The sequence below is a fragment of the Pyrus communis genome, chromosome 15, assembly GCF_041283825.1.
Source record: "Pyrus communis isolate YQ-2024b chromosome 15, ASM4128382v1, whole genome shotgun sequence".
NCBI lineage: Eukaryota > Viridiplantae > Streptophyta > Magnoliopsida > Rosales > Rosaceae > Pyrus > Pyrus communis.
Window position 1 is genome coordinate 30,715,691 of NC_142579.1, and position 68,208 is coordinate 30,783,898.

The window sequence follows — 68,208 nt, forward strand, 5'->3', positions numbered from 1 at the left end:
AAGAAACCTTGCAAGAATTTATAAAGAATTGGGTTACTCCCCCCCCCAACGCCAATTGATTTCGGATGAAATCTCAACTTTCTTCGATTTTCTTTGTAGGTGTGAAAAGGACGAGCCGGACGGGCACACTACCCAACATATTTACTTGTCGGGAATAGAAATTGAAATCATTCTGATTCTTTATTTCATCGCATTTACTACAACATAGGTTAAAATGATTTTGATTCCCGACTTCCCCTGTATAACCCCCTTGTTGGTCTCATTTCCAATCCTTTTAGCGTTCCTCGATTTATGACATGCCCACAGAGGTTGCACTAGAAAGGAAGATGGTGCCTACTAGAAAACAAAATTCAGACGATACGAACCGGGAAAACGGTAGGAAAATATAACCATACTTTTCCTTTCTTCCTTTAAGTAAAAGACTATCTTCTCGACAGTAAAGTTCGCAAAACTAGTTCCGAAAAGGTTTATTGTTCCATTCAACAAATAAACAAAAGTACAAGTTCATATAGGAGAAACAAAATAATGGAACAAAAACTTAAGATCCATAGCCGGCTTACCGCACTGGCTGCTGATTGTAGTGATTCTTCTCTTTTTTCTTTGAGGCAGCTAGCCTAGCGTTCCTGGCAGCAGCTTCACTTGCAGCAGCTCGAGCAGCTGTATCCATTTCTTTGCTTGATTTCTTCTTCTTCATGGATGCCACTTTCTTTAGCCGCTCTTTAACATCACCAGTAGATGCATCTTCTCCCTTATCCCTCCCAGTGTTTTCATCTGCTGCCGCACTTCCACCATTTGTGCCATCGGGCTGGTCTTGAGATTCTTTTGGCTCCTTCGATGACTTGTCCTTCTTTTTCTTCTTTTTTGCACTTTTGCTCTCGCCAATGGCATTCTCCTTCTTGTCCACATCGCCATTTTGATTCTCTACTTTCTTCTCTTGGGTAACACCTGCACGCAAAGGTAGGGCCAAATAAGGCTCGTGTAAGAAATAACAAAAATTGAATTGATCAAATATGACAGAAAGCTGCAAAAGTAGAAGGATCATGATTCCATGAAAGAGATCAAATTTGATGAAACCCCTAATAAAGGAATTTTAGACAGAGACCGAAAGTTAGTCCTACTCCATGAAAACTTGAGCACTTTTAGTGTAAGTATTTAAGCTTCTGGAAACCGACACTCATTTTGCATCGATGCTATGTAAACAATCATAAGACAGATAAGCAGTTACAAAACGATAACTGGCATACAGAAACTTGTTCATATAAACTATATTACCACTGGAATCATCTTGGCCACTAGTCTCGGTGTTGGTAGGGTATCCTAGCTCAGCAAGAACTGCTTCAAGTTCTTCAAGCCCCTTCTTCTTCAGTTCCTTCTTAGAAAGCTGCCTTTCTGTATCCTTGGGGGCTGGAGAAGGTTCAGGGAGCTTCTTAACTGGCTCAGTTTCCACTGGGGCTTCAAGTTCATTTTCATGTTCCTCATCAACGTCATCAACTTCATCACCACCTTCCTCCTCACTTTCACTTTCCTGGAAATTGGGCTAAATATAAGAATTCCACAATATAACCAGAGGAATAGTACCGACTCATATGATTTTGGAGATTGAAAAGGAAAAAAAATGACATCTTCGTTGTAAGAAAGATGAAGTTGACTTTCAAAGAAGACAATAATTGTTACAGCTGAATAGAGAAGCATAAGTACCCTTAAATACACACACACACACACACAACATAAAAACACGTTTTGGATGTTGTTCAGACATAAAAGAAATACTTTTCAATTATCGGCAAAAGTTTTGGCAATATGCATTTCAAATACCGATCTACTTTACACCAGGTTTATACATTTGATAGTAAGGATGCATAGTAGGCATGAAATGGCATTGTAGTTCATTTTTTCAAAGACCAAAGACTGATTGTCCAAAATCCACCAAACACAAACAGATCAGGGCCTTTCGAATCACAGTCATCTGGTCGGTTCCATCCACCAAAAACAAATCAGTAATCAAGACCAAGTTTTTTTTTTTTTTTTTTGGAAACCTGGGAAATACACTGTGTTTCCACAATGAAACTGCCTAAGCTACTTACAAGGCAATCACTTAGTCTCATAATTATCAGAACACCAATTCATTCTCTAACGTATGCACCAAAAAAATACCATGATGAAAACAACAAAAGAAACAAATTTTATAGGGTCCACACTAAAGAACGAGAACCATTTCAATGAAACACATCCACTTGTGGATATGGTTTTTGTCTCGTGACAGCAACAGGAAGAAAACTATCAGTTCGTCAGCCACACCTAATACAATATAGCAATTTCCGGGCGTTTAAAGGACACAGATCATGGATAATCCATGGTTACTGACAAATGGGATACAGCAACTTCCTAATGGAACAATAAATTCAACTCCACACGTGAAGGTGGCTAAAAGACAAATCAACTTTCTCCGCAAAAGCCACAGCAAACCATGTCATAACATCAAAGATGCGATGACTTATCGTCTGCAGGCAAAGCAGAGTACATTTTAACCATTACATAAAATGCAGTAACGATCGGGATTCAAAAGATCTCATTCTCTATAAAACGTGGGGTGACTTAACACGTGTAGCCACACAGAGTTGATTTTCAGCCTGCACGTGTAGGAGAAACTAGTAGATTTTAACCCTTTACAGAGATGCAGTAACTACTACTGTTAAACGATCCGCATCCACTACCGTTAAAATAAATGATTGACAGAACGATCCAAATTAGACAAGGATTCCACAAAATCCACGGATATAAACATTCAATAAATTCCGTAACTCCTGCCAAATCTTATGATCTAAAACCCTTCACTAACCATCATCTCATTCAATCCAAAAGTATATAAGAATTACCAAATCTAATTGCTTGAACGAAATTTGGTGATATCACAAGCAAAACCACAGGGTTCCTATCACTTATTTCCTTATCAATTAATATAAACAAACAAATATCATCTCCTTCTACAGTTTTTACTGCATCATGAGCGGAATCCGATCATATTTGAAAACAGCAAGAGATATATCCAAACTAATCCACATTTCTACACACACAGACATACACATATGCAATAAATTTTCCAAATTTAGCACTATCCAAAAACAAGATCACGAAAAACAAAAACAAAAAGCTCAAAGAATATACCAATTCGCCGGCCTCCGCATGCTCAGCTTCCAGCTCGCTTTCCTTCGCCGCCTTCGAATCCTCACCGGCCCAACCCATTTCCGGCGGAGCTGTAGTTGCGTAGTAGTCGTCATCGTCCTCGTCATCGACATCGGCCCACGACTTCGCGACAAGGGGCGCCGGTGCCCAAAAGACCTCCTTCTCCGCCTCCCCAGATTCCTGAGCTGCAACGCCGCCTTTCGAGCTTTTGGACGAGCTCTTGTCCCCCTTCTTCTTCTTCTTCAAGCTCCCAAGCGCCGCAAAAACATTGGTGCTGTTCAGGACCACCGACTCGTCCTTCCTGCTCGCGCCTCCCGCCATTTCTCACCCCCTCCGCAAAGTCCAGACGGAAGAGTTATCCGCGTCGCCAAACGGCGGGCTTTATGTGAATTACGGTTTTGGTCACGGAGCTCAGGCGGGATGTGTAGGGCAAAATCGGAAATGATGGAGGGAAATGGATTTAGGGTTTTGACAGGGATTTTGGATTCGCAGATTGGTGCTTTGAGGTTGGTGAGGATCTGAGAGAGGGAAGAGCACGAAACGGCGCGTTTCGGTGAGCTCGGCTGATGAGTGAAAGAGTCGGAGGATTTTCAACCCGAACGGGCAGAGGGCGTGTGAATCTGTGAGGGGTTTTATATACGAATCTCGTACTGGGGTGTGAGTGAATCCTAGCCGTTGGATGGGCTTACGATGGAGATTTTGATGTGCGGTGGAGATGGATGGTTCGGCATGGGGCCGATTGGCTTGGATTTTTGCAAGGAAGGTTTTTTTCCTTGTGGGTGGGGGAGCGGTCAGGATAAGAGTGGCATCTGGCTTCCATGCATATGATTTGGACCCACTTTTCTCATCGGGCTGGTCAATCGTATCCAGCGAGCCGGCACCGTTTTCGCCGATCATGGCGGCGAGGGCATGTCGCCGTAGGAAGCTCTTCCGGCGGTCGCCCGTTGCCGTTGTCGCGGCTGGTCAAATTAACAGATTTTTTAACGGTTATATAATTGCAACTTAAAAGTAAATTTACATTGAAACGTTTTAACAATAATGTATGAAGTTGTAATTTTACACAAACTTGATGGGATAAAACATAATTTAACCCATAATTTGTAAGCTTGAATTGATTAAGGTGAGCTCAAATAATGAAGTTCCGGGATAAATCACGTGTACTTAGGTGATATGTGAGACTCAAATGACATATATCAATTTCTTCGTTGATAGAGCTCACAAGTTCGTCCCACAAACTATACTCGTGGTGTGTGAGACGCTCACATAACGATATTACTCAAGAAAAACAACAATTCGAATGAATTCTTTGCAAAATAGCGACTACCACATCAAGCAGTTGTGACAAATTGGGAATATAATTAGAAAAGATGGAGACCAACATAGAGACCAAAATAAATTAAAATTATGGAATCAAGAGGAAGAAGGAGCAAGAGGAGTGGGGTTGTCGAACGTCGTCCCAACATGTTGAATAACAAAGCCGTAGATCTTCCTCTTCAGCCCATCAACCTTCTCATTCAGCTCATTCCTTTTCGAGACGACTCCATCCAGCCACTCATTCACTCGCTTCAACTGCGATAGAACAGCTGCAATGGAGCCACAGTCGATAGGCAATTTACCGCCATTTGCAGCGCACTCTCCAAACACTCGGAAACCGGCATCCAGAGCCTTCTCGACAAACTGCAGAAACCACATTTGCATCTCGGATTGCAGACTTACTGCGAGCTCGACTGTCTCCTTCATTCCATGACCCTTTGTCCATGTTCCAACGCCAGCAGTGGACTGCGGTGAAGAAGGGGAAATCTTGAGATGGGATTTGGCAGGTGTGTATTGTCGTTTTGACAGACTTTTCTGCAAAGCTGACGGAGTTTCATTGTCTTGAGCGGCAAGGAGAGAGACAATGCTGAGATCAGTAGCTAAGGCAGCTTCGACCCAAAGTGAAACAGGTTTCGATTGCTCAGTGGGAATTTGATCATTGTAAGATGTATCTGAATTGCGGTTACTAGCAATTGATTCAGTAAGTGTGGTTGATTTAACAACTTCATCATAGATCGAAAAGAAGCGGTCAATGGCAGGTAGAGGGCTCCCAACCTTGGATGTAGAAGCGAGTTCTGCAAACATGCTGCGACAGAAAAAGGATAGTGGAATTCAACGACAGCGGCAGAACAATTCCTTAAACAAATTTAAGGCCATAAGAACAGAATGATAAAACTACCTTAATTTCCTCACTAGAGACTCAGTAGCAATGGCCTCCTCCAGAGCTTCAGCTGCGGCTGCAGAAGCTAGAACTTTCCTCTGCAAAGCTTCCTGCAATTCGATACGGTTTAGAACTTAGTCCATATTGATCAAACTATTTGGGTAACGCAATTTGCATCAAAAATAAAGCTCGCCCAAGTTGGCATCGAATGCCAAAGATTATACCTTTCCAAGCCTTGCAAGGTCTGAAGAGACTGCATCAAGTGAGACACTTCCATCAATCCTTTTTTTTTCATGAACAGTGATGCCCGGAGCTGCTGCACAGCTGGGTTTCTCTTGGACCACCAAATCTTTCAGTGATCCTGATTTCGTTTTCTCATTGCTGGAAGAATCATCACCGCCGTTCGGACTTCCACCTTTTGCATCGCTTAATCGTCGTGCAAGGGCAGCCTGCGAAGACAGAATTCAGAATACAGAAACAGAATATGCAGAGCAGTAAGTAATTCAAATTTTTTAATCCAGATACACAGAGGGAAAAACTACCTGAGTCCTTATAAATGACTGCAAATCTGGTTTGTTCTTCGCCGCAGGCTTCTCTTTCTGCTCCACCGCCGGCGACTCATCCCAGCCCCTTCGATTACCCTTTCCAGACCCAATGAGGGCTTCCGAAACCTTCGAAATCCCTGCAACTATACCTGCCATCTTCTTCTTGGCAGCAGAGTCCTTCACTCCTCCGGACAACCGCCTCCCGGGAGAAAGCGAAGCCCTCCGGGCATTTGGCGAAGGCTGCCTCCGCTGCCCAACCGGGGACGGCTGTCGGTACCTTGACGGCACTATAATCGCCGCCTCTTTTGACGCCTTCCGATCTTCTTCCTTCGCCACCATTAAGCTTGGAACCACGCATTTCGAGGGGGCTGGAGATCCCGATCTCTTTCCTTTTCCTGCCAGCGATGGATCTCTCTCGGCCAATGCAGGGTTCTTCTTCCCGACAGAAACAGACCTCTTTGCACCTGCCGGAGACGAAAACCTGGAAGCCGGCCGATCTGAGATCTTCTTAGCCTCATCCGAAATTGAATTTGAATTCAAATTCTCTCCCGTATTGACATTGTCTCGAGGAGCAAGAGGCTGCCTTGATGGTCGTGCCTTCTCAATCTTGGCTTCTTTGTTGTCATTCCTCACAACCTGCTCCTGCTGCTTATTGGACAGGTAAATCGCCATGAAATCCGCGGACTGGTCGGAATCCGACACAGGCTGGATCACGAACTCGCGCTTTGAGGTAGACACTCTGGCCACAAGGGGCTCTGGGGTACCAAGAAAGGGGTGGCGGCCTGCGATGGGGCGGATACCGAGGACGAGTGGGACGGGGGAGTCAAAATTGAAGCGGTCGACGTAGGCAAACTGGCCGAGCTGGAGGCGGTTTGTGAGGATGAGGTCGGTGTCGCGATCGGAGAGGGAGACGTAGGTGGAGTTGAGGGAGTCGGAGAGCTGGACGTAGAAGCCCTGGTTGGACGAGAGGTCGGAGCCGGCGAGGGCGGGGACTATGCCAATGACTTGGAGGAGGGCAGAGCGGTGGTCGCCGGTGACTTTGGTGGCGGAGTTCATTGACTGGAGGAGCTTCAGGAGGATTCCTGGAGTGAGCGACGCCATTGTTGTGCGTCTAAGAGAGACGGAGAGAGAAGGTGGAGGGTTGAATCTGTGGAGACGTAGTACTCTCTACTCTGTATTTGCAAAGGAAAAGGGTGGGCCCGGAGATTATTTGGCCGTTACGAAATTTCAAATTCAAATTCCCGCTAACCGTTTGTTTATTAGAACCATAATTGTTTGAATTTCGAAGCTTGTGCTGCGTACCGTAACGTTATCCCCTATCTAATTCTGGAAAGAAACATACCTACATTCTCGGTAAGCTACCGTGACATTCTGAGCCAATAGCACATTGTAACGTGAAAAATTAAAACATACGGCACAATATTATTGGTCCCAGATGATACACCGAATGCCATTACTAAGTCCTTTCCTAGTGCTTGGGCAGCCGAATCACGGGTATTCTGAAGTCCAAGGTTTCATTAGTGCATAGATTTCTTGATGTGGGATAAGATTACCATGCACTACAAATCGCTCGAGCTCCGCAATTCAGAGACTGCATTTCCAGGGCCAAGAAGCAAGTGCTGCAATGTTTATGTCCTTCTGCAACAAAACTGCATACAAGATTCATCCCCAGCAGCGTCGCACATCCGCTTTAAGGTGTGGAAAAATCTTCCCAACAATTGTATACAATGGATCTCTCAAACAAGTGACCATTACGACTAGCAAGTGAGAAGTATTGCGCGAGTGCTAACAGCTAAGTTTCTAATGAACTCATTCCCGTTCGTTATCTTGACCATTGTCAAAACTAGATTGTGTACCAGTTCCCATATCTAGAATACAATCAAATCCAAGAAATATTGTCAAAATTACTTTACACTTTCCGTCGCAATTCATATGTACTATACGCCAATTTTTGAACATCAAATGATAGAAAATACAAGATGAATACCGGATGTCTATAAAGGAAAGCATAGCTCTGTTACTTTGCTTTGTATATATATTTTTTTTATTATCCTTATGCAGCAAAAAATACGAAAAATATAAGAAATAAAATAAGTACAAAGAATATCTTCATCATTAGCCATCGGTTGGATGATATACTGTTAAGGTACCTGGCCAGTTGCCCTTGCGCTCCTTCCACGTTGGACAGCGTCTCGTCCATGCTCTCGTCAATCCTGACAACCACACGAGTAAGCAAGGATGAGCCCCATGCATTGGTATTTTAAGCATTTAAACAAACATTTATTCTACAAGTTTGTGTTTTCTTTCAGTGAAGACTTCTGAATGCACACATGTACTTTCTAGCATGACTGCCAAACAACAAACCTGATTGCAAGCTCTCCTTGCTGCGAAACCATGGTTGCCAATTGGGTAAATATGTTACCCAGCTCGTGAATAGTTGACTCCACGTTCTGAAGAGCCTCAGAGCGGCTATGCATATAGGTGTCTTGTTGTTCTACTACCTGCTGCTGCTGCTGCAATAATGGTCGAGATTCCTTATCCGTCTGCTTCCTGAAAAAAAAAAAATACATACCAATGCCGATGACATATCAAACTGAAAACATGGATCTATGATATACATTTCACTACATCCACATGTAGCATTAGGAAGATGGTGACACTATTCCTCTCCATGTTCCACAATGAAAGGCAATAATTAAAAGGTTACATGCAAGTGCGCTGTCTAGCGAGTCACTGTTAACAGTGGGATGAACATAAGAGAAGTCATAAACAAAAGAATAGGCATGGACTTCTACCGTTCTATGCAACAACAAGTTTAGAATGGTGCTTTCATCTGATTACTTGAGAATTCAGTTTAAAATGAGAAACAAATTGACATATGGGAACCCGAAAACACAATATCCAAATATATATTGGAGGTCGAGGCACCTGATAAGAACTTGCCTTTAGAATGTAACAAATATGCTTACAATACCTACTTCCGTAAAACATAGTGATGCCTAACGGGAAATTTACCTAGGAAATAACTGTGACGAAGATGCAGAATCATTGGCCCATGGAGGAGGAGCTGTCGATGCATTAGCAGCTGATCTGGCAGCCACAGGACGTTGACGAACAAACGGATTTGTTGACTCTTTCGAAGTGGTTGAAGAAAATAACTGCCTCCTATTTTCATGAACCTTTAAATTCTGCCACACAGATAACAAACATTAGATTGTAGTCAAACGGAAAAACTGATGAGGCTTATGTGCAGTGCAGGACATACAGTATACCTCTGTCCGCATGGTCAGAACTTCCTTAAACTCCTTCGTAGCACTCATCAACCGGTTCTTCAGGTTATCTACAACGGTGGTTGAATGAGTCGTGGTGTCACTCGAGATGTTCGCACTTTCGTTCTGGGAATTGCAGTGCAGCTGCAGATCTATCAGTGCTGAATTAAGTCCAGTAATGTCTTGTTTTATAGCTGCAGTCAGCTCTTGGATCTCCAGAGCCGGATCATCAAACACCGATGTCCTTTTCGCCACTGGCGAATACCAAAGCAAATATTTCAGCGCAGATCACTCCAAATATCAGCATGGATTTCAACTTAAGTAAACTAATCACAAAGCATCAGTGTTTAGAAACACCTTTTGGACCGGAGAGACGCTAAACAAACAATATAGTGTACTAAATCGTGGTTTACATACGGGTTATTGTTTGTTTAGCGTCACCAAGTTCTATTTTCGATTAAAAGTTTGAAAGGGTTTTGTTTGTCCATATTGTATAGGCAGGTACAGCCTTGAATTACCAGTTTATTCATATTCTAATTCCATCACAAACTTTTGCTTAGCGTCCTGATCCTCTCTAAGCATAATTAACACACTAATTAAGCATATTGATCCCAATTTACACATCCTTTAGCATAATTAACACACAATCAGGCATATATAATTGGGATTATACAAAAAAAACATTGATTTGGGAAAGAGCAGATATTTTGACATACATTGTGTGAGCTTTCCAAGCTTCTGGGAAGTGTGGTGAATCCCGAGCCCAATCTTGGAAGCCCTTTTGTTGAACTCCGATTGAACCGACGCCGCAGATCGAGGTCCGTCGAGCTTCCCGCCACTGCTGCCGCTGCTCGACGGCCCATTGAAAGATGGCGCGAACGACTTACGAAGCCTATCCGTGACGCTCTGAAACTCCTGCGTTCGATCTCGGAACGACGATTGGCCGGATTTCCCTTGCATTTCTTTACTTTTATACAATTACAAAGAAAAAATTGTAGAAATGGAGATTATATGTATGAATGTATAATTTATGGAATTAATGGAGGCTGAAGAATCGAAGAAGGAAATGGGGGTCATTGGTGGTGATATTTTCGGTTTATGATTTGAGTTCGGTGGCAGGGAAGGAAATGGGTCAGAAACGTAAATAGAGGTTCAGCTATGGGCTGAATATCAACCAAGGTTGCTAATTAGGAAAAAATTTAAATCTAATGTTCTTATTTAGGTACAAAACTAGTAATAATTCAGTATCAAATATGTCATTTATAAGAGTCGAATTTTTAGATACCAGTAAAAAGAAATACAAGTGGACCGTAGCATTAGTGACTTTGTAATTTAGAATAAATTACGTAGATATCGTCCTTTCAAACAAAATCATTTTAATTGAGAGTTTACCTCCAAACCTTATCATTTGTATGAACGATAAAACATCTCAACGAATTCAGCCTCGTTAAAGTCTTCTCGTTTGGAAGATTTTGCTGGGACGCCTTCTCACTGATTCGACTCATTCATTCTGGTGATTTGATGCACCGCAATCTGAATGGGTTAAGGTGAATACAGATGGTTGTTGCACAAATGATCGTGTTGGTTTCGATGAGATTTTTCGTAATTCAGATGCACATATTCTTGTTTCTTTCTCTTCAAATACGGAGTTTGTTAGTTTAGTGGCTGCAAAAGTATTAGCTTTCATTGAGGTGGTTCGTGCTTCTTAGATTCGAGACTAGAAGCATATTTGGATTGAAACTGATTTCATATTGGTTATTCAATATCTTTATTGTTCCCCTAAATCAATTCCTTGGTTTCTCTTGGTTGATTGGAACAATTGTTGATGACGCCTTCGTCATATGAGTATTTTTTGTACACATATTTATCGCGAGGGTAATCAAGTTGTTGATGCCCTAACTTCTTTTATCGCAGTTGGTAGTGCTTATTATTGGTGGTCCACTTTTCCAGATTTTGCAACTGCTGCCCATGCTTGTGACCTTGAGTTTTGTCCTATTTTTCGTCCCCCTGCTTGTATTCTTTTATTTTCACTTTTCTTTATTTAATAAATTCGGATATAGGTGACTGAGAGGAGGTCGTTCTGTTATAGAGTTAACCATTTTTAATCGCTTTGAGTGGAAAGGAAGTAGTCTACATGTAGTTGACGACTAATTCTAGAGTTTTGGTTCTTTCTTTTCTCGTTGTGCAGGCTTAGAGAATAAGGTTTCTACTATTGCAGTCCAACGGTCAAGCCTTATGCGTAGCTCGACTCGCCTAATCCATTATCATTCTTTCGAGAAAAAAAAGCACAATACTAGAGAAGAGGAAATCTGAATAGAGTACCTCAAATGCAAAGATGCTACTAATCACATTTGACTTACAGTTATCCGAATACAAAGTTAAATGTTGTTAATCACTTAAACCATAAGCTCTTTGCAAATTTATCTTAAAACTTGTATATGACTAAAACGGAAATGAAGATTCTCCTCATTATACAAAAAATACGCGAGGAAAAAACAGTTTGTTTATATAAGAGAGGAGGAGAGTTTGTTTATATGTAACTCTCATTGCAAGAAATTTTTCTGTGCGACCATCACAATAAAAGTATTCATAAATGCAAACTCCAAAGTCATAGAAATAATTCACATTTAAACTTATGAGTCCACTACATTTTAAAGATTGTAGAATCAATGTAAGAAAATAAGAGGAAAAAAAAGTCCTATACTTTGAAACCATGGCTTCCTAAAAGCTTTATGTCATAGCAGAATCATCAAATACAACAGAAACCCTTCAACAATTTTCATCACAAAGTGCAAAGCTCCCCTGCTATGCAACAACACTGATGGAGCAGCATACGAAATCATCACCGGAAACTCGCAGTCCCCAACGGAAGGATCCTCATCGGTGACCACAGCGAGACCCGAAAAATTGCACGTCCAGCTCTTCTGGCTGTTCACCTGGTAGTACATGTTGAATGCATAAGAAGCATTCCCTTGGAGGCTGAGATTGTTGCAAGAACTTCCATATCCCAAAGAAGTGCAATCTGAGAGTGTGCAAGCATAATCAATGCTTTTTGCCAAATCATTCAAATACTTAACTTTTGGGTCCAAAATACACCAACTCCTCTGCATATATTCCACATCTTCTACAGCTTCAAGGACCTCGTTTTGCATAGTGCCTGACAAATCCAAATTATATTTCGGCTTCCCATCATACTCAAATATCCCCCAGTGCCTCTCAAAGTTCCCGGGGGCAATGCTTTTCATGTTTTCGTCAATGAGGCTGAAGAGGTATACATCGAGTTTGCCTTTCCTTGCTGGGGTTCCGTCTCCACTCAGGGCATGCTGAATCATTCCCTGATTGAACCTCTTTGCGTTGCGGATATTCGCGTTTATGTCACCATCAGTTGGCCAGCCCACCTCTCCAACTATGATCTTCATCTCGGGGAAACCAGCTTTGGTGAGAGACCAAAGTAGGGTGTCAAAGTTTGCATCAAACACATTGGTGTACAGCAGGTTACCATCTTTAATGGGCTTGCTTGTTCCATCGAAAAATGCAAAACCGAAAGGAAAATAGGTATTGCCATAGAGGCTGAGAAAAGGATAGATATTGACTGTGAATGGTGCCTCATTGGTGTTCAGGTAGTGGAGGATCGCAATTATGGAGTCTCGAATTTCAGGCCGGAAGTCTCCAGTAGATGGAACAGGGTCTGAATCAGGGGAGAAGTAGATGTCGGCATTGAAGGGGACGGTGGCTTTGACTTGTGACCCAAGTCCTGCATTGTTTAGGGCTTCTTGTATGTTCTTGAGAGCCGGTAACGTGGTTTGGAGATAGGTGCCATTGTACGTTTTGAGAAAGGGCTCATTGCCTACGGCAACATACCTGAAAAAACCCAATTCCACAACAATCATTGAGACATTTTCGGAAACAAGTAACAGTCACTGTAACAAATAAAAAAAAGAGACACGTGAGTTAGGTCAGTTGGCTAGGGCAGTGTGCCTGCCCCCTTGCCCCTGAGCTCCATTCCTTTCCATCTTTTGGTCAATTATTCTGAAAAGAATAAAACTGCAAAGAGTATTCCTTCACAAGGTCCTAGAATCAACTCAACCCGAGTCTCGCGCTATATGAGAACCTGGGTAGAACTCGGCCTTAAAAATCGACTCACACAGTAAAAGGATTGACTCATTCAGACATGTTACAAACAAGTAGCAGTCACAGTAAACAGTTGAAAAACAGAATAAAAGAAAGCAATCAAAGGGAAACAACAACTGCTTCAGAATCATGGGGCAAAAGCATGAAAAACATTGAAAAAAAATGAAGAAATTAACTTGATATTCACTCCGCCAGAGTAGCAGTAACTTGTGACATTGGCATCCACCCATGTATCTGCAGCCACCGGATCCTGGCTCATCTCCTGCAACATAAAATTGGGAACTGCCAGCATCACCTCAATTTTAGTCCCTATGAGAGCGGATAATATCCTTCCGTCCGCTTCGAATAATTTCAGCTTGTCGAATCCGTTGTCCTCCAGCATCCGGACAACCTTCTCCGGTGGGAGCTGGTGCGTCGCCATTGTTCCCCAGTTCAATCCAAAGGTCGCACCTTTTTCGACCATTGTCACGAAAACAAGAAGGATTAGTACTAATGCCAAGAGATGCACTCTTTCTTGTGACATTTTTCGGTTTCTTTTGGGAAAGAATTAAAAGGGTTGTCTTAGAATCTTAATCTTTGTTGAATGGAGCAAGAATCGAGAAAGATTTCGAGGCCTCCAATGATTTGGGAGATGCAGGGAAGAGAGAGAGGGAGGAAGAAGGGAATTCTTTTGGTTCTCTTCCTGAATATATAGAGTGAAAAGTTGCAATCTTTCTCTCACTCTCTTTCTCTTTCTCTCTAGAATTTCAGTGTTAGAACTTTCATGGGGGAGGTGAGAGAAAAGCAGAAAAAAAATGTAAGATTCGTTGCTTAATTCAGTTATTCAGTTATGGTGGCCAACCCATGCTATTTGTTTAGCGTTAGTTTATTAAATATGAATACTAAACCCATGCTAATTTGGCCGTCCACAAAGAAAAAGAGTAAAATGCATTGCCTATTGGTTTAGGGAAAAAAACTTTTGCAGAGTTATCCATAACACGTCATTTGTAAAGTAGCTCTCACAAAATTATGAAACTCCTTATATTTTAGTTCCACTCGACCCAATGTTGGTCCACTCAATCTGAGAGTTGCACTGGTTAGATAGCCCCAATCTAGAAAGAAAGAGTGAAATGCATTGCCTATTGGTTTAAGAGAAAAACTTGTGCAAAAGGCATCTAGAACGCGTTATGAGGTTAGCTCTCACAATAGAAGTATGAAACACCCGATATTTTGATTCCATCTGACTCGGTATAGTAGTTCACTTAATGTGAGAACTGTCATAATCAGACAACTCTATCGAAGTTTCTCGACTAGTTTAGTAGCTTTTGAGAAAATGCATGGGAACATGAAGACTTATAGCAAAGATAGTGAGACCATGAGAAGAAAAGCCATTGACTGTTCTTTTAGAAGAAAACTTAAAGAGAGTACTCCAAAACGCTAACTTTCCAGCCAAAACCTACGTGTTAATTTCACCATCAATTTGCAGGCTCCATCTTTTCTGTTGCTTTTTACATCAAAGTTTGACACTTTATCGTCACTAAAAGTGTTTTGCTACCCAAGTTGTGTTATATAATATATAGTGCAATTCCAAGGGAGAAGGAAGGAGAATGCTAAATTCACACATGGCACTACCAATTCCTATAAGCCTCTGGCGTCCCAAGTGCCACACATTGGATTTATTCAGATTTTGTTGCCTCCCTGTCCCTACAGTTTGAGAAGCAGTGGTATCGAATATCGTCTATCGTCCAGTGTATTTTAAGGATTTTTTACCGTTTAGGATCTGACAGCAGAAACCTTCGGTATTCCATAAAGCAGAAACTTACGTGAAAGTTGCGTGTTTTTGTCACGCGTGATGGTACAACACACTAACTATTCTCTGCATGTACAAACCATGAATTAAAAGTACTCCCATCACAGTACAGATAGTATGAGAATTTACTGGACGGTAGTAAATTGAAATATTCTAAATTTGTTACATTTCTTAGAAGCTAGTTCATATCTGGCACCGTCTACACGAAAGGTTACAAGTGATTCAACAGACAGCAGTGGATCGTATAGAGTGCAGGGTTTTCGCCTTCTTGGCCGTTAGACTGTTCTCGGTGTCTTGTTTCTGTATTAGCCGGGTGAACAAAAGCAAACCAGCAACAACGAGCCGAGTTTGCGTATTCTTCCCAATACCAGATGAGCTTACTATCCAGCAGCAAAACGGGTAACACTTGATGAATTATTAAACAAGGCATCCTTCTGGCAGCCTAAAGCTTAAGCCAAAACATTGCCTGTAAGATGAATCAATCCAAAGACGGAAAGTACCACAAAAGCATATTTGTATAAACCCTGTGAAATATTGGATCCTTTATAGTGGCATTCAAAGCTGACTCTGCCACCTAGATATAGTTGAAAAAGCAGTTTATGTGAGTGCAGAAGTGTATGAAGTACCGGAACATGTATACAGCAGACGACTGCCCTCGCTCAAAGAGCGAATGCGATCAAATCAGCACTCCAACTGAACCTGTAATGTGTCCACGTTACTAATTATGGTACTTCTTTCGCCTCAACTGCAAGAAACCACATTATTACTAGTTAGCCCATTGTGAGGACCGCTCCCCACGCTCTTAGTGTAGAGAATATCATTTATTCAAAAAAAAAAAACTGCTAGAAACCAAAGGCTAAGAAGGTTGCAAGTGAAAAATTCACATGAACTGAAAGACCACAATACTTTCAAAAGTATATTACCAGCTAGCGTTCCATTTTCAGATTCTGATTCTTGATTGCCCTTAACGGCATTCTTCAGCATGGGTGTGAAAAATAAAGTATCATCGTCTTCGTCTGCATCCGGTTTCACCTCAACGTTTGGACACGCCATATGACCTAGAGTACGAACACTTTGCTTCTTCACCTTCGAGTTCTTCGTTTGTTGATATCTTCTTAGGTTCCTCTTCGTCCTTGCATATATATAATGTGTCCGGTATCCCCGATTCCTAATTAGCTTAGTTTATATAATGTACGTTTGTGGTTTATGTTTCCTCTTCTACCTTATTGGATAAAAATGTAAACAAAAAAGAAAGAAAGAAAGAAAGAAAGAAAGATTTTCCTCTTCTTCCTTCCTTACTGTTTTTTTGGACAATAACATATTCTAATCTTCAGGGAAAAAGATTGGTACTTGAGTACATGAAAGCGCACGCACTAACTTTTAGCTAACATAACTCGCATCTGCATTGTTAAATCTTAATTACCTTGAAAGAGTTATGTGACTAAGAAACTATAGCACTTCAAAAATTTTATTTGGTATTCTAAACTTTCTATAATTATAAAAAAAAATACATTTGTGAAAAGTGCAGAATAAGATTTTTGAAATGTTAATAACAACCATTGATTGGCTGATTATTCTCTAGTTCAAAAGTCAACTGTCTACTAATTTCACTTAATTATTGAATCATAATAATATATGTCTAAATGAAGCACGTACAAAGCACATGACCTTTTCTCAAGAGCATATCAGTCTTTCTCGGGGATGTTTCTTCTTGAGTTTTGTGTGTTTGAGAAATTGAGTTCTTCGTCCCAGTGGAAAGCAACAATGCCCAAAATACAATCGAAAAGTAGGCACTAATAATATACATCCAAAATACATTTCGACAGCTTTTCTCATATATATAACGTATCCAAAAGAATATATAACGTATCCAAAAGAATTGACCAGGGTGTTGTACTAAGTGACGTTTTTTTATTTTATTATTATTTTTTTATATAAACTAAATGTTGCTTTTAAAGAGTTATAGATGTAAAAACCTTATAGTACCGTTTGGTATGTAGACAGGATGGAACAAGACAGAATAAGATGGAATGGAGGTTCTATGCTACGTTTGATGTACGCTTAGGCCGGAATGGAACGAAGGATTAAATGATAATCATACCCATCCACTTCGACTAGTTTAACCTTACCTGAGCCACCGCCAACAAGTTCAACGTCATCCCTCACATCTTCCGTCTAATCCTTGCCGTTCCATCCCTCAAGCGACGGCGTCGGCCACGTCCTGCAAGTGGGTGGTCTTGAGGTTTTCGCAGCGGAGGGCGACGGTCTCGTCGTGGGACTAGCAGGGAGGAGGGAAGCGGCAAGAGGAAGGTGGGGTTGGGTTCGAATAGGCTTACTGGGATTGGATTAGCCTGGGTTGCTAGGCTTGTATTCGGGAAAAATGGTAATCATAATAACCAAATTCAGAAAATACCCAAATACCAATTCAACCATGAATTTGTTATGTCGAGATGAATCTCTAATGATCTAATCTGGTAACCAACTAATCAATGACAATAAAAAGTTAATTCACGGAACCTCAAGTCGCTAACTTCCGATTGTTTTTGCCTGTTATTGTTGAAATTTCAATTTTTCTATGTGGTTTCCTTGAACTTTCTCGGCAACCAAACAGAAAGCGATGAATAATCCAAGTAGATGAGAAATGGGAAAGAAAAATGTACTTGCAAGTGACCTGGGAGAAAAGAAAAGAGAGGCTACGGGAGAGGGTGCGGAGGAAGGTTGCGAGAGGCCCAGGAGAAAAAAGGCAGTGGCAGAGAAGATGGAAAGAAGATGATAGAATTTTAGGTTTTGTTTTATAATTTAGATGGTGTAAATATTGAATAAGATGAGGGGTATTTTTGTCTTAAAATTTTATAATTTTGTGTTCCACGGGGTGGAACGAGTCGTTCCAGGGGGAGGTGGAACGGAAATTTAACCAAATCTCGTTCCATGGGACAACGCATTCCACTGTCTTTGGCGCACCTAACGTAGGACAAGCGTGTTCCGTCTCATCCCACGTACCAAACGGTACCTATATGAATGACAATGAACTACCGTTTGAATTACTTGATACTCGAGCGATCTGGTAGTCTTAATGAAGTAAGAATCATGGAGTCTTGACTATGCAACTAATTTATAGAAACCCTTATTAAGTAAATACAAGGATTTGGAATCATGATGAAACTTAATATGATTTGGTTGTGATTAGGGTAAATATCGCTTTCCAATAATAAGTGGGATCGAGAGTAACCCTAAATGCATATAAAGATGCAGTCCATGCTCTCGCACTACACAATTCTAATATGCAAAACCCTATTCATATAGCAGAAAATAATTTAGTGTGCTGAGAGTAGAAGACTACTTCACATTCTTCCTTCAAGGCGACATCTACAGGCAAGTCTTTTGTAGAATATTGATTGATAGCGGAGCCAATGCGGGGGCATTGGCATCCCTTGACCCCAATAACCTTGTCAAGTTATCCTCTGAAAATTTTATGAACTCGTATAGCAGCACTGCAACAGCAGCATTGCAGCAGCACGCTGCTTTGTTAACGTATCCCAATAACCTTTTACTTGTAAACTTATCCTTTTCTAAACTTATCCCTAAAAAAATAAAAAATATTTTTTAATTAATGCCTTCTTAATTTAACAAAGCTAATGAGTTTTCTGCGTTGAAATGAATTAGTAACCTTGCACAAAAGTTGGCGGAGACAAAGAGGGACAAACAGTATCCCTTGGTGTACTTGCTAGTGAAATTAGCATTGATTTAACTGTTGCGACTGCTTCAGTTGAAAGAGCTTTTTCGGTAATGAAAATTATGAAGAATCCACCTCATAATAAGATGGGTGATCAATGGTTGAATGATAGTTTGGTTGTGTACATTGAGAAAGATGTTTTTGGTTCTATTGATAATAATGTTGTGATACTATGTTTCTAATGAGAACACATCGTGGACAATTATAAATGAAAGTATGATGAATTTTTTAAAACTATTTTTTGACTCCATCATTTTAAATTCCTGGCTCTGCCATGTAAGTTCATGTATATTCATTTGTCCGTGTGAATCGCATGTAACCCTAATTTCATGTTGATGCTTTAATATAACAACTTACAATATATATGATTAAGTTAATGTGTTGAATTATTGCCCACGATGCTTATATATAAATCGTATTAGGTGCGTGTGATGTGTAGCGACAAGAGCAGGGTTGAACGTCACAAATCAAAGAAGAAGAAGCTGATCAATTGACCTAGCTTGTATGAAATCATTGAAATGGATGTTCATATTTCTTTCTCAAAACTTAACTAATTGAAAACTCGATTTCTGTTTACACCAAACTATTGGGGATTATCAACCTTTCTTTCTCCTCAGTTTTTTCTTGTTTTTAGAGAGATGTTATTGGCATTTTAAAGAAATTACCCTGCACTTTTCAAGAACTTTTAAATAAATTGAAAACATTCATTTTACACTTGAAAGTCTAAATTTAAAACTTGAAACATGTGAACAATTTGGAAATTTGGATACGTACCAAATATATAATAGTAACACTAATAAATTAAAAAACAAATCTAATGTTTATGCACATATACAACTCTCATTTCTGACTTTTTTGTATATTGTATATTATATATTGCTGCTCTTAGTAGATAACTTGACAGATTAAAATAGCTCAACAAGCCGATCTACCATTTTTATTCACAAATTGACATTTTGCAGCAACTTCAATGAATTAAATAAGACTATAGATTTTTTTTTTCCTCATTCCATCGGGGCTATAAACACTAGTTCTCCGGTTCGAAACCCGTTGCTGGTGTGAAAGCCAAATTTGTAGTTAAGGAGAGGTTGAAATGCCTTGTGAGTCTTTCCGACCCTCGGAATGAGTGAATAATCGTAACTTGCCACTAGTTGCCCCCCTTTTAAAGAAAAAAAAAAAAAAAACACTTACGTATCTCATGTTCTCTCTCTCTCTCATAATTTAGTTTCTCTTCCTCATGGAACTTGCTAATTGTCTAATATGATTTATGAAAGAGATGAGTTTTAGAATAATCACACTCATAGGCTAAAGTCCCTGCTTTGTGAATTCCAAAAACATGATTTCTCAAATCATCTCATCTATTTATTTATGTGTGACTGATTTTAACATTTTAATTTTTCTTTCTCAGGGCATCATCTAATATGATTTATGAATGAGAGGACTGTTAGGATCAGTTTTGCTCATGCACTAATTTAGGTGTTTATGTTCTGTGACGTTCATGTATGCACGCACAACTGATCTTAGCATTCTTGTTTTATGAGACACTTCATTTTTACTACTAAATAAACCCCATATATTCATTTAACCAACACAAAATAGTAGGGACGTATGTGAATCATTGTTTTCCATTTGATCTTTGATCTCCTTTCAAATTTCTCAACATGTGTACATGAATTATTGTATGTGTATGTCACATAAGTCAAAAGAAGCAAAATCTAAAGTCACAATTACAAACAAGCACACTTTAGCTTCATTTCTACATCATATTTTCTCTTGGCTTGCGAAAGCAATTGCCGTTGATCGAGTTCTTTCGACCCTAAAGCTCTGCCACCAACCACGGCTTTTCTTCAGCTTTCAGTTTCGACTCTTGGGGGAGTTTGGAGAACAGAAAATCAATAGGATTCTGCCACCTGATCCTTCTATCGTAAATTCCGCTGCATCACACGGACCAATCAGTTTCGGATTGTGGAACTATCTAATCTGAGATGGAGTGGTCGTGCCAGCAGAGGAGCATGGAAACGCAGCGTCCGAGGATGTAGAACCGTGTCTTCTGTTGCTTTGCCATCATCAAGCATCGTTTTCCAAACCCCATTTTCCGGTGGCTCTTGCAGCGGCGAGTTTGGTGTGTTTGCGGTTGCTGGAAGTAAGAAGTTGTCATGGGGAGTCGGTGACGGCGGAGATCGGTGGTGGATAACAGAACAAGATAGATTAATGCTGAAGGAATGGATGGTGTGGTGGTGGTTTATATAGTTTATAGGATCATCCTCGAGAGAGAAATGAGTGCAGACGTAACCGGTCCCACATATTCAGATTGTTGAAGTCATTCATGCTCTATTTTACGTTATTGTCCCTTCCCTTATTTCATTCAAATTCTGCGATAGCTAGTTTAAAAAGTGTTTTTAAAATAACTTAAAACGTTTTTGGTAAAAATGGTTTCGAAATCAACCCTCAAACATCTAAATGAATTATGAAAAAACACTTTATGTGCCTTCTGCAATTTAGTATTTTTTTTTCAAAAATCACGTAAAATACTCAAATCCGAAATCAATTTTAATCATTTTAAAAACACTTTTAAACGAATCCATAATTATGGATCAATAGTAGCTTTTGTAGCACAAAGGGCATTTTAGTCATTACGCAAAAAAGAACAATATTCTGGTCAAAAGATTGTGGGGACAACATTGCAATTCGCAATTATCTGATGATAAAGCGAGGAGAAGCCGTGTGGAAAGGATTTGGATCCCCTCCTGACCTCAAGAAGAGGATTCTTCTGATCAAAAGATTTGGGTCATTGGATGAAAATTCAACGGCTATAATTATTATAACTTTTAAAGAACTTTCTTGTTTGTAGTCGTTAGATTTTCATCCAACAGTCCAAGTCATTTGGTCAGAATGATCTCTTCTTAAGCTCAGGAGAGCATCCAAGTCCGTGTGTGAAAATGCAGATGGGCCATCTGTGTCCAATGACCAACGTCCACGTGCAGCCCCCACCATGCAACTCCCTTGTCTCACTTTTGTCCTTATCCAATTAGACTAATTTGTTTTGTGTGCTGACGTTCCAATCCTCGTGTCTATATTATCCACGTTTTTTCAATCTTTCAAGACGCGAAAGGCCGTGTTAGGGAGCGTGAGAGCGACCTGCAGGTCGGCCAGCGCGCGCATTCGATAAACGACATACCGTATGTGACAATGGCGGTGATTCGTTGTCCACGTCACACCATTTGTTAGTAAACAAATAACAAACGGCGCCTACAACATCATCGGGACTGCTAGATTAGTTTGCGAGGCGGGTCTCTCGGGCCATCTCCAGCAGTGGAGGGCTAAATATAATTCGAGCTTTAATAATTTTTTATAGCTTTATATGATAAATGACTGGTCGATGATAATTCCGTGTTCTAAGTTTAGTTTTAATTGTAATTTTGGTCCGTCACTTCAAAAAATATTTTTTTTTACCCTCTTAGTTGAGATAGATTTTTAGTGTTTTAAGGCTATATTATGGGATTTAGTTCACCGTTGGAGACAACTTTCTGTTAGAGAGATTTTATCTACAATTGAGGAGATCAAGTTTTTATAGTTATCATATGCTCCGATGATTCAGGAGAATCTCTGCCAATGGCGGGTAGAAAGTGGGATTGGATTTCAATACTATGTTTGGTACTCAAACAAGTGGCAGAAGAAAGGAGGGTATGCAAATGTTTGGTACTCAAACAACCATGATAATTCACAAGCCAATTTAAATAAGAAAGTGATGGAAGAACAAATCTGCCAACAAGAAATGAATCGTGCAAGTGGAGAAACTTCCATCGGTTTAGTTTAGGTACTACATGTAATTAGATCTACCAAAGGGAATTATTATTGGTACTCTAAAATTTTCGTTCTACACTCCAAACTTTCTATATTTGGAAAGAAAAATACACTTGTAAGGAGTGTAGAATGAGATTTTTGAAGTGCCAATAACACTTCCCCTACCAAATATGCAGGGGTTTATCATTTCTGTTTTTAGGTGGTAATATTTGTCAAGGAGCTTCTCTGAATACTCTCCAAAGGAAAGAGCAGTGTTTGGTGGAATCAACTGAAACTTGAGACTCGAATTAAAAATGAAAGAAGTAGAGCAGAGGAATGCAAGCCTTAAACATTTTGATTTGTGTCAAGATTCTAAAAGACGTTAGGCTAGTGGCGGATCTACAGAGGGACCTGGGAGGTCCCAGGACCTCTCAGCAACCCTAAATCGCTGCTAGAAATTTTTCAGGGGACCCCTCGTACTCGAACACAAGGTATGTGCTGCTATGCAAGTTGCAGAGGAGAAGAAAGAAAACAAGGACCATTTTTAACAATTGGTCCAAAACGGCAGTGTTTTGGTCAATTGTTTTAATTTTCTTTTTTTCAAAAAAAAAAAAAAAAAAAAACCGAGACAAAAGCTGTCGTTTGTTCATGACTCCATATTGTTTTGCCCCATCTTTCTTATATTCACCCAAAACCCTAAATTTCTAATCCCACCCAATCCCATATTATAATTACATTACTCCAATATCATACTTCCACTTGTTTCAAATCTCCATGCCACCAGCAACTGTTTTTTGGTATTCTAATCTAGTCTCAATTAAATTATACTAGATATTGGTGGAGATTTTTAGTCTATTATTGATATGATTGTTGATATGTTTTATGTTTGTATACTCATTTTATCATTGAAATTTAGATGGAATATTTGTTTATTGGTTAATTGGTATATGTTTTGTGTTTTTTGTTAAATGTGTAGTTTAGAAATAAGAAATATGAAAAAAAAAATCAAGCTAAAGCTAATAGCACCATCTACTTGTTTGGGTAGTTTGAGCTCAAGACAAAATGAGTATGACAACTTAGTTGTTTACATTGAGAAATATGTTTTTTCATGTATTGGTAATGAAGCTATCATGAAACATTTTCAAACTATGAAACCTCGTCGTAGACACTTGAATTAGGATTTTATAGTTTGTAATGTTGTTTTGCGTATGATTTTTGAATGAAACGCAATATATTTAACTTTTCAATGTCATTTTTGTCTATAAATTTTTTGACCTTTATTAATGGAACCCCCCGAGGTTAAAATCCTTGATCCACCACCACTGCACTAGGCACTAGTCGAGCGGCGGGTTGGGGTCTAGCGCCTAGGCAGACTAAGCGAATTTTGGTAAATTTATTATATTATATAAATAAGTGTCTAAATATAATTAAAAACACACGTGAGACGGGGCCTAGGCAACGGTAGGCGGAGATTTTTAAAACAATGCTTCTGACATGGTTAATTTGGGATTAAGAGTACATTACCTGTTTATGAATATGAATCTAGCTCCTCTGGAAAATTAAGCTCTTCGTCCCTGCAAAACGAACAGTGATTAGCTACAAACAACCATGCTTAAGATATCAAATGGTGACAATCAACGTACAAACCAGTCCCGTTGCATGAATAATGCAAATGTCGAACGATCAAAGCCAGAAGCCTCCGCTCCCTTGGGTGCCTGACAAACAACCAGTGAATCGAAACAGTGACTGTTATCGGGCATATGCAAAGGAAAACTTGGTGTCAAAGGGAGATTTGGGTTTTGAAGGGGCATCAGAAGAAGAGAAGAGTTTCAAACACACATATTGTAGTAGAGATAGGACCCGGACACAATGAGGCGTTGCACAAAGATAGCCTCTTGACAGAACTTCAGTGGTGTCGCCAATTTGGCATGCTATTGCATCTTCTCCAAAGACGACCTAGCACACCAAGTGTACCAAGTTAGTTTTAAGAACCTATCTATCTTAAATTGTAACTATGAATAGAAGGCGGGTAAGAAGAAGATAAGGCATGCATCTATGCGGCTGGCTGCCAAATTGACGTTTTCCGGTAGCTTAAGAGAAATCAAAACATAAGGACGGGACTAAATTGCCTTACCTGCTATGAGGATCTTCAAGTTCCTTCTTCACCTCTTCAGGGAGATTGGCTAATCTAATAAACGAAAAGAAAAACTCCCATGACCACTGCTATATCAAACTATCTTCCTGAATCATCTGAATTGCGGTAAAAATGAACATCGAAATCCTGTATAGAAGGTTAAACCTACGGGACAGGTGTAAAAGTTCTCGACGCAAGGAAGAATATCCTGGAACCTGCAATTGGCAACTCAAGGACCCGATTACAATGATTCTGGAAAGCAAATACTTATCAGATTACTACATGAGAACGGAATAATGGAGCAGAATATCGTCGCCAAAACAGCAAAATCTACAATCCATGAAGAACAAAGTACGCCAACGTGACATAGGTGTGTTCATGGCAAGCTAACAAACATTTCGATTTCACATCTGATAAGCCTGTGTTTCATCATTTTAACCGAATCATTAACAGATTCTTTCTCCAGATGTAGATAAAAACCCAAACCGAAAATTCTATTGTCAAACAAATATGCATAATGCCAGAATTAAGTAAACGAAAAGAAGGAGTAGAACGAATCAAAAGAGATTGAAACGACAATACAGACGAACATTTGAAATTAAGTAACGTAATCATACATGAGAGATTAATAGGATTCCTAACCCATTTGGTCCAAATCCTTCTTCAACCTTCACCGGCAAATCTTTGTTCTTTTCCTGTATCAATCAATCCAAAATAAGAAAACGAAAATTAGAAAAATCGAATTCTCAACATGCGAGATGATCGACTGAGTTAAAACATAGCAATTAGACAAAACTAAGAATAAAGCAAATAAGACTCTATTTGGTTGCTTAGAAAATGAAGAGAATAATAACCGAAGAGTCAACTCGAATAGAGTTTTGCTATGATTTCGACGAGTTACCTTGAGTTTCTGAGCACCCAAACAGAAAATAACGCCAATCGATCCAAACTCTTCTGCTCAAAAATTCTCGGCAACCAAACAAACAGAACTTAGAGAGAGAGAGAGAGAGAGAGAGTTACTTGGAGCTCGGAGGAAGGAGGCATGCTGGACACGAAACTTGGCGGGAAAGACGGGGATTGGACTGTGAGGGTGAGGAAGAAAGAATCAGTGGGAACGAAGGTGGATTTTGGTGCGGAAGGAGGTTTTACTGTGATATGTATATAGATGGAGGGAGGGAGGAAGCTTGAGAACGAAAGGCGTGGTTGTGAATTTCAAATTTTTGGAAGAAAGAAATGAGTGAATAAGTTAACGATTGTGAACAGCTTTAATATGTGTTCCATTTTTTGCTAAGCCGCACATAACAAGTTCCATTTTTTTTGTTCATTTTCTTGACGAAACAATCGCATGTACGCTCACGGGATTTCTTACAACGTAGTCAGTCTCTCTACATGGCTCTTGCCGTTTTGTTCTTATTTCACGTCCTGTTCACCACGCTTGGTGTTTCCCGTGCTTGGTGTTTACTACGGTGAGGATATACAGGAGTTAGCAGTTAGCATTTCGCAACCGTCTTCAGTCTTTGCAGGCAACTCAAGAAATTATGAAGAACAAGAACGAATGTAGCAAAGAAATAAACAAGTCCGTTGACAAAAGGGAAAGGAAAACAGAGACACGGAGAAGAAGGAAGAAACACGAGGCAAATTTTAAGCCAATTATTTCTTTTTCACGAAAGAGCAATACAGAGAAGAAGAAACAGCTGCATTCTGGGGAAAAACAGGAGCTAAAAAACACAATTAGGCAGTACCAAAGAAGAAAAATGTACAATTAGAAACAATCGCCGCTCCTCAAGCTTTGTAGCAGATACAGGTATCCGAAGGATTCAGGGCTAATGTACCTGCATTGATAAAAGCAAAGATCAGATTTGTATAAGGGCATCCCATAGTAGTTAAATTACCCAGCCGTGCATGAATGGTTTGTGATATCACCATAGTGGCATTCCCCAGGTGTGAATTTCTCCTTCAACGTATCATATTGTTAGAATGTCAGTAGTGAAAGTAAAATACCTGTGTTGAAAAAGGAAGTCAATGATGACAACAGAGCAATTTGGCCTGAAAAAATTGAGTCCCCCGTATGATGATGTTTGCAACATGCATCACCAGAATCAACTTGAAGCTCACTACCTCTCCGTCTGTTAAATCTCAAATGTTAGTAAGCAGCATTGTTAAAGTTCTCTCCGACAGGGGGTGCAATTGCAGATGGTTTTTTTTTTTTTTTTGGAAACTAATTGCAGATGGTTTTGAATGAAGAAAAGCAAAAAATTGTCATCCGAATTCAAACAATGAGAAAAATGGCAAAGCTGAAGGCATAGTTTACAACTACTATTTGTAAAAGCTAAGCTCTAAAGGTCTCACCTTGATTCGTTGGCACAAAACTCTCAGGAAGCTTTAAATCATAGCAAAACAAAACATCCCTTTTGTACCTATACCCATCGATGTCCATATAAGAAACAGCTCCAACTGGTACAGCTCTGCATGAGATCATTTCCAAATCAACATCACCATCAGTGGACGAGAGAGAGAGAGAGAGAGAGAGAGAGAGAGAGAGAGAGAGAGAGAGCGAGAAAGAGAACTTACGTACTAGAAATGGATCTGGGTATGCCGGCTTCCTCTTCCCATTCCTTTACAACATTTTCCCCACATGCAATCCCGTGAGGCTGCAATTACCAAAAATGGGTGTGAACTATATATTAGGCTTAATGATTGTCCAAGCTTTATCATTTTTGTGAAGGAACCACTTTTCTTCAGATTACAACCATAAAATCTGGCAAGTTCTCAGGTCAAGTTTAACTTTTCAATCTCGTAGTTTCACCAACTACATTTCACATCAAAGTGCACCTGAGCGGTCTAATTTCAAGAACATGTCGTGTAATGAAGGTTAATCTAGTTGCCAAAAGCTACCTCCCTTTCACAGCCTAAATATTGAAAGAACAGAAACTAAATTCCTCATATCGAGAAGAAAGCTCATTACAAACCAGTCACCCAGCAACGAGAGGATCAAGCATCCCTGGATAAGTGGATATCTGTTGACTTCTCTTCCCTATCCATAGAAACTTCTGGCCATCCTTCTCAACATAGCCATTCATGGGCACCCCATAAGCCTATTTCAAAAGTATACAAAAATAAGTTTAAATAAAACGAAAGTAGCAAGTAAAACAAATGAAACAACAAAAAAAAAACCATCAGCCGGCTTCTATGTAACCATTTAAAATCGACCAGATTACTAAATCCTTCAACGCCAAAATTTTAACCCTTCAAAGGCTTTTATATTCCTCTCCTCCTCTCACCACAAACACGAACTGGTGACCTTCCAAACCTCCTTATCAAAATCTTTTTACAGAATATCCATGAGCCAATCTAACAACAAACCATCCGCGCTGCTAGCACAGCACCAATCAATCCAATGAACAAGGTCCATTCATATGCAGATTAGTATAGCCAAAATGGCTTGCTAGTCATTCATAAAAAATTGATCATAGTTTAGAACCTAGACCGAGGTAAAAAGGCTACGCAAAGAGTGAAAACAAACCTTTATTATGAAATAAGGCGCATGTCACATCCCAATCCACATAGTAAGATATTATCCGCTTTGGGCCACGACTTCATGGAATTGTTCTTGGGTTTCCACCCAAAACGCATCTTACTATAGGGAGGTGGGCATGTACATATAAGGTACATCATCTCCTCTCCCCTGGGCGATGTAGGACCTCACAATCCACCCTCCTTAGGAGCCCGACGCCCTCGTCGGCACACTTCCGGCCGGGGAGTGGCTCTGATACCAATTTCGCATGTGAGAGAGAGGGAGAGCTTGAGGGAGCTAGAGAAGACCCCAATTCATGAATGTAACCATGATTCTACGCAATGTTTTCTTATTCAATGTTTTCTTATTTAGTCTTGTTCTCATGCATTCTAAATGGCTTGCGTCACCTTCAGATGTCGGCCAGCACATGCCTATCCTGGTGTTCGGGGAATATCGGGATCAGGATGTGTCAGCGCAGCTGCACGTTCTAGAGAGAAACATATGGGTGGCCCAAAGGATGATGCCACAGGGTATAGCTGATCATCCAGATGAAAAGGATTCCAAAGCTTAACTCAACAGTAAAAACTTATAGTCGTCGGTGTGCTTTTTCTAATTTACTAAATTATAAGCACATTTCAGTCTTTTCAAGCAAAATCATTACCTCATTTCTTATACCTGGAATCAGTTCTTCTTCCCCTAAGCTTTTGATTACATCTCCCACTGCTCGCATCCTATCCTCTGACGTGCGCAGTGAAGAATGCAGGGTCATTGAGCCGGCGCCGCCGTGAGAATTTGCACTTTCTGGCAGGAAAACATTATTCAGTAACGCATCTGATCATAAATTGGGTATTTGAATTCACAGAATTTAAGCTTACTCATTATGAATGTAACCAACAATTTGATCCTCAATCACAAACGGCATGAACTCCGATTGAGATTCCTGCAAGAAATTTCAATAAAATTTATAATTTTGGGCGGGAGGTTGGAGATACAAACGACCAATCGGGTGAGAAAATGCAATGGGAAACTTACCAGCCTGCGATTGCAGATTTTGATCTTGTCGGAGTAGCATTTGAGATCTGAAGGGCATCCGGTTTGGAGATTCGGACGACCTCGTCCCAAGTGAAGACATCGAAGGCTGCAGAGACCGATACGCTGCGAGAAGTGAGGATTTCGTTAAAAGCTTTTGGGGCGGATCGAAGTGGACGCGAAGTCGTGGGGAAGTCGGGGAAGGCGCGAAAAGCTTTGGCGGGGAAACGTGAGACCAAAGAGTCGACGAGAAGACTGCCGCAACTGATCAGGCCATGAGGGCGGGTACGACTCTTTGATTTTATACAATCTGTCTGGACAAAGAAATTTAATATTACTAAGAAATCTTAAAATGATAAAAATCAAAATGATGAAATTTTATTTTTTAATTGTTGTGAATTTTATTATTTGGTTAACCTAAAAGAACAATGAAATTTGAATACAGAATTTGTTATTTTTAAACTCTCACTCATAGTAATTGGGGTATAACACATATTTACATAAAATTTAAACTTAAGAATTGGATGTCCCAAATTCTAAGTTTTTTTTTCATGTAGACATTCTAAATTTCTATATTTATGAATCCAAATAAGGGAATTAACCCATGTCAATTTATAAATTCTGATTTTTATTCAAATTCCAAGTTTATTTCTGTACTTCAAACATAGTGTTATCTTCGTGATTAAAAAACTTGAGTCTAGATAGAGAAATGTAGAAAGAGACAGAATTGTGAAATTATATTTTCATTACTCAATAATGTCATTACAAGAAAGAATGACAGCCTTTGGCTTTGTACAGTAATACCTTCAACTAACTACAACTAATTACATATTGTACCACAACTGATCTCAACTAACAATTCACTGTTATAATAAAACTAGTGACAACTTTTGATGATGTGGCATTTGCCTCAAAACACCCCCTCAAGCTAAAATTGGAATCAACAAGAGTTCCAATAGGAAGCTTAGACTTCAAGTAACAAAACTTGTTTTTGGAAAGAGACTTAGTGTAAATATCTGCCAATTGATCTTCATTGCAGACAAACTAAACTTTGATGAGATTTGCAAGAACCAACTCTCGGATGTATTGATAAATAATTTCTATGTGTTTAGTTCTTGCGTGAAACATAGGATTTGAGGCCAGGGAAATTACAGAATATCATCACACCACAAAGTAGGAATAGTTTTGGAAGGGAAGCCAATATCATGAAGTATTTTGCAAATCCAAGTGAATTTTGTAGTTGTGTATGGCAAATATCGATACTCTGCTTCTGTGGATAATCGAGCTACATTAGCTTCTTTCTTCGCACTCTAGCTGATTAAGTTTGGACCTAGGAAAACATTGCATCCACTTGTGGATCTTCGGTTAAATGTACACCATGCCCAATCTGCATCCGAGTATGCAGTGAGATGAATGCTACCTTTTTTTAAAAAAAAACCAGATGCCTTGAGAAATAGAACCTTTCAAAAAATGAAGAACCCTTTTGGCAGCTTGCATCTATTATTCTTTGGAAGCAGGCATAAATTGACAGATTTGGTTCATTGCAAAAGAAAGACCAGGCCTTGTCCATGTCAAATATTGTAGGCCACCAACAATGAACTTGTATTCAGTAGGATTAGATAGAAGATGACCACTGTGATCAAGCTTGGTGGAACTGAGAGGAGTGCAACATGGCTTAGAACCCATCCTTATTAGTCTTCTTAAGAAGATCAAGTATATACTTTGTTTGATGAAGAAAGATACCCTCAGATGTTCTTTGAACTTCCAACCCCAAGAAATAGTGCAGAGGCCCCATATCCTTGATTGGAAAAATGACACTCAGCTTTTGAGTGAATAACTGACAATAAGAAACATTAGGGCCTGTAACAAGTATGTCATCTACATACACTAACACAATTACCAAGGCTGGTCATTTGAAAACAAATAAAGATGCATCTGAGGAAGATTGAACAAACCCAAAATTGTGAAGAACTTGGAATAGCTTGTCAAACCAAGCTCTTGGTGCCTGTTTTACACCATAGAGTGACATTCTCATATTACAAACATGATGTGGCATTGAAGTATCAATAAATCCTGCAGGTTGCTTCATATAAACATCTTCTTTCAAATCACCATGAAGAAAGGCATTGCTTATATCTAACTGGCTTAAAAATCAATTAAATTGGACTGCAAGATATCAAAGAACTCTTATAGTTACTGGCTTGGCTACAAGACTAAATGTATCTTGATAGTTAATGTCTGCCTATTGATGAAATCCATTTGCCACAAGTTTGTCTTTGTACCTATCTACAATGCCATCAAGTTTCTTTTTAATGCGAAATACCTACTTACATCCAATAACATTTTAAGAATTAGAAGCATAGACTAATGACCGTGTACCAGTAGATTGTAATGCATTAAATTTTTCTTGCATTGCAGATCTCCAATAAGCATGTTTGGATGCCTACAAGTATGTATTAGGAACATACTCAAGATCCGTGGGAAGATGATGTTTGGTTGCTAAATATGTTTTGGGCTTGTATATTCCAGCTTTTGATCTTGTTACCATAGGATGAGTGTTGACAAAAGTAATAATTTGAGTAGGAGTATGAGAACTAGCAAAAGAGTCTCTTGCAACAATATTGTGAACTAAACCAAATGCAGGAGGCATATGTGAACCAATGGCAGAACTAGTATGTGATGGAGATGTAGAATCAAGTACAAGACTAACATGAATAGCACTTGAAGATTCTGGAGTATTGGAATGCCTTGAATTGTCATTGGACCTAGACGACGAAAACTACAGATCAAATAATGGTGGACTGATAGGAGAATTTTGAGAAGATATTTGTGTACATGTATGAAATGGATATGTATCTTCATCAAAGATTACGTGTCTAGATATATAAATCCTGCTAGTGTTTAGGTTGAGATATCTATAACCTTTGTGTTGTAGACTATAGCCAAACAACCAGTAGGGTTCTTACAATTTCAACAAGATGTTTGTGCTCTTTCTCAACACATTCATTTTGTTCAAGAGTATATGAACAACTCAACTGATGAAGAATACCATGAGTACTGAGAAATGATTTAAAAGCATTGGAAGTGAATTCATTCCTTGAATCTGAACGCAAAGTCTTGATTTCATTTCCAAGAAAATTTTCTACATAAGACTTGAAACAACAAAGGTAGTAAACGCTTCAGACTTAGCCTTTAAAGGGAAAAACCAGCTATACTTGTTGTAACCATCAACAATTAACAGATAATACTTGAAGCCACTAGGTGAAATAATAGAGGCAACACCCCACAAATCACAGTGAAGCAACTCTAAACCGTGAGTTAATATAGAATTGGTAATACTAAAGGGAAGTTTGTCATTCTTAGCAAGAGCACAATCAGAACAAAAGAAATCAATAATAGACTTTCCTTGTAATGCTACATTATTGATAGACAATATCCCTCTAAAGATTGATGAAGAGGGATGTCTCAATCTTTTGTGCCAAACTTTCACATAAGCTTTGACATTTATTAAAGCTACATGAAATGTAGGTTGTCGACTGGATGCTTGAATGTGATAGAAGCAAATAAGATCCTTGACAGTGGATCTATCATGATCAAGAGTTAATGCATAATTATTTTCTTTTAGAAATTGATAAGCAGACAACAAGTTGTGTTTCATATGAGGAACATGTAAGACATTGCTTAGTTTAAAGGAACCATGAGGAGTATTCAAAGATGAATTACCAACATGAGAAATGGACAAACCTTTACCATCACCAATGTATACTTTGTCTTTACCATAATAGAGAGATGGTGCTGAAATATTTGCAATGTCATTAGTGATGTGAGATGTGGCACCATAACCAATTAGCCAAGATGGATTAGGTTTGGAGGAGTAGTGAGCACAAAATGCAGCCTATTTTGTATGTGGTACTCTTCCAAATATCTCAGGCTTCATTTGATTAAACCAATCGATTGCTTCATGAATAGTGGAACCACAAATTTGACAAAGAACTTTGGAACTAGTGTGAGCATATGGATTCTAGTAATTGGAGCGAGAACCTTGATAATTTCCACGATTGTAGTTCCCTCGATTATTGCCTTGATAGTTGCCACGATTATAGTTCTCGTGATTATTCCTTCTATTGGTGTTATAATTTTGCAATGGCTGATTTTGAACAATAAAATCATGTGGAAAAGTAGGAAGAAGCGGTGCCTGAGATTACACAGAGAAAGCCCAAAAAGGTTTAGTGGCAGTGGACGACATTGTTTTCTTTCTACGAGCCATATAAATCTCCTTTGTAAACAACAAACCATGAAGTTCTTCAAGAGAGGTAGATGAAAGGTGAAGCATAATTGAGTTAATGAAAGACTCGAATTCATCGGGCAATCCATGAAGAGTCACTGCAATTAGATCACGATCAGAAACAGCAGATCCAGCAGTTGTGAGAGAGTAAAAAATTTCTTTGATTTGTTGGAGATACTGTGAGATCAATTGAGATCTTTTTTGAACCGTTTGAAGACGATATCGTAGTTGATGAATGTGAGCATCCAATACACCACCAAATCCTTACTCAAGTTTTATCAAAATATCATGCAATGAAAAAACACCAACAGTAAAGGGAATGATATCCTCAGACATTGTAGAATTTGTTGAAGTTTATGGATGGAGTGTTTAATTTCTGGGTTTAGTTTTGAAGTATGAAGAACAGGGAAGAAAACTTGAAACTGTCTGGAAAAGAAAGAGTAAGCTTTCTGCTTGTTTTTCTTCTCTTTATGGAATGCGGCTGCTCTGTTTCTTTCCAGAGCAGAAAACCAACATTCCTTTTTTACATTCTTTTAAACACTAAATCCAATCTTAGCCGTACATAGTAGGTCATCAATATGATGATGACACATGGCTATTACAAGGACATATGAGACCTTAGAAAGGAAATGGATCCAGAACCTAAACTTGTCATATAAGACAATACAAAAACAATTAAGGAAATCTGAAAACAACTTAACTATCAACATTCCCTCTTAAGTTGTTAACTGATTTCACACTAAGTAGATCTCTGAGAAAACAAAAACGAGCTTTAGGAAGAGCCTTAGTGAAAATATCAGCAAGCTGGTCTTCACTCTTGCAGTACATGATGTCAATCACATTTTGCTGCAGAGCTTCTCTGATAAAATGGTACCTTCTATTTATGTGTTTCGATTTTTGATGGAAGACTGGATTTTTAGTCATGGCTATAGCTGATGTGTTGTCACACATAAGTGGAGTAGCTTCTGCCTGCATTTCTCCAAAATCTTCTAACACAAATCTTAGCCAAATGGCTTGAGTTGTTGCTTCAGCTGCACTGACGTATTCGGCTTCTGCAGTTGAGAGAGCAACACTGTGTTGCTTCACAGAGGCCCAAGAAAACACACCACTTCCAAATGTGAATGCATATCCGGAAGTGCTCTTCATGTCATCCTCAGACCCACTCCAATCACTATCACAATATCCTATTAGTACAGCTTTCTTTCCTTTCTCAAACTCAATTCCAAAATCAATGGTCCCTTGTATATATCTTAGGACCCTTTTGGCAGTTCCAAGATGTTTCTTGGAGGGAGAGTGCATAAATCTTGCCAACAGTGATGCAGCAAACATAATGTCAGGCCTAGTGGCAGTTAGATATAGCAAGCTGCCCACAATCTGCCTGTAAACTCCTTCATCAGTGGATTCACTTCCATCATTCCTGCAAAGTTTTTCATTTGTAGCCAGTGGTGTGCTCACTGGTTTACAGTTCTGCAAACCAAACTTGTCTAGCAGAGTTAGAGCATATTTCTTTTGCCCAATGAAGATCCCTTTTTCACTTTGCAGAATCCCCATGCCAAGAAAATGGTGCAGTAGTCCCAAGTCTGTCATTTCATACCTGTTCATCATGTCAAACTTGAATTCTGACATCAATTCTTCACTGCTGCCTGTGTAAACTATATCATCCACATAGATTGAGATGATTATAGTTTCAGTACCATTTCTTACCTTAACATAAAGTGTAGGTTCACTGGGGCTCCTCTCAAATCCACATAAGATGAGATATGCATCAATTTCTTCGTACCAGGCCCTTGGTGCTTGTTTTAGGCCATATAATGCCTTCCTTAACTTATAAACCTTTTCTTCTGCATTCTGAATTACAAACCCTTCAGGTTGGTCTACATAGACCTCTTCATGTAGAGTTCCATTTAAGAAGGCAGATTTGACATCAAGTTGGAACAATCTCCAACCTTTCTGGGCTGCAAGAGCTATTAGTGTCCTAATAGTATCCATCCTTGCTACTGGAGCGAATGTCTCATTGAAATCCACTCCGGGCTTTTGAGAATATCCCTTAGCAACAAGTCTTGCCTTGTGTTTTTGTATAGAACCATCAAGATTGAGTTTGATCTTATATACCCATTTAACTCCAATGACCGGCTTGGATGATGATCTGTCCACCAATTCCCAAGTTTCATTCTTTTCTATCATGGAGATCTCATTATCCATAGCTGCCTGCCATGCTTTATCTTTTGCAGCTTCTTGATAATTTTCTGGTTCTATGATACACATGTTGCACCTTGCATAGATATCAGTTAAGCTTCTTAGCCTAACCGGTGTAGAGGTAGGAGTTGCTGAATTCTGGACCCTTACGCTTGAATCTTGTGTTCCAGTAGTGTCCTCACTTTGTATTTGATCTGAAGCAGGTGCTGATTCCACTTGCTCAGTGATTCTATCATTGATCTCAACATTCAGTGGAACTGAAATAGACATTTCCCTTTGTGTTTCCCAATTCCAAGCTAAGTTCTCATCAAAAATGACACTCCTTGACAATATTACTTTCTTGGAATGCAGGTCATACACTCTATACCCCTTCTCACATTTTCCATACCCAATGAAGATTCCCTTTGTTGCAGATTCCTCCAATTTGTGCCTTAGTTGACTAGGCACGTGATAGTAGCATATAGAGCCAAAGACCCTCAAGTGCTTGACTCCTGGCTTCCTGCCACTAAAGGCTTCAAAAGGTGTTACTTCATGAAGTGATCTGGTAGGACATCGATTAAGAATGTAGACTGCAGTTGTTACTGCTTCACCCCAGAAATTATATGGTAAATGCTTCTCATGTATCATAGCCTTTGCCATCTCAACAATTGTCCTATTCTTCCTCTCAGCCACTCCATTTTGCTGAGGGGAATAGGCAATTGTGAGTTGTCTTTCCAAACCAACATCTTCACAAAATTTCAAAAAATCAGTGGAGGTGTATTCTCCCCCTCTATCACTCCTCAATTTCTTGATTTTGAATCCACTTTGTAGTTCTACCATGGCCTTAAACTTCTTGAAGATATTGAAAACTTCAGATTTCAGATTCATCAGGTATACCCAGCACATCCTGGTGTAATCATCAATAAAGGTTAGGAAGTATTTGTTACCTCCTATGGTAGAGACTTGCATTGGTCCACATACATCAGTATGGATCAATTCTAGAGGTACAGTGGCTCTCCATGCTTTCTCCTTGTCAAATACCTCTCTGTGAGCTTTACCCATAGCACACCCTTCACAAACTTTGGATGTATCTTTTATCTCAGGTAGCCCATAAACCATTTCCTTTTGTTGTAGAGATTTTAGACTTTGGAAATTCAGATGCCCAAATCTCCTATGCCAGTTCCAAGTGGTCTCTTCAACAGTTGCTCTTCTAGCTACTTCATTTCCATATTCAAGTGTCATAGGGAAACACCTATTGCTGGTCATTCGCACCCTTGCCAAGAGGTTCTCAAAGGTTTTGTCATCAAAGATATCCACTAGATAATCCCCAAATACCAAGAAGTACCCATGTTCAACCATTTGGCCTACACTCAAGAGGTTTTCATCTAGTCCTGGCACTAGCATGACCTCCTTTATGAATCTTTTTCCGTGTTTGGTGTCAATAACCAATGTTCCCTTTCCAACAGCTTGAACTAAGTCACCAGTACCCATCTTAACTTTGGCTGTCACATTCCTGTTCACTTCAATCAAGAGGGATTCATGGCCAGTCATATGATTGCTACATGCACTATCCACATACCATACACTAGAATTTTTCACCACAGAGGCTGAGTGACAAGCATAAAACATAGTTCCCTCTTCCTCTACTTCATTTGCATAATTTGCTGCAGGTACAATTTTGCTTCTGCAGTCCTTTGCCAAGTGACCAAATCTGTCACATTTATGGCACTTGGGTTTTCCCTTAAACCAGCAGGTTCCATAATGTAGTTTGTTGCAGTGAACACAGGAAATCTTTGTTCCTTCACCTTGATTCTCCTTCTTTGGGACATTTGCAGATTTTACATCCATTTTCTTGCCTTTGTTCTTCCAATTGTTCTTGAATTTTGAGCTACCCCCATATGAGGAACTTGGTCCTTCTCTGGGATTGATACTCAAGGATGAAAAAGCCTTCTCTGAACCATAGTCAGCATGCCTTTGTAGTCTTTGCTCATGTGACTTCAAGGAACCCACAACTTCTTGCACACTAATTGTATCTGTGTCTTTGGTTTCCTCTATAAGTTCTGCAATCGAATCATAGCTCCTAGGTAGACTAATCAAAAGCTTTTGTACAATTCTTTGATCAAAAATTTCTTCCCCATATGACCTCATTTGATTCACAAGCTCAAACAGTTTAGATACATACCCAGATAAAGAATCATCATCCTTCATTCTAAGATGTTCAAATTCCCTCCTAAGCCCTTGCAATTTCACAGATCTTACTTTCTTATCACCAACAAATTCTGATTTTAGAATATCCCAAGCAGCTTTGGAGGTTACCTGTTGAGCTATGCGAGGAAAGATATCATCTGAGACTGCATTTTGAATCAGTCCTAGTGCTTTTGCATCTTTGGTGACGTTGTCCTTCAGTGCTAGTTTTTCAGCTGCTGTAAGCTCTTTCTCATCCTCCTCATCTTTCTCAGGTTCTTCATACCCTTCTTCAACTAGTCTCCAGAGATCCTGCGAGATGAAGATCGTACGCAGCTTGATCATCCAGAAATCATAGTTACTTCCATTGAAAATGGGAGCTCGTAGCTCACCACCTCCGGCTCCGGCCATCTGAGACTAAACCGTCAGAGATTGGGGTATTTCGTTGATTTCCCCTTTTTGTGCTTCGCGATTTCACAACGCCCAGATTCAAATTCAAACCTGTGCTCTTGATACCATGTTGAAGTTTATGGATGGAGTGTTTAATTTCTGGGTTTAGTTTTGAAGTATGAAGAACAGGGAAGAAAACTTGAAACTGTCTGGAAAAGAAAGAGTAAGCTTTCTGCTTACTTTTCTTCTCTTTATGGAATGCGGCTGCTCTGTTTCTTTCCAGAGCAGAAAACCAACATTCCTTTTTTACATTCTTTTAAACACTAAATCCAATCTTAGCCGTACATAGTAGGTCATCAATATGATGATGACACATGGCTATTACAAGGACATATGAGACCTTAGAAAGGAAATGGATCCAGAACCTAAACTTGTCATATAAGACAATACAAAAACAATTAAGGAAATCTGAAAACAACTTAACTATCAACAGAATTCACCTAAATCAGTAGGTTTTGATATTTCTCATACCACCATTCGAATGCAAGGTTGACCAAGCAAGAGTGGCAACAGACATGGCTCAATGCCATCAATGATGCCGACGAGCTTATAGCGACGAAGAATTGGTTTAAACAAAGCATGACATAGAAGATAGTTCGATCGTTTCAATTTGATTGGAACCATGCTACCTATATTCAGAATCGTCAGAGAGGTATAAGAATTTGTTGTCAAAGAAATTCCATAAATTCTAGAAAAATTAGGGTTTGGCAATGTCGGTTTGATCAGAGAAGACAACTCTAAGGGCGACACCATAACTTATAAAGATCAAATTCAATAAAAGAAACGGAGATTGAGGGTGCAAACTCAAAAAAATTGAGAGAAAATCAATGAACATTCATCAATTGAACAGCAGAAGAGGATCGATCACTGTGAGGCAAAGAGGCGTAATACCATATAGAAACTGTTATCTTCGTGAGAAAGGAACCTGACTTTAGAAAGAGAGAAAAATGTAAAGAAAGACATAATGTGAAATTATGTCTTCATTACTGAATAATGTTATTACAAGAAACAGTATATATAACCTTCAGCTTTGTACAATAATACCCTCAACTAACTACAACTAATTACATATTGTACCACAACTGATCTTAACTAGCAATTCACTATTATAACAAACTAGTGATAGCTTTTTATGATATGGCATTTGCCTCAATATATTTTACATATTATCAACGAACTTAAGGACCTTATCCAACGAAAAACGACACAAACTAAAATGAAATCTCTCTTTCAAAAGTAAGGTAAAACCACTCTTTACATCTAATTACGGCATTTTGGTCAGTCAATCTTGGCTAGAGTGAACGCGCTGCATAAGATACTTGACGTCTTGGATTAGTGAATATTCGGAAGAAACGTCATGTGGTCGGACTTGTTCAACCGTATAACAAAAAGTTGTCAAGTTATAAAAATAGTTCACAAATCATAAACATATTGGCTAGAGTAGATATACTACATCATACATTTCAAATCTAGAATTAGTGAATACATAGTAGCAACAACTAGATTTGTGTCGCTAGGTGATTCGAACACAAGACCTTGAACAAAAGGTAAATGATTTTAACCACTTCTACAAGCACATTCTTGTTTACAAAACTTCTTGAGACTAAAGTTGACACGACTCGATCCTAGTATCCTTCGAACACCAAGATAGGCACGTCCTGGCAGACACCCGGGGGGTGACGAAAGCCATTTTAACATGCTTATGCTAAGAATCTTTAAAACATGCATGCAATTTATGCCAAAAAGAATGAACGTAAATAAAATATGTAACTTTAAATATTAAAAAATATATGAAAATGCATGAACATGTTTAGAGCATACCGCTAATCAAAAATACAAGTGAAAGGAATAACATGGAAAGTGCAATTACAAAGACAGAGGTCCTACGTAGAGGAAGGATTCAAAGTTACCAATACAAGAATGCCTCAACACCGAGATCGTACGCCTCATTCCTAAGTCCTGAAGGGGGCACAAAATAAAAGGTGAGTGGAACAAATTTAATATAAATAATTGTTAAAACCAACTTTTCTTCAAATGTACTAACCCCTTGTTTTGGAAAACTCATATAGCATAAGATGTAGTAGGTTTTCCAAAAACCCTAGCATGCCATAAAACCTTCGTAAAAACATACATCATAGTGTACATATTAGTGGTATCATAGTTGCCCAAAGGCAAATCTATCACCTGAAGGTGAAGCTGTATGACACTGGGTTACGCATTAAAGAAATATGGTCCATCACCCGAAGGTGAAGCTGTATGACTTTGGGTTACGCCAGAGAAGAAATGAAATATGTACGACACTAGGTTACGCTAGGGAAGAAATATGGTCTAGCACCCGAAGATGAAGTTGTACGACTCTGAGTTGTGCTAGAGAAGAAATAAAACATATCACACCAGCATTAGCCTTGACTAGTGTAGCTGGGAGTATAATCATAAGGTGTCGCAATACATGTAAAAGGGTCACATGGCCATAGACAAGTACGTACTTGTGTTGTGTGTATGTGTTGTATGATTACCCATGAAGTAAGCATAGAAAACATAAATAAATCTTTCGTATCATATCATCCGAGCTCAATAGCTCAAACATTATATTATAAATCCATATAAGTGTTCTAACTCCAAAAATCATCATAAACCATATTGATAAGTATTTCAAAGAACATAAATTCAATACTTCATAAGCATTTCATAAAATGTAAAATCATAAAATCATGTTTTTCATGTATACATTTCTAGTATTAAAATCATGCATTTAGGAATGTGTTCACTCAAGATACTCCATCACCGAAGAGCCGTTCAAGTTAGGGAGAAAACAGAGCACGGATTAGGTTGCCACTAACAAACTCACCTAATCACATAAAAAGACCAATTAGTACTACTAAAACGATTGAATTTGAGAAAATAGAGCACAGATTTGAAATCAGGTCGTTGAAATGGCCTAAAAGATGTCCCAGGCAAATTTTGTAAAAAGTCAATGGTCAACCAAAACATCAACCCAGCCGGTCAACTACGTTAAAACTTTGGAATTTCACTAAATGGATGCCAAAAACAGACTTGGGGCATTAAAATTAGCCTATGAGGGTTTCGGAAAAATTTCGTAAAAGCATTAAGAAATATTCCATAGAATATTCTAAAGAATATCCAGGAATATTCTGAATCCATTTAGAAATGGGTCGGCTCAACGGTTTGGAGTCGGATCCAATTTTGGGTTATCGGGTCGAGTCGACTCGGTTCACCGGAAAACCCATAAAATTGGGTAAACTCGCCGGATTTTCTGGGGAATATTTAAACGTCCATAACTTGCTCAATTCTTAACTAAATTCGACCTATAAGAGCATCTCCAAAGAAAATGTCAAAATGTCCAAATCAACAATAACGGTAAGAAAAGACAGTATCAATGTTTTCAAACTGAAAAGCCCAATCTGATTGGCATGACATAGAATAGCAGTTCTTCTCCTTGCTGTCAAATTTGACAACAACTTCAAATATTTTTTAATTAACTATTACATGTTTTTTTTTATATTAAATTTGCATCTCTCCTCTCCCATTTGAACTTGACTTCTTCCATTTTCTTAGAACCAAACCCATAAGCCTTCTCTCACTCGAACCTCACGATCTCGGCCTCGGCAGTTGTCTCTCCATCGATCATTGGAAATTCAATAATTCATTAACTTGAGTTCGCAATTTATGAAATCTAGAGAGAGGGAGAGTTAGAAAAAGAAGAGTGAGGAAGTAATCAGAACCGACAACTGTGATTCAATTGGGAGGTGGAGTTCCGATGGAAGTGATTGCAATTGATGGAAGCCCAGATTATGAAGTGAATTTAACGTTAGAGATTTGATTGTACAGGATTCTCACCCTTTCTTACATTTAAGTCAAATAAACAACCATTTACACTCCTCTATCCTTTTCCCTCACGCACATCACCTCTAAACTCAATCCATCGTGCTTGTTCATTGTCCATACGCTCTGCATAGCAGCAGCGCTCCTGGACCATTATATTTAGGGAATTTTCATGAAAGGTGCTTTAGCTAAGTTTATTTTAATAAATAATCATGCTATAACTTTATTTAATGAAAAAGACTTAAATTTTAATGAAAAACTCTTAAATTTTAATAAAAATGACAAAAAAAACTTAAATTTTAATATTAAAAAAAAAACTGATGCGCAGACCCATGCATTCTCACACAAACTGTTTATGAAACTTTCTACACTATTTATGAAACTTAACGGTATTATACTGTTTATGAAATTTAACAATGCTACACTATTTATGAAACTTAATAGTACTACACTGTTTATGTGAGACTAGGAAATTTTAGAAGTGTTATGAATTTTGGAGTGTTTCAAATTTTTTATTTATAGTTCATTTTAATGAGGATTATTTTACTTGAGTTTAAAGATTATTTTGAGGTAAAAAGATAAAAGTGGACGAGATTACGAGCTCGTGGCATCTTTTGGATTAATTTTCGAAGCTCGATCGAGCCGACAATGAAATTTTAAATATGACGAATTGGAGTATGCCACATGGTAACAAAGAATGGCTGGTTATTACACGTGGCAGCACCCACCAGTTCCAGCAAAAGGGACACTGGTCAACATCTAATTTCACCATGTTATTGCATGGTAAGTTGGGATTGGATCCAAAGAAAAAGCATAGAAAAATGGAAGAAAGATCAAATTTTCCTTCTTGAGTTGGGATTGGCAGTCACGTGCATAAATGTGGCGATCACATCAGTTTTTAACAGACTAATGAATGAAAAATGTAACGGATGTATTACATTGAAATAAAATAGTATATGAGGTATGAAAGTGAAATTTTTTGAAGATGTTGTATAAGATTACAATAGATCTAAAACTTGAGGTGATAAAGTGTAATTTACCCTTTTTTTTTTTAAAAAAAAAAAAAAAAGTCTCATAATATGTAAGATATGTAGATCTATGATCCAATAAATTTTGGAAATTTAAATTTCATAATTTTTTAGATTTGATCTTGGATTTAAATCCTTTAAATCCGTGAGATATGAGTTACATTAATTATTTGATTTAATCCCTTAAATGTTGTTAATTAGAGCCATTTTCAAATTAAAAAACAACAAGACAATGAGGTGTTTTAAATGTTGGACTCAATCAACAATTTTTAATTTAAAAAATTGACATGGAAATATAATAAATACTAAAATGTTGAGGTGTACAAAGTCAAAAGACTTTGATAAAAAATTTAAAAACTATAAAGTTTCAATCTAACAATTGAGATGACCAAGGACCGCAACCAAAATAACTCATGTTTTATCTTTGTTTTTTGTTCATCCCATATGAATAGATATAATCCGGTGATGAAAATTTTAAAATATAATAGAAATGATGAAAAGAAAATAGTGTAATAAAATAACAGTTTAAGAGCAAAACTTAAAAAATGTCAAAGTGTCACGTAAGCTGTTAAATTCAAATTTTATGTTTAAAATTTGACATCTCATTTGAAGATTGTCTAGTATATCGAAACAAAGTTAAAGAAGATTAGAACAAGATTATACATGTTTGGAAGCCAAATGGTGGCTGCATGTGGCCGAAAAACGCCTGTAAAGTGAGATCTTTTCGCCGGAAAACTGGGGAAGGTTTTCCCGAGGTATTCTGCGTCCAAAGGTTACCAAAACTACTCAAAATCACACCAGACGTACTCCAAAACACAATCTACCAATTTCCCCTTGGGTATGGCTCGTGGGGTTCAGAGAGAGGATGAGAGATGGTGGTGGGAGTGTTGCTGCTGTTGTTGTGTGTATGTTGTTGAATTATATACATTAACATGTGCGTGTTGAGCTCGGAGAGAGAGAGTTAAGGGGGAGAGAGTCACGGGGGGAAGCGAGTGAAGAGTGGGGAGGGGGAATCTGGGGAACAAGGGGACAAACGAGGGCCTTAGTGGCTCACAAATGAAAGTCACAAGACGAAACGGAAAAATATCTCTCGAAATGTAAAATTATCGAATTACTTCCGACGTTCCAAAATTTGTAAACTTCATTCTAACTCTAAATTCAATTTTGTTTGCACCCACGTGTTCATAGCGACGAGTATTACACGAATACGCTAAAAGAATAGGTTAAACGTCTCACGATACAATGGTCAACAAAAATCAACATTCCCGCCTCTAGAACATTTTGGTTAATTTACACTTTTAGTATCAAAATACCATAAAATTTAGGATGGGTCCTAACAAAAGCCCGTTCTGGAGAATGTATAGCAACCCATTTTGGTTGATCTTATTCTGTATATTTATGAATGGTCTCAAGTTTGGGTTTAATTGGATATTCAGAAATGAGAAGCATAATTCGTATTCGAACAAGTCTATGCAAATAACCACAATCACAACGTTAGTTCATAACTGGCCACATACAACACAGTACAAAAGCACTAACAGCGTCCAAAGTGAAAGTGCTTTCTTCTCATGTAGTTTCATTCAACTGCCAGTCCATCACACACTCAACTCATCAACATTGGGGCTCAATGGCTCGAATAAACAAAAGCCGAAGCTAAGGATTTGTTCTGATATACGGAAAATAAGATGATTATTTAACCAAAATGGTCTTAGAGAGATTGTAACCGCTTATCTTGCAAAAGGAAACTGAACAATTCGGATAATTAAATTAAACTAACATCTATACTTTTGAGCATAATCCTTATTTTCAAGCTGCATTCTACTGCCTTTATATAGCAAGGAAGCTTGAGCATAATTAACAAACCTGATCCTTGTCCACCAAAACTGCCCGCACACCTTCAGCAAAATCACTCTGCAAAGACGATCTTATTGCAATGCGATGTTCAATTTTCATCACCAGTTAACTGGTATTGACCAAGTACAGCACATGTTAGTTTCAGATTTGTGAGCTACTAGAACACAACACCTATCAAAAGGATGTGACCGCCACATGGTGAAAGAAACGAAAAGGTAGAAACTGCAGACTCACTGCGGATAATTGATTCTCATTTTTCCCAAGCGCAGATGCAACTTGGAGAAATAATTTTGTGCCAAGTAAAGTGAAAACGGAGCAGCCTTTCCAAGACCTTGAAGAGTTTCATTAGCCCACTCAATAAAAACAAGGAATCGGCTAGAACAATACTCGACAGCGACATACAAACTTTCAATTGATGAGTACGAGAGATTTCATTTCATTATCAATAAACAAATGGCATTGACAAAGTTACCAGTAGCATCTGAACTCTGCTGCTGCTTTTTAAGTTCATCAATTGTCTCGACAACTGACTTACTTGCACCAAATGCTGAAGTTATTTGAGGTAGCAGCCACTTACGTTGGGGTTCAGAACAGAATCTGGGTTGCTGCTGAATTTCGCCAAATTTGTTTCAATGTCCTGATGTGGATCTGAGAACAGCATCAACAATGGCGTTGCTTTTATCTCAACAATGGTATTTGACAATGGGATGGTGCCAACTAAATTAAACCCCACCAGTGCATCAGATATATGAAGGAAAAGAAATGAAAAACGAAGGCAGAAAGAAGAGAAACATACAAGTTGGTTGACAAAGGGCCTCCTTTAGAGAACCTAAGGTTTGAGATGGGACAAAATGTGTCCCAACACCTACATATAGTGCATCCGATGCTGTTGAAATCCTTTTACCAGTCAGTCCAAGATAAGCACCTAGAAAGACATAACACTGTTAAAACAAACTACAGAACTAAGAATTGATGCATGAAGCTAACAGAGAAATTGTATAGGCCCATCTCTTTATATACTTATAATCTAAACGGTTTCTCCTTAGAAATGAAATACTAGAGTAAAAATATCTAGATTTATATACCTTCTGATTGTGGTGCCTACTATAGTATGTCAACGTTGGAAAAACAGCATGCTCCGGTCAAAGGAAAGAAATTGCGTCTGAGGATAGAAAAAGCATACCTACAGATCCTCCCCCTGGACTCTTTGCCGCTATATGGGAAAACCCAACAGCTGGAAACAAACCAATTCCATTCTCTGGCATAGCAAGAGCAGTTCCCCGAAATGTATCCTTACAAGGTTAGACACACAAAATTCAAAAATCCGCAATGTAATTGCATGCATATTTACATGTCCTTAGCATAGGCATGTTAGGATGGCTTTCGTCATCCTCGGGTGTCGACCAACACATGTCCATCCTGGTGTCTGAATGACACCGGGATCGGGGGCGTGTCATTGCAACTGTCTTCAGTCTTTGCAGGCACCTCAAGAAATTCTGGACAAGAATGAATGAAGCAAAGAAGAAGCATGCAATTCGGTTTACAAAAGGGAAGGGAAAAAAAAAAAGACGGAGAAGAAGAAGAAAAAACACGAGGCAAATTTTAAGCCGATTATTTCACTTTCATTAAAGAGCGACACAGAGAAGAACAAACAGCTGCATTTGGATATAGCTGCTTTAGTTGCCTAGTTTTTAACATTAGCTTTTGATAATTTTGGGGAAGAGTGAAAAAAAACACACTTAGGCAGTACCAAAGAAGAAAAATGTACAATTAAGAACAATCGCCGCTCCTCAAACTTTGTAGCAGATCCAGGTATCCGAAGGATTCGGGCCTAATGTACCTGCACTGATAAAAAAACAGTGATCAGATTCGTACGAGGGCATCACATGGTAGTTAAAATACCCGGCCGTGCATGAATGGTTTGAGATACCACCATAGTGGCATCCACCAGGTGTGAGTTTCTCGCGTAACGGATCACTTATTGTAAGAATGTCAGCAGTGAAAGTGAAATACCCGTGTCGAAAAAGGAAGTCAATGATCACAAGAGAGCAATTTGGCTTGAAAAATTGCGTCCTCCGTATGATGTTTGCAACATGCGTCACTGGAATCAACTTGAAGCTCTCCACCTCTCCATCTGTCAAATCTCAAATGTTTAGTAAGCAGCATTGTTCAAGTTGTCTCAGTCAGTGGGGAAATAGCGGATGGTTTTGAATGAAGGCAGGTGAAAATTCATCATCCAAAATCAAACGATGAGAAAAAGGGCAAACCTCAAGGCATAGTTTACAACTACTATTTGTAAAGGCTAAGCTCTAAAGGTCGCACCTTGATTCTTTGGCATGAAACTCTCGGGAAGCTTTAAATCATAGCAAAACAAAACATCCCTTTTGTATCTATACCCATCAATGTCCATATAAGAAACAGCTCCAACTGGTACAGCTCTGCATGCATGAGATCATGTTCAAATCAACATCACCATCAGTGTACGAGATAGAGAGCGAGCGAGAGAGAGAACTTACACGCTAGAAATGGGTCTGGGTATTCCGGCTTCCTCTTCACATTCCTTCACAACATTTTCCCCGCATGCAACCCCGTGAGGCTGCAATTATCAAAAATGGGTGCAAACTAGATATTAGGTTTAGTGATGAAAGGATTATGCAAGCTTTATCATTTTTGTAAAGGAACCACTTTGCTTCAGATTACAACCATAAAATCCGGCAAGTTCTCAGGTCAAGTTTAACATTTCAATCTTGTAGTTTCACCAACAACATTTCACATCAAGGTGCACCAGAGCGGTCTAATTTCAAGAACATGTCATGTAATGAAAGTTATTCTAGTTGCCAAAAGCAACCTCCTTTTCACAGCCTAAATAGTGAAAGAACAGAAACTAAATTCCTCATATCAAGATGAAATCTCGTTACAAACCAGTCCCCCAGCAACGAGCTGATCAAGCATCCCTGGATAAGTGGATTTCTGTTGGCTCCTCTTCCCTATCCATAGAAACTTCTGGCCATCCTTTTCAACATAGCCATTCATTTGCACTCCATAAGCCTATTCCAAAAGTATAGATAAATAAGTTCAAAATAAAATGAAAATAGCACATAAACCAAATGAAACAACAATAAAACAGTCAGCTGGCTTCTATGTGACCATTTAAAATCGACCAGATTACTTAATCCTTCAACACCAACACCAAAACTTTAACCCTTCAAAAGCTTTTATATTCCTCTCCTTGAACCACAAATACGATACCACACAACTGGTCACCTTCCAAACCTCATCAAAATCTTTTTACAGAATATCCATGCCAATCTATTAACAAACCATAGGCGCAGCTAGGTGCATAGCACCAATAAATCCAATGAACAAGTTCCATTCATATACAGATCAATATGGCCAAAATGGCCTGCTAGCCATTCATAAAAAATAGATCATAATTTAGAACCTAGACCAAGGTAAAAAGGCTACGCAAAGAGCAAAAACAAACCTTTATTCCGAAATAAGGCGCAGCAGCACGTTCTAGAGAGAAACATATGGGTGCCCCAAAGGATGATGCCACCGGGTATAGCTGATCATCCAGATAAAAACGATTCCAAAGTTAAACTCAACTGTAAAAACGTATAGTCGTTGGTGTGTTTTTTCTAATTTACTAAAATTATAAGCACATTTCAGTCAGTACAACCAAAATCATTACCTCATTTCTTATTCCTGGAATCAGTTCTTCTTCCCCTAAGCTTTTGATTACATCTCCCACCGCTCGCGTCCTATCCTCCGCCGTGCGCAGTGAAGAATGCAAGGTCATTGAGCCGCCGCCATCATCAGAATTTGAATTTTCTGGAGGGAAAACAAACACGTCCTTGAAACTATGTAACTTCTCAGCAAAACTGCATAATTTCGGAAAATTATTCAGTAACGCATCTGATCGAATTGGGTATTTGAATTCACAGAATTTAAGCTTACCCATTGTGAATGTAACCAACAATTTGATCCTCAATCACAAACGGTATGAACTCCGATTGAGATTCCTGCAAGATATTTCAATAAAATTTATATCTTTTTTATTCGGGGGGAGGTTGGAGATGAAAACGACCAATCGGGTTTGTTTGGCAGCTAAGAAAATGCAATGGGCAACTTACCAGTTTGCGATTGCAGATTTTGATCTTGTCAGAGTAGCCTTTGAGATCTGAAGGGTCGTCCTGAAGGGCTTCCGGTTTGGAGATTCGGACGACGTCGTCCCAAGTGAAGACATCGGAGGCTGCAGAGACCGACACGCTGCGAGAAGTGAGGATTTCGTGAATAGCTTTGGGGGCGGATCGAAGTGGACGCGACGTCGTGAGGGAGTTGGGGAAGGCGCGAAAAGCTTTGGCAGTGAAACGTGTGACCAAAGAGTCGACGAGAAGACTGCCGCCGCTGATGCAGGCCATGAGAGCGGGTACGATTCCTTGATTTTACAGTATTACCAACGGACGTAACGACGTTATCCAACCACCATTCCAGCCGTACATTATGGGTTCAATTTTTGGTGGCATGGGAAGATTGAAATGTCTAGTCTTTTTGGCCTGAAGAAGAACGGACTGATTGGCGTAGCTACCAACTCGTTTACTTTTGGTTTTTAAACTAAAATGGTATTTGAGATTTTATAACATATCACTTTGTTCCTGAAATTGAAAATTAATATAAATAATCCCTGAGATTATCTACCATCTATTATTTTGATATTTTCGTTAAAAATTCGTTAAGTGAGCCCAAAGCTCATACCGGAAACTGAGTTGGCTGGAAGTTCGGACGATTTTCAAAACTTCGTAACTCAATCGTTTCTTAACTAAATTCAACCCATAATATATCAAAATGAAGATAGGAAAGTGTTGAACAAGATTATACCTATTTGGAAGCCTAATGGTTACTGGAGATGGCCAGAAAATAGCCTAAAAGGTGACTGGTCCGCTGGAAAACTCACCAGAAACTGGGTAAATGTTAAACGTTCATAACTTCTTCAATACTCAATGAAATCGAGTGATTCAAAAATAAAAATCATACTTATCGACGAGACGAAGAGAATTGTATCTCTTTGAATGCTAACTCACCATGGTTTGGCCGAAAAATAACCTGAAAAGTGACTGGTCCACGGGAAAATTGGAAAACTCGTCGGAAACTAGGTAAATTTTAAACATTCATAACTTCTTCAATACTCAACGAAATCAAGTGATTCAAAAACAAAAAGCATACTTCTCGACAAGACGAAGAGAATGGTACCTTTTTCGACAGCTAACTCACAGTGGTTTGGCCGAAAAATAGCTTGAAAGGTAACTGGTCAGCTGGAAAACTGAAAAACTCGCTGGAAACTGGGTAAACTTTAAATGTTCATAACTTCTTCAATACTCAACGAAATCGAGTGATTCACAAACAAATATCATATTTCTCAACGATACGAAGAGAATAGTACCTTTATCGATGGCTAACTCGATGTGGTTTGGCCGGAAAACGGTTCGAAAGTGGCTGTCTTGGCCTCATCGAGTTAGCCACTTTTTGAGCCGTTTTTCAACCAAATCACAGTGAATTAGCCATTGAAAAATGTACCATTATCTTCGTCTCGTTGAGAAGTATGATTTTCATTTTTGAATCACTCGATTTCGTTGAGTATTGAAGAAGTTATGAACGTTTAAAGTTTACCCAGTTTCCGGAAAGTTTTTCAATTTTCCTACAGACCAATCACCTTTCAGGCTATTTTCCGGCCATCTCCGGCAACCATTGGGCTTCCAAATAGGTATAATCTTATTCAACACTTTCCTATCTTCATTTTGATATATTATGGGTCGAATTTGGTTAAGAAACAATTGAGTTACGAAGTTTTGAAAATTGCCGAAACTACCGGCAAAAAATCTCAATTTCTGGTATGAGCAACCACTTAATGGAGTTTTTAACGGAATGACCAAAATAATTGATATTGGACAATCTCATGGACCATTTTTATTGATTTTCAATCTCAAGAACCAAAGTGATGTGTTATGCAAATCTCAAAGAAAATTTTGACTAAAAAGCCTTTCCTTTTTTAAGGAAAAAACCGATGTTGTCCAATGAAAAACAACAGGTTCTTAACTTAAATGAAATCTCTCTTTGAAAAGTAAAGGTAAAACCATCTTTTACATCCAATTAAGACATTTTGGTCAATTAATCTTTACAAAAGGTCAGACTATTCTTTACATCCAATTACGGCATTTTGGTGAGGCAATCTTTAGCTAGCGAACGCGCTACGTCAGATATTTGAGGTCTTGAATTAGTGAATATTTGATCGAAGCGTCATGTGGTCGGACTTTAAAAAAAAAAAAAAAAAAATCAGTTGGTGAATTCGTCACGCCAGTCCATCCTTGTAGGAGCCGGTAAGACTCTCATAGACATTATTACTAGCTCATTGTGAGGCTAAACCAGCCTCTCCCTATTAGTGTAGATAATATTGTTTGCAACAAAAAAATAAAAATAAAAATAAAAATAAAAAACACATTCAGATATGAGAAGCATAATTCATATTCGAACAAGTCTCCCATAGACGTTATTACTAGCTCATTGTGAGGCTAGACCAGCCTCTCCCTATTAGTGTAGATAATATTGTTTGCCAAAAAAAAAAAAAAAAAAAAAAAACATTCAGATATGAGAAGCATAATTCATATTCGAACAAGTCTATGCAAATAACCACTATCACAATTTTAGTTCATAACTGGCCACGTACAACGCAGTAGCACTAAAAGCGTCCAAGTGAAAGTGCTTTCTTGTCAAGTAGTTTCATTAAACTTAGTTTCCAGAACGCAAATATATTTCAAAAGTTCCGTTTTCACATGCCAATCCATCACACGCTCAACTCCTCAACGTTCGGGCTCAATGGCTCGACTAGAGCTTCAACTTCGCTTTGATTAACCTCTTCTAACTTTGACGGGTTCCACTTTGGATTCTTCATTGGTGAGAAACAAAAGCAAAAGATAAGGATTTGTTCTGATATAACGGAAAATAAGTTGATTATTTCACCAAAATGGTCTTAGAGAGAGTAACCGTTTATCTTGCAGCACTCCGTCTATTAAGAGTGCTTTTCAAAGGGAAACTGCATAATTCGGATTATTAAAGTAAACTAACATCTATACTTTAAAGCATAATACTAACTTCAAGCTGCATTCTACTGCCTTTTTATAGTAATGAATCTTTGAGCATAATGAACAAACCTGATCCTTGTCCACCAAAACTGCCCGCACACCTTCAGCAAAATCACTCCGCAAAGACGATCTTATAGCAACACGATATTCAGTTTTCATCACACCTGTTAACTGGTATTGCCCAAGTTCGGCACATGTTACTTTCAGATTTGTGAGCTTCTAGGACACAACACCTATCAAAAGGATGTAACCGCCACATGATGAAAGAAACGAAAAGGTAGAAACTGCAGACTCACTGTGGATAATTGATTCTCATTTTTCCCAAGCGCAGATGCAACCTTGGAGAAATAATTTTGCGTCAAGTACAGTGAAAAAGGAGCACCCTTTCCAAGACCTTGAAGAGCTTCATTAGCCCACTCCACCACTGCAATCAAAACAATGAATCGGCAAGAACAACAAAATAATAATACAAAGAGGAAAACCACAATTTGAGAGAAAAATACTCGCAAGCGACATACAAACTTTCAATAGAAGAGTATGAGAGATTTCATTTCATTATCAATAAACAAATGGCATTGACAAAGTTACCAGTAGCATCTGAACTCTGCTGCTGCTTTTTAAGTTCATCAATTGTCTCGACAACTGACTTATTTGCACCAAATGCTGAAGTTATTGGAGGCAGCAGCAACCTAAGTTGGGGTTCAGAATCTGGCTTGCTGCTGAATTTCGCCAAATTTGTTTCGATGTCCTGATGTGGATCCTGGGAACTGCATCAACAAGGGCGTTGCTTTTATCTCAACAAAGGTATTGGACAATGGGATGATGCCAACTAAATTAATCCCCACTAGTGCATCAGATATATGAAGGAAAGGAAAAAAGAACGAAGGCAGAACGAAGAGAAACATACAAGTTGGTTGACAAAAGGGCCTCCTTTAGAGAACCTAAGTTTTGAGATGGGACAAAATGTGTCCCAAGTCCCACATATAGTGCATCCGATGGTGTTGAAATCCTTTTACCAGTCAGTCCAAGATAAGCACCTAGAAAGACATAACACTGTTAAAACAAACTACAGGACTAAGAATTGATGCATGAAGCTAACAGAGAAATTGTATAGGCCATTCTCTTTATATGTTTATAATCTAAACGGTTTCTCCTTAGTAATGAAATACTTTAGTAAAAATATCTAGATTTATATACTTTCTGATTGTAGTGCCTACTATAGTATGTCAATGCTTGAAAAACAGCTTGCTCCAGTCATATGAAAGAAGTTGTGCCTGAGTATGGAAAAAGCATACCTACAGATCCTCCTCCTGGACTCCTTGCCGCAATATGTGAAAACCCAACATCTGGAAACAAACCAATTCCATTCTCTGGCATAGCAAGAACAGTTCTCTGAAATGTATCCGTACAAAGTTAGACACAAAATTCAAAAATCCGAAATGTAGTCTGACAAGGCAATAATACCTCTGTAATGATCCGGTAGCGACCATGACCTGATAGGCCAATACCAAAGCCCATTGTTATGCCATCCATGAAGCTTATATAGGGCTTCTTGTACTCAGATATTTTACATATTAGAGAATACTCAGCAGTGAATACCTGAAAAACATGCAACCCAAATATCATGTTGGTAGCCTCTTAGTCTTAAAAATATGACAAATGGTAGCTCAGAAAAGAAATGAATCCTATCCAACCAATACAAATTATATCAACCAAGTTCAAGCAAAATCAAAACTAAACAAATGATCATATGTTGTAACTTGTAGGTTGCCCAAGAATGTCAAACACGAAATTAGAAAAGAAAAAAATGACACTATATATTGAACATTAACTAACAAATAAATACATGCTGAAAGCACAATCTTCGCTGCAATTTATGACATTTATACGAGATTTTCCCTTTGAAATTTTAGACCTATCAACAAACACATCAATACGATTCTAATGCATGAATTTTGTGAAAACAGGCTTGGTTTGTTTCTATTAAGGCTTAATCATCAATGATTTTGCAAGGGTAAACCGTATTGCTAGTTGTAAATTCTATTCACTATGAAAATTACCAAAATTACATCTAATATGGTAGTGAAGGAAGTTGCATTATATTATCTGGATTTTAGCAAACTGTATAAGGTTATAATTCTGTTATTATATATACTTAAAGGACACAATTAGACCTCAATCATATCCGGTAGTTGGTTTTTGGCCGTGATCTGCTTCACATCACCGCCTGCAGGTAAACTAAAGTCTGGGTTATCAATTGTCAATGAATCAACGTGCCAACTTAACGGACAACGTCTATCTCTATATGGGAAAAATGCAGCACAAAAAGCAACAATGAGGTGAAACAATAAACATCATGACATGAAACAGCACGCACATCAAAGACCAACAATCTATCACATAAGCAACTAAACAAGAAACAATTCCAGTTCAAAACAAAGCGTAATGTAGAAACCTTCGGCACAAGAGGCGTGTTTTTGTCCTTTTGAATTTCGGCAACAACCCCTTTAATATCCATTCCTGCATTAACCATGATAGGTCACTCTCAAAACCTTACCTATGAGACCCAAAAAACAAAGATAACCACCGAAAGAGCTAAACATACATCAATAGGAAAGCTTATTTAGCTACATGCTAAAATGGAAGTGTAAAATTGCCAAGAAAGAAAGTATTCAAATACGGATTCTCCGTGTTTACCAGCACAAAAGGCACGAGCCGAGCTGCTATCGACAAGAACACACTTCACACTCGGGTCCGATTCCCATTCATCCAGATAGCTTTTGTATTTCACATCCATGTCTGCGTTTCCAAACAATTCCCACTCAAACAGAAACACAAATTTCTTCAAAAAAAGCTAACTTCTTCAAAATTTTAATCCAAAATTTCGTCATCATATCACAAATGCAATAACACAGAACTGAAATCAATACGATGCAATACAGTTCAAGCTTAAAATTTCAGCTCCAAATGCAAAAGCAATTACAGACATATATATATATATATATATATATATATATGTCTGCGTGTGTGCACCTAGGTTCATGGCGTTGAGAGCTCGGGGGCGATCGAGGGTGATGACTGCGACGCCGTTCGGGTGGACACTGCCCTTGACGAACTCGTCGGCGGAGGCCATGATCGCGAAGGTTCGGAGAAGGAGAGGGGATTTGGAGGGTTTGCACAGAGAGAGCTTGGAATTTGGATTAAGGAAGAAGAAGAAAGCGGAAGACGATTTGCTCAGAATTTGGGTCGCTTCTCCGAATAAGATTCGCATTACTTCTGTTCGAGAGTGACTGTGTCAGTGTGTGTAGAGAGAGAGAGAGAGAGAGAGATTTTTGGTGTTTCTGGACCAGATTGCCCTTGATGTTTCGGTTAAATTACCGGGAAGAAGAACTGTCGTGGTGACGAAGTGAAAGTTGTGATAGTGCGCGGTGGCGGGTAGCGACTGGCGAATGGGTTGTGCTCTGTGGCGGAAGGGTGTTAACGGTATTTCAGTTTTTTGTGACCACAACGTGTGGCACTTTATTGGGCCAGCTAAATCTAAAAGTGAAGCCCAATTTAAGAAATGACTGGTAGCCCAAAACGTGAATCCGTTGGTTCATCCGAGAAATGATAGAACTTTCCTAAATCTTGGTTGTGTAGGGCCTTTATGCCATTGGATGTTCATGTTCTTTAGGGGTTGCCTGCTCATTTACCAAAAAGAAAAATATACAAAAATGTCTCTTTTGGTCATAAACAAATTAACAAAAAGCACGGAAAATTTCAGTTTGACACGTATATAAAAATAATTCATAACACAAACTAAAATTTTCGTCACACGTGTACATCAAGCCGTGACTGGTAGGTAAGAGTAAAATCATTACTTACAAAGGAACGAGCTAAACATTATCTATTAGCAAATAACTCTGATACTAAAAGTACACATTAACCATACATAATATTTTACATGCTAAACATTCTCCATTCTAGTCTTTTGATACAAACTATTGTGACGATTGACAACTTAAACATAGAATCTCGAGTGAATAAGTAAATATTCTTAATTACTTCAGCTATTAACCCTTTGCAGTGGACACTTATCTTTCACTAGACAAATTATCCTAGCTACCTAGGTACTACTTACCTAGAGAAATTAACTAATTAACATAATCCGCATATATAATTTTTAGCCAATGATATAAGGATCTTGATCAAATTTAAGCCCCAAGACTTGTCCTAGCACATCAAGAAGCTCAAGGTGTGCAGTCAACTGCGGGAAATGCCCATCTGTATTCATAATCTCGACATTAGGGTTTTCCTTCATCTTCTTCTGCATGTAGAACGCAACCGATTTTGGAGCAACAACGTCGCTGCTGGTGCTGATGATGGTGCATGGAGTCGAGACCTTGTCTATAATGTCTCTATGGTCGCTGTAAAAGACGGTTTTCGCCAAGGCGAGGGCAATTTCAGGCCTCATTCTGCGCAGGCACTTGACGAATTTTTCGACCGAGAGAGGGTCATTTGTGTCCACAGCAAGTGTGGCGAAGTTGGCAGCCCAGTTGTGATAGTTGGTTTCTATGGCTGAGATGATCTGTGTGATATCTGACATCTCAAACCCACCTTCATAGTCGTCTATATTTATATACCTACAAATGTATTGAATTAATATGATTTCTTTGTTCATATAAATGTGGACCCAAAAATGTATTTATATTTTATATAGAGACAAGACAGAGTAAAGGCACTCTCATATATATATATATATACATATATATATATATATATATATATATATATATATATATATTACTGATATTAATTAATTTGTGACCACAAATATAAACATATATGCATGTATGTATGTATGTATATACAACGTTTCTCTTTATGGACCTTTACGTCCGGTCTTTCGTGTGGATGCCTACAGCGGTGGTTAGATTGTTCTTTTCGGTCGATTGGCAATATAATTTCTGCCATTTTCAGTTGATCAACGCAAGAGTTTTGCTCAAAATTAGGATGTTCATATTTTGGGCACATCCGCACAAAATTCGAGCATTAACGTAACATAATTTTATATAAATAACTGGATGTTTGAAGTGTCTAACACAAAGTTGGACAAGGACTGAAACAAAATGATGGAGAAAATTTCACTAAGGAAAATATAAATGAATTAATTGATGCCAAAAAAAAAAAAAAAAAAAACCTCTGTATATGCTTGAATATTCAGTAAAAAAATCAGAGAAATGGAGAGAGAAAGTTGTATATGAGTGAGAGAGTACCTAGGAGAAGCTCCAATGAGGATGAGGGACTTAAAGAGGTAAGGTCTTTTAACTGAAGCAATACATCCAATCATACCAGACATGGAATGACCAACAAAGACAGTAGATTTTAGGTTGAACTCGTCTAAGAGAGCAATTAGGTCAAGGGCAAATGCGTCATAGGAGGAATATTTCCCAGCTGGATCAAACAGTTTCAGGTCATCACCTTCCTTATTATTCACAGCGCCGGAGAAAGGCCAGTCGAAAACAAGAACACGGTAAAGCTGAGCCAAGTAGGGCACGATTTTGTCCCACACAGACTGGTCTCCTCCGTAACCATGTGCTAGAACCACCGCTTCACCGCCCGAGCCCACGATTCTTGCGTTCATGGCGGTCGAAAGGTTTTTTTCTAGCACCATTTTTGTGGTTTTTTTATGAAGTATTAACCGAGAGAGAGAGAGAGAGAGAGAGAGAGAGAGAGAGAGAGAGAGAGAGAGAGAGAGAGAGAGAGAGATGGAAGGGGGATGGCTAGAACAAACTGTGTTTTGCTCTAGTCTCCATTTTATAGGAACAAGAATGGATTAATTTTGGGCAAATGGAGATAAATCGAAATAATTTTTTTCTAAATAATTGATATTATCTACACTAAGGGGAGGAAATAGGCTTAGCCTCACAATTGGCTAGCAGTAATGTGGTTTAAATTCGCATTTGACAAGAATCGAACCTAAGACCTCCCACTTACAAGTGAAAAGAAATATCACTAGACCGTAGTACTAACTGGCAAATAAGAATACTTAATTTAGTGTGTTTAATAATTCAGATGTGTATTGCTTGGTGAATAAATAGTAATTTTATTTTACCAAATATTGATTTTAAAACGTGTGAAGTTATTGCATATAGTTTTGTAGCCGGAAAGCACCTTGATGGTTGATGAGCGCAAATTATACTATTTTTTATCGTCCCAAAAATTATGTATTCTTGTAACGTTTTAGATTTACATGGTTTTGTGTTCTCAAACTAGATTGACAAGATGAACATAAATTACATTAGATGTCATTAGTTTTTGTTGAATTAAATGGGTCAAGTATAATTCTTTCTCAATATTTTGCTAAATAAATTGACCATATGTGCTTTTGGCATATTCAAGATCACATATTTTCGTTTTGGGTTTTCAGAATACGCATCTATTTTCATTTAAATGTTACGCAGATGACAAAGCAAAACACATGACCGCTTCTACAACAAGGTTGCCCTTATCCTCTTAATTGTACCGACAGAAAAAAAAAAAAAAAAAAAGGCTTTGATTCTCTCTCCCCTTTTTTAGGAGTTAGCCGCACGAAATTAGAAGAAAGATGGAGAGTCACCTACTGTAATTAGCTACCAATTCGTGGGTCTTCGACATTGTCATAAATTTGGATAAATCAATGAAGGCGTTTAATCATACAGAGTGGCCAGCAAATTCAGGAGCCCTTCAGTTTTCTCTTTGTTATTTCAGTCAATAAATTGTCGTTAAGCCGTTGTAGGTTACGAAAAAGAAAATGGAAACATAAGAGGGAAAAGAAGAGGACAACTGATCATTATTCAGTAGACGAAGAGTTCAACGACGAGAGCTGCAGATTTGTTGCGGCACCAAGTGAAATTCAGGATTTTTCCTAAACCCTAATATGGAACTTTATACATCACTATTGCATATATAAGAGAGATTATACTATGTAATCAGGGTACATACTTCATATCAACAATTCTTATGTTATGTCATTTGTAAATATAAGACGATACATATTCGATTGTATGTTAGAATCTCTTGTAAATTAAAGAGGCTTGTTTCAAGAATTTTGTTCAACAACACTCATCAGGGCACTCATACAAAAGTGTGCGTGCGTGTTTGTATCAAATATGCGTGATGAGATAATCAATCTCAACCACCCTAATACATAAGCTATTAATGGTTTAATCACTTGTCAGGCTGGTTTGAACACAACAGGAACAAGATTTGAGGAATTTATGACGGCTGTTGGGGTCATTTAGTGCATGGCCTTGACTTTTGGCTCCTCTTACTTACTAATTGAGAGGGATCGAGTTAGGTCAATATTCCTACCAAATGAGATGGAAATTAACTTTACTAGAATCTAGTGGTAGTATGTATGGTACTGGGAACGTGGTTTCAGACCCCAAAAGGACCCGTTTGTCCTTTTATGGTGATCGTGAAGTGACATAAGAGAGAGGGGGTGGAGTTGGAGATAAGTCCAAATCCAACCTTTTTCTGCCATTAAAGCTGGCATACCCCACCACCACGTTCTTCCTATTCCTTATCACAAGTTTAAACCACATATGCAGACGATGGAGGTATGATTGCATACCGATCATCGAGACGATAATGGTTATATTCATCGTTGTTATGTTTTTATCTACTTATTTGACAACAGATAAGATATTTATAAAGAAAAATTAATTAAAAAATTTTGGAAATTTTGAGTTTTAATAATAAGAACAAAATAAAAGGTAAAGTGAATAATACTAGTATTGATTTTTTATTATAAAAATATGATTTTTCGTTAAAGTGAATAGTACGTAAGCTTTTATTTAAAATTCCCTATTTATAATGGGATATAGTAATAACTGTCTTCAGTTGGTTGAAGGAGGTCTTATCGTATATATGTTCAAATGCGAAGACAATGTATATTTGTTTTTTTATTGTTAATCAATTTATTTGTGATGTTGTAGTTTTATTGTCGATGAAAACTATTAAAATTCTATTTCCAAAAGACTCTATAAATGATTCTACGTAATAGCAAGTGAACGGTTGTTTTTTAAATGGCTTTTTTTTATTAGCATTCTACATAATGTTGAATACACCTTACATTAAAATTTAATATTAAGTGGCTTATGTAACCTAATATGCAATGACAATTTCGACTTTATGAGGTTTAAAGAAAATAAGAAATTTCTAAATACACTCCAAGTTACTTTTAACATATTATTTATCTTCTTCAACTATCAAAACCTCTCTCACTCTCCACTCCATTATTGAATAAAATTCTAACTATTAAAACTACAAACACGTTGATTGAGAAAAAAAATTAACGTATGGAAGACGATATCAATATTTCGGAAACTTCACATGAGGTAAAATTTCATATTTGTTCTTGTTATAATTATTCAACGACATCGGTAATTATTTAAGTCTACTTTTGCTTTCCATACTACCCAATTTTATAGGAGGCCAACCCAGCAACGCCTTTCCCATTCTTATTCATCTTCTGGGGGTTTACTTTTACTCTATTAGGTTTCTCACAGTTGCCATTCTTTAGCAGAAATACTCTTTTTTGTTAGCAAAAATCTTAAGAGACAGAGAAAAGGAGATTGGCTGTGATGGCCCAATGAAATTCAAGCTCAATAGACCGGATTGTAGACTTATCTTTTTAGAGAATGTTACAGTTTTAATCCTAAGTCCATTTAATTTATAAAAATTGAAAATGAGTATTATAAGATTTAAATAATGTGGGGTGTGTGTGAAAAATATTAGGCGTATGAGAATGTGAAGTGTAAGAGTATTATGAAAAAGTATGTGAGATGTATTAAGATAATTTTTAATTGAAAAAACAAATGTGGTGCCACATCCCAGCTCGGGCCCCCACCACATCCTGGACTCGACTCTACCGTAGCACGATATTGTCCGCTTTGGGCCCCAACCACGCCCTCACGGTTTTGCTTCTCGGAACTCAGACGAGAACTTCCCAGTAGGTCACCCATCCTGAGATTACTCTCGCATGAACTCGCTTAACTTCGGAGTTCCTACGGAACCCGAAGCCAGTAAGCTCCCAAAAGGCCTCATGCTAGGTAGAGATGGGAATATACATATAAGACTTACAGGATCCTCACCCTTGGGCAATGTGGGATCTTACAATCCACCCCCCTTAGGGGCCCGACGTCCTCGTCGGCACACTTCCAGCCAGGGATTGATTCTGATACCAAATTGTCACATCCCCGCTCAGGCCCCCACCATATCCCAGGCTCGACTCCACCAGCCAGGGATTGATTCTGATACCAAATTGTCACATCCCAGCCCAGGCCCCCACCATATTCCAGGCTCGACTCCACTGTAGCACGATATTGTCCGCTTTGGATCCCAACCACGCCCTCACAGTTTTATTTCTAGGAACTTACATGAGAACTTCCCGGTGGGTCACCCATCTTGGGATTTCTCTCGCGCGAACTCGTTTAACTTCGGAGTTCCTACGGAACCTGAGGCCAGTGAGCTCCCCAAAAAGCCTCGTGCTAGGTAGACATGAGAATATACATATAAGGCTTACAAGATCCTCACCCCTAGGCGATGTGGGATCTTACATGTGAGGTGTATTAAATATGTGGGGTTTAATCAACAATATGTGAAGTGTTAATAAAATAATAAGCCTTTTTAAATTTATAGTCATTGTTCATATGTTAAATATTAAAAAAGTAATAAAACGCGACGGTGGACTGTGAGCCAAGGAGAAAAAGGAAGAGGGAATGTGATTTTAGAACAAAATCATTGAGTTGATCAGTTTTCGTTTCGTTTCGTTTTTTTTTTTTAATTGATTGATAATAAAATATTCAGTTTGTTAAAATAGAAAGTGATATGGGAGATGAAAAGTTAAAGAGACCATTTAAAGTAATTATTTGACACTATTCACTCGCTAAACAAGCAAAAATTTAACAAAACTATTGGAGATGCTCCATCTCCATGAGACTCTTTAAATATCTTAGAATGCTAATTTAAAGAGCCTAACCCGAAAAAACTTTAAATCAACAAAATAAATAGTGACTCTTTAAATACAGTGGGGAGGAGAGAGAAACTAATAAAAGTTTAAAATTAAAAAAATGTTAAAACTCATCTCGTAAAAAGTGGGGTTTATGGGTAATGCTAGGAAACTAAATTTCTAAATTAAATTTTGTAAACCAATTGATATGGATGTCTATAATTGAGTTATTACTTAAGTGTTGGTTAAAGTACTTATTTCTTATTAGTGACACACTATTTGCTTTGCAAATTTGGTTTAAAGATTTGGTCTCCCTAATGTTATTCCGGATTTATTTTTGTCAAGGTTGATTAATAATAAAATAGTCAATAGCGGAGCCAGGAATTATTTGGTGGGTGGGTTAAACTAAAATTATTACTAAGAGATCAAATGGTTAAATTTTTTTATTACTTACATAAAGTTATACAATAAAAAGCCTGAAAGTAATAATTTAAAGTAAGAAATTTAACTATGAATAAAGCAAGTTTCAACTAGATTTAACAAAGAAAACATTTGAAGTTGCAATTTATAGTAGAAAGAAAATACATCATCAATCTTGTCATAACAACTTAACAAATAAAAGAAAAAGTACTTATTCAAGTTGCGCCCTTCGATCCTTAATGGAATTGAAATCCTTTGTTATTTCTTCTGAATCAATCTTTTTGGCAAGCTCTTTTTCAATATACACAACCATTGAATCTGCTAGAAATTCACTCTCTATCTTGTTGTGAAGTCTTGTCTTAATAATACAAGTCTATATAATAAAGTATATTTCTAAGAAATCTATCAGACTATCAGAAAAAATATATTAAACTTGAAATTGAATTTTTAAAGTACGATTGTACGAACTCTTAAAATTAAAGCAATAAACAAATAAAATCATCAAGATATAAAAATAAAGTGGTCAAAAACTTACCTATTGATGAGAAAAATCAATAAACTTTCTCACTTGTATGCTTGATTTCTATGAACTACAGACGAGACAAGACGAAAGCTTTCTGAACTGAAAAGTGAAATAGGGTCACCGTTTTACCCGAAAAGTCGAAAAAAAATAATAAATTACTCCTAGGAAACCTAAAATAATAAAATATTAAATCTACTTTTTAAAACCAGATGACTACTTCTAGGAAACCTAAACTAATCACTATAGACTACTCCCTATAAACTAATCAAATAAATAGACTTATTAAGACGTGTCTGTCGTGTGCACAATTTGAAATATAATGATAATAAATTTTGATATTGATTAAAGTAAATCATTTATTTAATATTTATTAATTCTTACTTTTTTTTAAAAGTAATAATAATTTTCAGAACTTTTACTTATTGGGTGGGCTATAACAATTAAAAATAATATAATAGTCTAAATTATCAATATTTTTAATCTTAAACAACTAAAACTCTTCCTATGCTATAGCCTACCTTAACCTTGTTACTGCCTCCGCCGTTGAAAATAGTAAAACAGATTGAATAGTTGAATAATAAAATATTCAAAATTTGTTAGAATAGAGAGGTTGTTGGAGGGTAAAGGATCTCTCCGGATCTTGCAAACCAAGTTATCTTCGCCGTTTGGTTCAAATGTTGCGGTCTGAAATCTTTCTTTCCCTTTCTTTTCCTCTAGTGCAAATTTCTCTTCCTCTTCCTCTTAGAAAACGAAGACGGAGAAGAACTTTTGAGTCTCACACATTGAGAATTCATCGACGCCACTGACTGCGACTCAGAGGAAAACCACCACCACCGCTCCGACTCCGAATAAGTGGATAAAGACGAGCCTGCTGATGGCCGATCCAATCCTTGCCCACCGTCGTCGCCATTGGCAACGAGAGGAAGACGGGCCTCCTCGTTGCAAGGTCCAGGATTATAAGGTCTGCTCTGATTGCGAGCAGAAAGGATCCTTACTCGAGGATCTGGAAAATTCATAGTGGATTATGTGAGACCGCTGCTGGCTGCAACGAGGCATCACACCTAAATTAGAATTCTATTTTCTGCATGTTATCTTAAGATGATAAAATGATTAACTAAAACCACTATCATTGTTTTGGTGGTACTATTCACAAACTTATTTTTATTTTCTACAGATCTCTTGTTAGTTTTTGTCATTTGATTTTCTTCAACTCATTGTCATTATATCCGATGACCAGAAATTGAAATAGGTGTGTAGGAGATAAAAAATGATGTGTGGATAACACAATCGTAATGTTTTTGGCTTGGAAAGTAAACTTGTTGGAATAGTTATTGGCATGGATCGTCATGTATCATGTATGTATATAACAAAAATGTTAAGATCAACTGTTTATGCGTGTATGTGCGTGTATGGGATGATCTTGGCCGCTCATATTTGGACTCACAAAGCATCACATTTCTGAATCAAATGGCTAGAATATAGTTTAAGAAAATCCTGGATTCCTGGGAATATTTTATAGGATTAGAAAAATCAACTTTTAGAACAGAAAAATTGCCGTTCAATGAATGCTTTCTCACATACAATCTCATGCGTCATTCATACGATATAGCAAGTGTGAAACATCCGTTTCATTAAATTAAACCGACAAGTAGTGTTTGAGTCACTTTTAGTTAAAATTTGACAACTTGTAGAAAAATCTGGTTAAGGTTACTGTGTAAAATGCATGCAGCATGGAGGCCCCAGTTACGTGAAGCAAGGCCTTGTTTGCCAAAACATACATCCAATAAAAAACATGTTTCACAAGATTTCTCGTGGCCACGAAGGCATTAGAAAAAAAATAAAAGAAGTCTAATGAAAATGGTTTGAAAATTTTGAATTTTAACGATAAGGACAAAATAAAGGGTAAAATAAATAGTATCAAAATTGACCTTTTAATGTAAAAATATAATTTTTCGTTAAAGTAAATAGTACCAGAAGTTTTTCATTAAAGTTCTTAAAAAATAATCCCTCTGCAAATTAACAACACTTTGTTGACCAATAGGCAGCAAATAGGTTTGAACTGAATCTTGGAATTGTTCTGATCAGGATATATCAAATTCCTGCAATCTTTTCAAATAATAAGTAGGTGAAAAGTTCACTGTCCCAATTAAATTTTCAATAGCATCGGGTTGATATGTTTCCTATTTTTTTTTTTTTTTTTAAATAATGAAAAATTGTAACCATGTGACATGTTTAAGACGTCGCTTTGAGACAGCACTTCAGAGATTTTCTTTATTTTTTTGTACAACATGAGAGTACAAATTAAACCCTCTCACGGATGCTTTGCTCTCATTTAACTAGTTATTGTTAGAAAAGAATCGCATATGCCCATTGCATGCGATAATATTTATGTAAAAGGGCAAGAATATACTCATAGATTCATGTACAATATGATTTTGCATTAAACATGATCCCGTTGTTTGAATCGACCTAGACAGACTAAACCCTAATAATAAAAGGTGAACTTAACAATCTAACGGCTACAACTGCATTAGAGCATCTTCAATGAGAGCTTTATCCACCATGAGGCTACCACATTTCTAACCTTAGCAAGAAATTTCATCCCCAATAAGCCGGAAAATGGGGCTAGATCCACCACTGGGCTAGCAACTTTCTTTCTTGGGTAGCATAAAATCGGGCAACATCTAACCCAAAAAAACAGTGGGTTCTACAAAAAAAGTAGCAACTCATGCAAGCAAAATTCTATCACTCTCCATCCACTTGTGAATACACTTATAATCTTCTTTTATTATTATTTTTAATTATTTTTTCTTACTTATTTTTCTTACAATTTCGCTAATTAATGATTGTTTTAAATTCCATAAGAATGAAAATTTCAAATTGATTTAACGTTCATAGGCATTGATGGGTGAAATTTTCAAATATTTTTTTTCCAAAATTGTAGGATACTAAATTACCAATTGGTGCTAGGTAAATTGTTGTGTTATACGTGAAAATCAAATTATTTTAGAGGGCGAAGTGGAGATTTGGTTCTTTTAACGGATGAGATTGAGATAAGGGAATCTAATACAACGACCGATTCATAAGTGATGAAATCTAACTTTGTCACAATTTGAACTTTTTAGGTTGAAGGGTTCATAAAAAAAATTTAAGATAGCACGTTCAAAAATCAACTTATGAAAAGCTAACACACAAAAAAAATCATCGCTTAATCAAATTACTACATAAATAAATATATATAGCTCCATATAGAACCCGAAAGATATAGCCCCCATTGGAAGATATTCTTTAATAAAGTTCCAAAAATTCATCAGAGCTCTAAAATGGGACTAGATTTTTTAATAAAGCCCCAAAGATTCTTTAATAAAGCCTCACTGGGGATGCTCTTAAGATACAACTTGTCATGAAAAAAGTTTCAAAAGGTATACATGATTAAGTTTAAGCAATGGTTTACATCCTGCAAGAGCGGACTCCTTTTTATTGCAGTTGCCATTAAACCCAAAGCACATTCAAGGGAAGAAAATTGACTGTTATAAAATGACAAAAAGTTAGTGTGAAAATTAAAAGCTAAGTGGGAGACTGGAGGCAATTAGGTCCCAATATAAAAAAGTTGAGCAAAGACATTTACACGACCACCACCACCTATCGTATCACTATCACGGCTGCCGCCACCATCACGTATCGCTGTTTCTCTTGTCGCTACTGTCGTTACTATCTATCGTTATCACCGTCGCCACCACCACCCACCATCATCACCGTTGTCTCCACCATTATTACTAGTACATTTCTTAACAAATATCTCTCATTTATATTTTAGTAACTTTGTACACACATTAAATTTCGTATTTAGATTTCATTCTTTTAACTTAACCAAACAATAAAATTCATGAATTCTAGAAAATAAAATTATCATTTCAAATTCTATTATTTTAGAATTCCTTAATAATCTTAAATTTGCTCATCCAAATGCAGTGTTATAGTTCCTTGTGAAATTAAAACACTTCCTGGGACAATATCTTTTCTGTGCAGATATGCTCATTAATTGGACGGCTCCTAATATGCAATAACCAGCAGACCTTTTGAGAATTGTTTCACGGCTGCTTATTGTTTTTGAATTGAGTTCTCACTGTTATGATGTCTGCTCAGTTGCCCTTTGCTTTGCATTAACTTTGCGGCTGGTAGAAGATGCCACAAATGACGATATTTCATCATGCAGTATTGTTACATGACGATATTTCATCATTGCGTTGTCTTGTAGAAGAGTTAAAACACATGGCAGGGCATGATTCGCTTGGAATACTGCTATCGTGACATCTCATGTGTAGGTGAGATGTGAAACAGGTGTGTCACGTATAAGCTCACGCGCTACTCATGGGAGTTTCAAAATCCTTATTTTCTATTTATCAAGTGAGTGGCACGTGAGCTTATATGTGAGACGCTTGTTTCACGTAACAGGGAACATGCGAAAAATTCAATATATCACGTTAGTGGCACATGAGCTTGGAAGTGAGACGTTTGTTTCATGTAACGGGGTATAGGCGCGTCCATTTGGTTTGTGAATGGCTTTGGGCTGTCCCAGTTTTCTTGTAGCAGATGAAAAAAGGATAAAAAAAAACACAGATTTTTGCAGCTGCAAGTCATATATATGTTGAAAAATTATATGGTTGGAAAGCTAGATATGAAAATGCAGTCTGAACGATCGGGATAATGAATGATACAATTTGCTAAGAATCATCTATAGAACATTCTCATGTTCAACAATGTATGACATACATGCATGGCGGACCGGACGTGCACTCAAGAGTCAAGGGAATTTAACGGATGAGAAAGTGAATATTACTATTGGAATGGTCGCATACGTATATGCCCTGAATCCAGGAACTTCACAACTCCAGCCTAATTTTACAGTAAAAACTAGTAACTGTGTAAAGGATCCGTGAAACCGTATAATCCATTAATATTCACTTGAAGCAATCAAACCTGTATTAGGGAAGGGAAAAAACAGCATTAATATTATTACCATTTAAGGCTGA

The 68,208-nt window shown here is 38.0% G+C and overlaps 10 protein-coding genes and 1 pseudogene across 15 annotated transcripts in view; all 11 read right to left on the reverse strand.

Annotated features, from left to right (window-relative positions):
* Positions 1-455: 455 nt before the first annotated feature.
* LOC137735272 (uncharacterized) lies at positions 456-4,882 on the reverse strand. Of its 2 annotated transcripts, none has more exons than XM_068474688.2 (3): positions 3,166-4,882; positions 1,273-1,525; positions 456-945 (listed from the first exon to the last, which is right to left on the reverse strand). In XM_068474688.2, the coding sequence occupies exons 1-3, from the start codon at positions 3,502-3,504 to the stop codon at positions 557-559; spliced, it is 981 nt and encodes a 326-aa protein (XP_068330789.1). In that variant the 5' UTR covers positions 3,505-4,882; the 3' UTR covers positions 456-556. The 2 variants fall into 2 exon arrangements, with proteins under 2 accessions (XP_068330789.1, XP_068330796.1); XM_068474695.2 differs by having other exon boundaries at positions 1,276-1,525; positions 3,166-3,788.
* On the reverse strand, positions 4,520-7,355 carry LOC137715365 (protein CORTICAL MICROTUBULE DISORDERING 3). The gene is made up of 4 exons (XM_068454667.2): positions 5,920-7,355; positions 5,602-5,826; positions 5,396-5,487; positions 4,520-5,302 (listed from the first exon to the last, which is right to left on the reverse strand). Exons 1-4 carry the CDS (start codon positions 7,021-7,023, stop codon positions 4,594-4,596), a joined length of 2,130 nt encoding a protein of 709 aa, XP_068310768.1. The 5' UTR covers positions 7,024-7,355; the 3' UTR covers positions 4,520-4,593.
* Positions 7,356-7,756: 401 nt separating this feature from the next.
* Positions 7,757-10,351, reverse strand: LOC137716409 (syntaxin-32). Its single transcript, XM_068455861.2, has 5 exons — positions 9,908-10,351; positions 9,195-9,445; positions 8,938-9,110; positions 8,287-8,472; positions 7,757-8,135 (listed from the first exon to the last, which is right to left on the reverse strand). The coding sequence occupies exons 1-5, from the start codon at positions 10,149-10,151 to the stop codon at positions 7,976-7,978; spliced, it is 1,014 nt and encodes a 337-aa protein (XP_068311962.1). The 5' UTR covers positions 10,152-10,351; the 3' UTR covers positions 7,757-7,975.
* A 1,396-nt stretch (positions 10,352-11,747) lies between these two features.
* On the reverse strand, positions 11,748-14,157 carry LOC137747994 (glucan endo-1,3-beta-glucosidase 8). The gene is made up of 2 exons (XM_068488404.2): positions 13,499-14,157; positions 11,748-13,052 (listed from the first exon to the last, which is right to left on the reverse strand). The coding sequence occupies exons 1-2, from the start codon at positions 13,843-13,845 to the stop codon at positions 11,927-11,929; spliced, it is 1,473 nt and encodes a 490-aa protein (XP_068344505.1). The 5' UTR covers positions 13,846-14,157; the 3' UTR covers positions 11,748-11,926.
* A 6,294-nt stretch (positions 14,158-20,451) lies between these two features.
* On the reverse strand, positions 20,452-21,077 carry LOC148690846 (small polypeptide DEVIL 10-like). The gene has a single exon (XM_088685419.1). It carries the CDS (start codon positions 21,000-21,002, stop codon positions 20,820-20,822), a length of 183 nt encoding a protein of 60 aa, XP_088541545.1. The 5' UTR covers positions 21,003-21,077; the 3' UTR covers positions 20,452-20,819.
* A 5,297-nt stretch (positions 21,078-26,374) lies between these two features.
* LOC137708225 (nudix hydrolase 20, chloroplastic-like) lies at positions 26,375-29,590 on the reverse strand (annotated as a pseudogene). The gene is made up of 8 exons (XR_015956864.1): positions 29,308-29,590; positions 29,151-29,215; positions 28,937-29,076; positions 27,731-27,856; positions 27,333-27,412; positions 27,111-27,226; positions 26,763-26,887; positions 26,375-26,593 (listed from the first exon to the last, which is right to left on the reverse strand). The product of XR_015956864.1 is annotated as a nudix hydrolase 20, chloroplastic-like (transcript).
* A 15,353-nt stretch (positions 29,591-44,943) lies between these two features.
* LOC148690847 (3-hydroxyisobutyryl-CoA hydrolase-like protein 3, mitochondrial) lies at positions 44,944-46,576 on the reverse strand. 2 transcript variants are annotated; one of them, XM_088686082.1, is made up of 3 exons: positions 46,307-46,576; positions 45,920-46,048; positions 44,944-45,771 (listed from the first exon to the last, which is right to left on the reverse strand). In XM_088686082.1, the coding sequence occupies exons 1-3, from the start codon at positions 46,386-46,388 to the stop codon at positions 45,677-45,679; spliced, it is 306 nt and encodes a 101-aa protein (XP_088542208.1). In that variant the 5' UTR covers positions 46,389-46,576; the 3' UTR covers positions 44,944-45,676. The 2 variants fall into 2 exon arrangements, with proteins under 2 accessions (XP_088542208.1, XP_088542207.1); XM_088686081.1 differs by having other exon boundaries at positions 44,944-45,840.
* Positions 46,577-46,723: 147 nt separating this feature from the next.
* LOC137708213 (nudix hydrolase 20, chloroplastic) lies at positions 46,724-49,700 on the reverse strand. 2 transcript variants are annotated; one of them, XM_068447240.2, is made up of 9 exons: positions 49,257-49,700; positions 49,081-49,145; positions 48,815-49,004; positions 48,608-48,688; positions 48,046-48,171; positions 47,640-47,719; positions 47,446-47,561; positions 47,137-47,257; positions 46,724-46,963 (listed from the first exon to the last, which is right to left on the reverse strand). In XM_068447240.2, the coding sequence occupies exons 1-9, from the start codon at positions 49,542-49,544 to the stop codon at positions 46,894-46,896; spliced, it is 1,137 nt and encodes a 378-aa protein (XP_068303341.1). In that variant the 5' UTR covers positions 49,545-49,700; the 3' UTR covers positions 46,724-46,893. The 2 variants fall into 2 exon arrangements, with proteins under 2 accessions (XP_068303341.1, XP_068303348.1); XM_068447247.2 differs by having other exon boundaries at positions 46,724-46,968.
* A 2,064-nt stretch (positions 49,701-51,764) lies between these two features.
* Positions 51,765-55,880, reverse strand: LOC137736074 (3-hydroxyisobutyryl-CoA hydrolase-like protein 3, mitochondrial). Of its 2 annotated transcripts, XM_088686120.1 has the most exons (11): positions 55,293-55,662; positions 54,957-55,058; positions 54,669-54,779; positions 54,434-54,486; positions 53,724-53,858; positions 53,555-53,651; positions 53,167-53,296; positions 52,848-53,026; positions 52,556-52,683; positions 52,329-52,430; positions 51,779-52,063 (listed from the first exon to the last, which is right to left on the reverse strand). In XM_088686120.1, the coding sequence occupies exons 1-11, from the start codon at positions 55,528-55,530 to the stop codon at positions 51,962-51,964; spliced, it is 1,377 nt and encodes a 458-aa protein (XP_088542246.1). In that variant the 5' UTR covers positions 55,531-55,662; the 3' UTR covers positions 51,779-51,961. The 2 variants fall into 2 exon arrangements, with proteins under 2 accessions (XP_068331516.1, XP_088542246.1); XM_068475415.2 differs by lacking the exon at positions 54,434-54,486 and having other exon boundaries at positions 51,765-52,063; positions 54,715-54,779; positions 55,293-55,880.
* Positions 55,881-56,119: 239 nt separating this feature from the next.
* On the reverse strand, positions 56,120-58,022 carry LOC137719435 (strigolactone esterase D14-like). The gene is made up of 2 exons (XM_068458476.2): positions 57,515-58,022; positions 56,120-56,881 (listed from the first exon to the last, which is right to left on the reverse strand). The coding sequence occupies exons 1-2, from the start codon at positions 57,910-57,912 to the stop codon at positions 56,422-56,424; spliced, it is 858 nt and encodes a 285-aa protein (XP_068314577.1). The 5' UTR covers positions 57,913-58,022; the 3' UTR covers positions 56,120-56,421.
* A 9,861-nt stretch (positions 58,023-67,883) lies between these two features.
* The window catches only part of LOC137737775 (fe-S cluster assembly factor HCF101, chloroplastic), a 5,019-nt gene continuing 4,694 nt past the window's right edge, over positions 67,884-68,208 (reverse strand). The window contains exon 16 of the mRNA XM_068477331.2: positions 67,884-68,155. Coding sequence (XP_068333432.1) covers positions 68,150-68,155 — 6 coding nt within the window. The 3' untranslated portion in view covers positions 67,884-68,149. The remainder of the gene's footprint in view (positions 68,156-68,208) is intronic.

Coding starts and splice junctions, on each gene's coding strand:
- LOC137715365 (XM_068454667.2), bottom strand. CDS start 7,023: ATGGCGTCGCTCACTCCAGGAATCCTCCTGAAGCTCCTCCAGTCAATG. Junction 5,827..5,919: donor AGTCATTTATAAGGACTCAG/GTAGTTTTTCCC, acceptor CTGTCTTCGCAG/GCTGCCCTTGCACGACGATT. Junction 5,488..5,601: donor ACCTTGCAAGGCTTGGAAAG/GTATAATCTTTG, acceptor ATCGAATTGCAG/GAAGCTTTGCAGAGGAAAGT.
- LOC137719435 (XM_068458476.2), bottom strand. CDS start 57,912: ATGGTGCTAGAAAAAAACCTTTCGACCGCCATGAACGCAAGAATCGTG. Junction 56,882..57,514: donor CTCATTGGAGCTTCTCCTAG/GTACTCTCTCAC, acceptor ATACATTTGTAG/GTATATAAATATAGACGACT.
- LOC137735272 (XM_068474688.2), bottom strand. CDS start 3,504: ATGGCGGGAGGCGCGAGCAGGAAGGACGAGTCGGTGGTCCTGAACAGC. Junction 1,526..3,165: donor ATGCGGAGGCCGGCGAATTG/GTATATTCTTTG, acceptor CCCAATTTCCAG/GAAAGTGAAAGTGAGGAGGA. Junction 946..1,272: donor TGGCCAAGATGATTCCAGTG/GTAATATAGTTT, acceptor CTTTGCGTGCAG/GTGTTACCCAAGAGAAGAAA.
- LOC137747994 (XM_068488404.2), bottom strand. CDS start 13,845: ATGTCACAAGAAAGAGTGCATCTCTTGGCATTAGTACTAATCCTTCTT. Junction 13,053..13,498: donor TCTGGCGGAGTGAATATCAA/GTTAATTTCTTC, acceptor GGGTTTTTTCAG/GTATGTTGCCGTAGGCAATG.
- LOC137708213 (XM_068447240.2), bottom strand. CDS start 49,544: ATGGCCTGCATCAGCGGCGGCAGTCTTCTCGTCGACTCTTTGGTCACA. Junction 49,146..49,256: donor AAATCTGCAATCGCAAACTG/GTAAGTTGCCCA, acceptor AATATCTTGCAG/GAATCTCAATCGGAGTTCAT. Junction 46,964..47,136: donor GACTTCCTTTTTCGACACGG/GTATTTCACTTT, acceptor TTATCAGTGCAG/GTACATTAGGCCCGAATCCT.
- LOC137716409 (XM_068455861.2), bottom strand. CDS start 10,151: ATGCAAGGGAAATCCGGCCAATCGTCGTTCCGAGATCGAACGCAGGAG. Junction 8,473..8,937: donor TCGTCACAGTTATTTCCTAG/GTAAATTTCCCG, acceptor TTTTTTTTTCAG/GAAGCAGACGGATAAGGAAT. Junction 8,136..8,286: donor CAAGGAGAGCTTGCAATCAG/GTTTGTTGTTTG, acceptor TGTGGTTGTCAG/GATTGACGAGAGCATGGACG.
- LOC148690846 (XM_088685419.1), bottom strand. CDS start 21,002: ATGACAACTTCTTACTTCCAGCAACCGCAAACACACCAAACTCGCCGC.
- LOC148690847 (XM_088686081.1), bottom strand. CDS start 46,388: ATGCCAGAGAATGGAATTGGTTTGTTTCCAGCTGTTGGGTTTTCCCAT. Junction 46,049..46,306: donor TCCAGGGGGAGGATCTGTAG/GTATGCTTTTTC, acceptor ATGTCTTTCTAG/GTGCTTATCTTGGACTGACT. Junction 45,841..45,919: donor GGCCCTTTGTCAACCAACTT/GTATGTTTCTCT, acceptor GGTTTAATTTAG/TTGGCACCATCCCATTGTCA.
- LOC137736074 (XM_088686120.1), bottom strand. CDS start 55,530: ATGCGAATCTTATTCGGAGAAGCGACCCAAATTCTGAGCAAATCGTCT. Junction 52,431..52,555: donor ATGAGAATCAATTATCCACA/GTGAGTCTGCAG, acceptor GGGCAATACCAG/TTAACAGGTGTGATGAAAAC. Junction 52,064..52,328: donor TTTTGGTGGACAAGGATCAG/GTTTGTTCATTA, acceptor TCACCAATGAAG/AATCCAAAGTGGAACCCGTC.